Genomic DNA, 69,128 nt, shown 5'->3' on the forward strand with positions numbered 1-69,128 from the left:
CCCGATGTAGGCCAAGGACTTGGTGACAGTGATGTGAGTGTATGGGGGGGTTGTCAGCCCAGCCATCTACTCCTGGGCTGGGGACCCTGACCAGGGTCGTGTGAGGGCCGGGCTGTGTGGGAAGTCTGCACCTCCCTCTCTGGTCTGATGGACGCCTACAGTGACTGTGACACAGCCTGAGAAACGAGGCTGTCACGAAGAGCCTCTGCAAACTCAGTGAGGGGCAGGCTGAGATCGCCATGAGCGGGCTCGGCCAGCTGCCCTGCGTCTGTGCCTGACCACTGCGGAGGGCCGGAGGCAGCGAGCAGCCTGGGGGAGCCAGTCCTGAGCTGGTACAAACCTGCAGAGGGGGCCCCTGGGGGCCTCAGGTCCTCCTGTTTTCCTGCTCCACCGAGTTTATGGCTATCTTCCTCGTGGTCCCAGGGTAGCTGCTGTGCCTCTGGTCATCACATCTGTGTTTCCCTTAAACAAGAGGAAGGGAGAAAGGCAACAGAAAGGAAAGAGAAAGAGGGGCAAGGGACTGCTTTTCCCTCACTAGACTCTGTCCTTTTGTTTAGAAAGGAATGCAGGGGCAGGCCCTGTGGCTGGGCAGGTTAAGCAGCCGCCTGGGAAGCCAGCATCCCATATAGGCGCCGGTTCGAGACCCAGCTGCTCCACTTCCGATCTAGCTCTCTGCTATGGCCTGGGAGAAGCAGTAGAAGATGACCCAAGTGCTTGGGCCCGTGCACCCACGTGGGAGACCTGGAAGAAGCTCCTGGCTCCTGGCTTTGGCCTGGCCTAGCCCCAGCTGCTTCAGCCATTTGGGGAGTGAACCAGTGGATAGAACATCTCTCTCTCTCTACCCCCCACCCCCATAACTCTGCTTTTCAAAAAAAAAAAAAAAAAAAAACTAAAGAAAGGACGGAATGCCTGTTCCAAGGCCCTCTCCTCTCGGGCCCTGGAGGCTGCCTCGGGGCCGCTCCCAGCAGCCAGGGCAGTAGGAAGTGAGCATTTCAGCTTCCAGCCGTGGAGTGAAGGAAGGGAAGACGGGGGCGGGGGGAGTTGAGGATGAGGTTGGGTGGTGTGCCGGTTCCGTGCCATAACCGCTGCCTGCCTGTGCCGCCATGGGCAAGGCCCGCGGCCTCTTCAGCCTCAATGTCTCCACCCCTGGAGAGAATCAGGGTCTACATCGGTGAGCGGCTGTGCCCCTGTGCCTGAGACGCAGGAAGCCTCATGAGTGTGGCTGTTCGTGGTGGGACTCGGACGATCGGCGGTGTTGGGGCGTGGCAGCCGCTGTGCCCGTTTCCCTTGGGCTCCCCTGGGCAAGCACCTTTCCTGGGGCGTGAGGGGCTCGCCCAGCAGACGCCTGCACGCAGGCTGGGATGTAGCTTCACTGTGAAGCGTGTGGTTTCACCGCAGAGTGTGGCTGGGCCGTGGGTGCGCCCCACCCCATCCCTGGGGGCTGGGGGGCGGGTGGCAGGTGCTGGGCTGGCCAGACCCCTGTGGCTGGTGAGGGTTGGTTTTTGTGAGCGAAACTTGGCCCTGGAGCCTAAGGTCTCATTTCTCTTCTTTGCTGCCGGGGGAATCAGAACAAATCGATTGAGAGCAACTTTAATAAATTGATTCAATTTGGTGAACAAAAGAGGCAAAAGGAGGGAGAAATATGTATTGCTCCCAGCCATGGGATCAGCGGTTCATCTCAGCTTCATAACCCTGTCCCGGCGATGGCTTAAATAATTAAGCGGCGGGAAGGCAGACAAAATTATGCCTCCTCCCCTGTGCAGGCTGATTCTCAGGGCGCCCTGGGCCCATGGGGTCAGCCCCTCTGCTTCCCAGCACACGGCATCCTGGGAGTCCAGGGCGGGGAGAGGGCCGGGCTCTGGCCGGGCGCCTAGTGAGCACAGGGCAAGCACACACATGCACACGCAGGTGCACCCGTGCATCGAGTCCAGGAGCCCCTTCCCCGGCACGTCTGCACACTGTCACGCGTGGGCCCACCCAGCTCCTACCCACACTGGCTTGAGAAGTTGTCCTGGCCTCTCCCAATGCCCTGCCTCAGTCTCCATCTCTTGGCTGTGGGCTCTGTGAACTGTCTCCCCTACCTCCCGTCCGCCCGGGCATTTGTTATCGGAAGCACACTCACTTCCCGGTGGCCTGGCTTGGTGCCAGTCTCCTCCCAGGAGACCTGCTGCTGGCGCCCTCTCAACACCAGGTCCCTTTTCCGGAGCCCAGGTTCCTGAGCCTCAATGTCCCCTCCACAAACCAGGGCCCTGGTAGTCAGGGTCGTGAGCTATGTTCATACGTGCATAATACATCGGAACCCGGCTGTGGCCGTGGTGAGCACACAGCAAGTGTGAGGACTCATGGGAGCAGAAGCAGGTGTGGGAGGAGACCAAGGGGGTCCCCTGGGGAGTGGAGGGGTGGGGGGGCCGGGCTGCTGGACCATGGCCACAGACAGGAGGCAGCCGGGGATCCTTAGCGTGTTCATATCCGTGCCAGGGCCCTCTCGGCCTCTCCACGTGGTGGATCATCGCAGCTGTTAACCCTCGAGGGGACAGCATGTGTGTGTGACAAGCACAGCCTGAATGGACACTAGCGGAGGTCACTCCTGAGCAGGCCTCCTGGAGGAAGAGGCGGGGTGGGGGCGGGGCAAGGGGACAGGGTCAGGGCAGGTATGCAGGGCTGAGAGTGGGGAGGAGCCTCCGTCCGCTGCCCACCTGCTGCCCGCCGTCCTCCGGGCTGCCAGGCAGTGGCCTCAGCCCCCTCCGGCCCTGGGGCCTGTGCTCCAGCCGGTGCCCGCCTCGGTAATAAGGCAGATTGCTGCTCAGCCGTGCTCGTGTTCACGTTCCGGGGAAGGTGGGTGAACTCCCGGCTGCTCCCGCCCGCAGCCACCCGGCCCTGCGTGGAAGACGGGGGCCCTTGCTCAGACAGGGATGCTGGAACCGAGGCAGGGGGCTGTCTGAGATGAACCTCTGGGGATTAGGCGCTTTCTGGCCTCTGCCTGGGCCCCCAGCTTTGCCTATGACAGTTTGGAGAGCATGGAGGGGTTGGGGGGGGGGTCTGGCGGGAGCACCCGCAGTGGTGAGCTGTGTGAATCTCATTCTGTCTCCTTTCTGTTCAGAGGGTGCCAGGGACCTACTGCTTGTCACGGGGCAGGCGGGCACCCGGGGCTCCTGACTCCTGGCCCAGAGACCTTTGCCTGTGGGGCTGCGGCTCCTGCAAAGGTGGACAGTGTCCCCACACCCTCCGTGGAGGCCTCCAGGCATGGGAGAGGTGTGACGAGAAGGACAGGGGAGCCGGGCCGCGCCACCCCCCACCATGTGGCTCTTCCGTGCCATGCTGGGCGGGGTCTGGAAGTGGGGGCCCTGCAGCTGGAGGGAAGGTGAGCGTGGCAGGGAAGGGAATCCAAGCCTCGGGGACCGTAAAGACGGCTCAGCCTGGAGCTCCGCTGACTGCCGGCCCGTGCACGAGACGAGACAGAGAAGAGCGGGGCTGGAATGGGGCGCAGGCTCTCTCAGCCCTCTCCCACATCTGCAGAAGGGAGGGGCCAGAGATTGAGCCAGGCCTACAAGACAAAGTCCTCATAAAACCCTCAGTGAGGGGCCGGCGCTGTGGCGTAGAGGGTAAAGCTGCCTTCTGCAGTGCCGGCATCCCATATGGGCTCCGGTTTGAGTCCCGGCTGCTCCACTTCCGATCCTGCTCTCTGCTGTGGCCTGGGAAAGCAGTGGAAGGTGGCCTAAGTCTTTGGGGCCCTGCACCCACATGGGAGACTTGGAGGAGGCTGATGGGGAGGGCCTGGGGGGCATGTCCAGAGGGCGTGAGGGCACTGCACAGCCCCCCATGGGCTGGCCCAAGTTGTCCCTGTACTGCAAACCAGGGACAGAAGAACGCAAGGCCTTCAGCACAGTGCTGAACCGGGGCAGGGGTGCGGGAGCCCAGGTTGCGGCCATTGGTCAGAAGGGCAGGGGTGACCTGGGACTCATCACTAGGTCCAAAGGGGAGAGGGCAGTGCTGGGGACTGAGCTCCTGGCCTGTGGGGCCCGAGCTAACCCTGGATGCTAGCGGCAGAAGTGACTGGAGCCCTGGGAGCCCGGTTGGGGTCTAGAGGAGGAGGATTGGCCGCCGGGGAGAGGAGACCCCACACATTTGGCCTCCGAGGTGTGAGGGAAAACAGCCCGACTCCCATACTGGTGCTCCTGCCCCAGCCGCCCCTCGAGCTCCCAACCTGGTGACAACATGGCTGTCAGCGAGCCATGCCTCCCGCTGTCATGCCCTGGGTCTTCTCTGCCTTTGGACGTGGGCTTTGACATGGTATCTGCATCTGACCCCTCCTGGGACACGCCATGGAAAGCAACATGAAGGGGGAGGGGTGCCCCTTGGAACTGGGCACTGTGGGATACAAGGGGGAAGGCTCCTTCCATCCTGTTCCATTGGGAGTGGCTTCCATACCCTCCTCCCTGATCCAAGATCACAGCTGGAGCTCCAGCCATTACATCTGCTTTCCAATTGCCACAAAGGAGGAACAGTGAAGGTCACACCTCCCCCTTTAATGAGAGTCCTTGGAAATGGCACTTTCACTCATTCACCCTTAGCCAGAGCTAGCCACGGGACCACATCCAGCTCCAGACAAACCTGGGCCGCGCTACTCCGCATGGGTGTGCCCAGCGTCCCCTGGGAATTCATGGAGGCGCCGGGGCACTGGGGCACACTGGCAGACTGCTGGACAGGGACTTCCTTATCTTATCTGGGGATAGGAGGCCCCTAGTCACTGGGAAGGAGGCAGAGGGCAAGGTGGGAGCAAGGCAGGAGCTGGCTCGGGAGAGGCCCTTAGGGGTGCTCATCTCACAGAGCCATTCCCCGCCTTCGGGCCGCAGAGTCCCAGCCAGCACTCCCAGGCACCTGCTCCTTCCTCGCCCTCTGCCCCCACTGGGCTTTTGTAACCTTGCCTGGATTGATTGCACACCTGCTTCCTCCTCTAGACGTCCTGGCTCGAACCCGCTCTCCACAGTCCTCTGGGCCCCAACCCTGGCCAGCTCCTGCAGTTTCTGGAAGGAAGTGGCAGCCCCCTGGGACACAGGCCCCACCCTGCCCCTCCTCAGCCCGGCCCTCTTGGCCCCTGCTGCCCGCTGGGGCTGCACTCGCCTGCCGCTCCTGCCCTCCCACAGCGTCTCCCCGAGACAAGGGCAGCTGTCATGTTGTACTGCTAAGGAGCTGGGGCTCGGCGAGGGGAAGACACTTGCACGGGGCAAATGTTTAGTCTGGTGGTTAGGATTCCCACATCCCGGGGCCGGCACTGTGGCAGGATGCCGCCATGCCGTGGGGGCGCTGGTTCGAGTCCCGGCTGCCCCACTCCTGCTGCAGCTCCCTGCTGATGCGCCTGCGGGAAGCAACGGAGAGGCCCCAGGTGTCTGCAGAAGCCTCTGTTCCTGGGAGACCCGGATGGAGCTCCGCGCTCCTGCCCAGACCCGGCCACCGTGCGCACCTGGGGAGTGAACCAGCAGGTGCAAGCCCTCTCTGTCAGCCTCTCTCTTTCTGTCTGAGGGAAGAAAGGAAAGAAGGGGCCGGCGCCGCGGCTCACTAGGCTAATCCTCCGCCTAGCGGCGCCGGCACACGGGGTTCTAGTCCCGGTCGGGGCGCCGGATTCTGTCCCGGTTGCCCCTCTTCCAGGCCAGCTTTCTGCTATGGCCCGGGAGTGCAGTGGAGGATGGCCCAAGTGCTTGGACCCTGCACCCCATGGGAGACCAGGAGAAGCTCCTGGCTCCTGCCATTGGATCAGCGCGATGCGCCGGCCGCAGCGCGGCGGCCATTGGAGGGTGAACCAACGGCAAAGGAAGACCTTTCTCTCTGTCTCTCTCTCTCACTGTCCACTCTGCCTGTCAAAAAAAATAATAAAAAAAGAAAGGAAAGAAGGGAGGGAGAGGAAGAACCCACGCCCTGGATCCTGGAGGCTGAGCGCGGCTTGGAGCTGGCTGGGGTCAGCAGCCTCGCCGGGGGCTGGGGGCATGCGGGATCCCAGCCCGAGCTCTGCTCTCCTTGTCTCGGGGCCTCGCTCTGATGGAATCTTCCCGATTTTCCTTTGCAGGGTTACAGAGGGCTGGCTCAGCTTCGCTTCCTGGGCCTCAGGCCTGCGGCTGCACTGCCCGGCCTGGAACCTCTCCCACGGCTCACTGTTCATTGCCTGGCTGGCTCCGCTCCCTGCTCCTCTGTGAGGTCTCAGCTTAAATGTCACCACCTTTGAGGATGCCGAGACTTTGCAAAACACTGTGCCCATTTTTTTTTTTTAAGTTGAACCTGAACTTACCCTGTGATCCAGTAGGCCACGCCCCCTGAGCTCCGGGCGGGCGTGAGTGTCCCGGGCCTCAGTGGGTCCTCAGCTGCTCTCCATCTCCGGGCCAGGCCGAGTGATACTGCTGTAAACGCTCGTGGCTAAGTTGTGCGTGGACACATGCTTTGGTTTTCTTTTTTTATTTTTTTTTAGAAATCTTTTTCTTTTTTTAAAGATTTATTTATTTGAAAGGCAGAGTTAACAGAGAGAGAGAGGTCTTCCTTCCATCCACTGGTTCATTTCCCAAATGGCTGCAACAGCTGGAGCTGGGCCAATCTGAAGCCAGGAGCCAGGAGCTTCTTCCGGGTCTCCCACACATGTACAGGGGCCCAAGCACTCGAGCCACCTTCTACTGCTTTCCCAGGCCATAGCAGAGAGCTGGATCAGAAGTGGAGCAGCAGGGACTCGAACTGGTGCCCATATGGGATGCCGGCACTGCGGGCGGTGGCTTTACCCGCTATGCCACAGTGCTGGTCCTTGGATGCAGGTTTTGGTGTCACCTGACTGCTGGGTCGTGTTTATGAGTGTGCTGCGTGGGGTTCTGCCCCCACCAGCAGTGTGGGGTGGGATGGGGGTGGCTGGGTCTCCCCACAGGCTTCCCCTCCCCAACATCAGCTGTGTCACCTTTGGGGCGGCTGTCCTGCCCTGTGGGGGGGAGGGGCGCTCCCTGTGATTTGATTTGCTTCCCTGAGGGCTAATGATGTCAACCACCTTTTCATGTGCTTATTGCCCATTTGTAAATCTCCCTGGGAGAAACGTTGCCTTAGATCCTTTGCTCATTTTTAATAGGTTTTTTTTTGGTAATGCCTTTTAATTCCTGAGTTGCAAGAGTTCTTTATCCCAGATACAAGCCCTTTATCAGATACATCATTTGCAAATATTTTCATCTATCCTGCAGATTGTCTATTCAGTTTTTTGATAGTGTCCTTTGAAGCATACACGCTTTTCATTTTCATGAAGTCCAATTTACTTTTCCTTGGGTTGCTCTCTGGCCTCGAGTGTCTTAGCTAGGGATCCATCGCCAAAGCCGAGGCCGTGACGGTCTCCCCTGTGAGTTTCTTACCGTTGGACCTTGGATTCTTCCTGGGCCAGTTTTTGTGGCTAAATGATAGCCCCCCCCCCCATTTTGTTCTTCCACCTGTAGCTAGCCTGGTGCCCCTGCACCATCTGTGGAGGGCGATCGGGACCCCCATTTCTGCTCCGCTCGTCTCTTAAGCCAGAACCTCCCTGTTTCTGGTGCCGCATGTGTGACCTTGCGGCTTTAATCCACACCCTGAGGGTGGGGGCAAGCTTTCACCCACAGCTGGCAGGGGAAAGCTGAGCCCCTGGGGAGAGTCCGACCGGCTCCAGGAGACCCTGGCCATCTGTGGGACCTCGCAGTTTTAAACCCTGCCTTCAAGTTAGTTACAGTCTTCTACCCAGAGCCAGCAGAGGAGGGGGCTGAACCCCTAAGGAGACAGTCTCCAGGAGACCCCGCTATCTCTTTGAGCCCCAAGCCAAACAGTATGTATGTGAAGCCCCTGTCCAATGGGCACCCCCAACAGGATAACCCAATGAGCAAATAGTAATGCCTTAAAAACCCACGACACAGGCTAGGTTAATCCACCGCCTGCCTGAGGTGCCGGCATCCCATATGGGTGCCGGTTCTAGTCCCAGGTGCTCCTCTTCCAGTCCAGCTCTCTGCTATGGCCTGGGAAAGCAGTGGAAGATAGCCCGAGTGTTTGGGGCCCTGCACGTGTATGGGAGACCTGGAAGAAACTCTTGGCTCCTGGCTTCGGATCGGTACAGCTCCAGCTGTTACTGCCATCTGGGGAGTGAACCAGCAGATAGAAGACCTCTGTCTCTGTCTGTACCTCTCACTCTACCCCTCAAATAAAATCTTTTAAAAAAAAATAAGCAGGACACGTCCTCAAAGCCAGTGGCCCGCGGGGGCACTCTGCCTGGTCTCCTCTTGGACCACCCACCTTCTCTATTGCTTGCCAATCAAAAGTTTCTGCCTCTTTACAAACTGTTTCCTGGCTTTTTATTTCTATACTAAGCGGAGGAAAAGAACCCAGGAGACTCGCTCCGGCAGCCGCCCTCCCCTCCGTGACCGGGGGCACGAGGCCCTGAGGCAGGGCTGGGGCCTGCTGCGTGCCAGGTGCCGGCGGGAAGCAGGGGCCAGTCGGGGCTGGGTGCTCCCAGGAAGCGGGTTCTTCATTTTTATCCAGGAGCGGGGAGGGTCGACAGCACTGGAGCCGTCAGCGAGGGACAGGCACTGGTCTCCAGGACGGGTCCGTCCCGTTCATCCTGTGGCCCCGGAACGGCCTTGCCTGCGTTGTGTTCCGGCCCGGGGAGCTCACCGGTCTGGGTCTGATGGCTCCCAGGGCCGTGTTCTCCGCCCGCTCCCGCCTGGGCCCCCATTGCCTGCTGTGCCCTGGGGAACATGGTGGGGGGCTCCTGGGTGATGGCCTGGGCTCCTCAGGTCCCCTGGACCCCTGTCTGAGCCTCAGCTTTGTCATCTGTACCCTGGGTCATGGGGTAGGACAGCATCGGGGCCTCCTGTCTCGTCCATGACCAAGCTATCTTCTTGTGCTACTCAGAGATCTTCCACGAGTCCTGTTTCACCCATACTCACACTCACCCTCACACCCATACACACACTCACACCCTCACACTCCACATTCACACACACTCATACACACCTTCATATGTTCACACACATACATTCACACTCACATACACACACCCATACACACATTCATACACACACCCTCACACTCATACACACATTCACACCCTCACACCTCATACTCCACATTCTCACACACACCTTCATATATTCATACACTCACACTCACACACACGTGACCACACTCATACAGCACTTTCTCACACTAATACACACTCACATGCTCAGTCACACACACTCAGTCACACGCTCACACTCATATACAGAAATCACACACAGTCACACTCACACATGCCCACACCACTTTCGTATACTCTTCCATTAAAACACAAATACACACATAGTCATGCTCACACACTCATAGTCACACACACACACTTAGTCACACACTCAGTCACACACGCACTCTCACACTCAAGTCACATCTCACACACTCACGCACACTCACGCACACTCTGACTCACCTCGCGTCTATTTCAATCCTTTCAGCTCGGCAGCCCCAGACATTTGGATTTCACACCCTGGCGGAATTTCCCAAAAATACTTCTGGGACCAACACAGGATGGCCAATGTTTTATTTTGTCAAATGGGACATTAAAAATGGCAAGGGCTGCCACCCGTGGCCAGCAGTGACTCCCAGAGGCCGGCGCTCATCCGTGTCCTGGCCCAGGCTGTACACCGCAGCTCTGCTCGCCCGCCCGCCCCGGAACGAGCGCTGGAGGAGGGCCAGCCCGGGGCCACAGGCAGCGCAGTGGCTGCCTCCTCAGAGGCGGGCGTGGTGGTGGTGGCGATGGTGATGGTGATGCCGGGGCTCCGATCCGGGCTCCACCAACTACCGAGCAAGGCTTCCGCACGTGTCTTCTGGGGCAGTCTCCCGTCTCCCTGCTGGTGAGGCTTGGAACGGGGCCCGGGGGAAGGAGCAGGCAGACTCCTGAAGGCTGAGCCCGGCTCCCCACTCTGGCCTCGACGCTGGGCCTCCCAGCGCTGCCCTCGCCGCCGCCTCCTTCCTCGGCCTGTGACAGTGCGCGCATGCGTGGGGACATCCAGCGGAATGAGGACGCCGTTCCAGCATGGAACAACACTGGAACTGGGAAGAGCCACATTTAAAGTGGGGACCCTTCTATCCCCCATCTTCCTAGGGCCTAGATGTGCACTGTGCTACTGTTCCTTTAAAAAGTGTTCTTGGGTCACCAGAGGGAACCAATCAGTGGACAGTGGGAGGAGCTAATTGGGGGTTTGATCGGCAGTTAAGCCAATAAGGAAAGAGTCTGTGGGGTTGCTGGGAAAGTGACAGCCTCCTGAGGGAGCAGGGCGGGCCTATTTAAAGGGACAGCATTCCAGATGAGCCACTCAGGTGGCGTAGCGTTCAGAGCACCTGAACTGACCCATGCATCCCAGAGTGGCTGCTGTCCTACTGGAAGATGATAACTTGCTGGGAAAGACGAGTGATTTATCTGTCTAATTGGGCTTTTATTTGCATTTTAAATCATGCTCTTTTGCTAAACTAATGGACCCCCTATTTATAGATGACTCCAACACAAAGTGACTACTAATTACTACAATTAATATCACGTTAAGGGCTTGCCAGCCAACTTCACAGCAACTTGTATCGCCTACTCATTTTCAATTAAGGCACATTGACAGGGAGAATACGTGGTTATTAAGAGCAGGCCCTGGGGTGTAATTACGGCTCACCAAAGTCATTAAGCAAGCCCCCTGCGGGGTTGGCACCTTGGTGCCTGGGAGCTGGGGCCCAGATCCCCTCCTACCGGAGGCCACAAAGACTCCGTGCCACAGGCTGCCCGCAGATGGCCGGCCTGGCCGCCCCCACCGCCTGCTGCCTGGAGGAGGAGGAGCAGATGCTGTCAGGATGATGGGGCCGGTGAGAGCCCGGCAGGGGGCTGAGGGCTGCCCTCCCTTTCCTGAGGATACAGTTGTGAGGGCCGGCAGGGAGCCACCAGGAGCGCCAGCAGCAAACTGCGGAGGCAGGGGCGGCTGCAGCAGGGTCCAGGTGTGCAGGGCCTCGCCCAGCGCAGCCCAGGGGCCTGGGAGTGGGCGGGGCTGTGGGGCTGGGAGGAGGAGCCTGGCTGGGGACTGCGTGTGAGGAGGAGGAGGAGGTGGAGGAAGAGGAGGAGGAGGGGACCTGCAGGTGAGGAACAGGTGCCCGCGGGGTGTGTGTGTGGGGGTGTGATGGGGGTGGTCAGGGGCCTTCTGTACCCAGCGCCACAGCCGCCCTGCCCAGACAGGGCCAAACCCAGGGCCAGTGGGAAAGGCCAGCAAGCTGTGGTGGGCCAGCAGTGGTGTGCAGGGGCTGCCTCCTCCACTCTGTTCGGGGAGTGCAGGACAGGCCCAAGGCCACCGCGGGAGCGGCCCCACCACCACCACCAGGGAGTGCTGTTAAGCGCATCCCAGCAGTGGGGGCAGAGAGGAAGCCACGCAGACAGCAGGGACTCTGGAATGGGGCGGGGCCCTGCGTGCCTTGGTACCTGTTGTCTTGGTAAGCCTGCAGGTCCCCGCTAGCCTCAGAGAGCCCCACCCCCACCCCAACACTAGCTTCCTGGTCAGGGAAGGGGATTGGGCTCTGGGGCCCCTGGCATCCTCGCTCCTCGGCCTCCCACCTCCACTGTCCCCTTCCTTGGAGCCCTTGTCATTTCCAGATTCTTCTAGCACCTTCTGCCCCTCCTCTGCTGTCCCCACATCATCAGGGTGGGAGACAGGGGTCTCAGGGCTGTCTTGTCAGGACAGGCTTTCTTGTGCAAACCTGACAGTGGCTCAAGAAGTATACTAGTGTCTCTCACCAACGTGGGGACGAGGCTGGCTCTCGGCGGCCCCCCGGCTGTCTGCCATTTTCACCCCATGGCTCATAGTCACTGAGGAGCAATTGTTTGTGTGGCCACACCCGGCTGCAAGGGCAGAGGGCAGACGGCGTGGCTGTGCCCTGTCTTTAATTGCCGATGAAAAAGCAGAGTTTGGTTACTAAGAAAGGGAGGGGGATGGCCTTGGAGGGACACAAGCACCCCAGGGCAGGGGACGCACCAGGCTGTGTCCGGGGCGGTGCAGGCTGCCCTGCAGTGGCTCTGTCCCCTGCACTGGAAGCCCCACAGCTGAGCGCAGCCTCCAGACAGGTCTGGGAGAGGGGAGAAGGCAGGCTGCCACAGCTGCCCCCTGTGGGCTGGGCCCTGTGGCCTCGGTGGGCAGCAGACTGTGCCCAGCAGCCCCTCCCGCTATTTCTTTGCCTTCCTCATATTTATAATTTCCTCCCGGAAGCTCTCTCAACATTTCCCCGGGCTGAAAGGCGAGGCCTGGGGGGAGGTGGAGGGGGACCTTACCTGGCCGTGGTCCTGAAGCTGGAGAAGCTGGTTTAACTGAGGCATGGTGCCCTGCCTCCAGGGTGGTGCTCTGGGGGGGGGGGGCAGGGGGGAAGAAGGGGGAGAAGGGAGATGGGAGAGCGACGCGAGCCAAGGGCCAGGGCCTTCGGAACCCAGCCGAGGCTCAGAGCAGAGGCCATGTGGGCTCTGGCAGGATGTGCAGAGAGGCCGACGGTCTGACCGCAGTGCAGGGCAGGAGTCATGGGCACGTCCCTGCCTGTGCAGGGCACCTCTCCCCAGCAGCCCGTACTCGCGTTCTAAACCTTGGTGGATGAGGCGCTGGTAGGAAGGGGCTCTGCTGAGTGACCGTCCCCCTGCCCCACTGCTCCAGGCTCAGTAGGTATTATCGCAGGGACACCACCCAGGCTTGGCCTCCATTGCTGGGCCCAGAGGCCTGAGCCAGGGACAGGTTGCCACTGGGCAAAGCGCATTCTCAGTAGCTGTCCCACGCACAGTGGCTGAGAACTGTGTGTATGGAGGCAGGGAGCGGGAGGCGGCTACAGCTGCCCACAGTGGGGCGAGGGCAAGCAGGAGGTGCTAAAATCAATGCTAATGACTCTTCCCATCTTCCTCTCCCCCAGCATAACACATGACTGCTTTGTGAAATGTCCCAGTTACTCATAAAATATTTAAATGACAATCTCACTTTATGGCACCATAAACAAATTTACAAATTTAACTCTCCCCCACTTCCTTTTCCAAGGCTGCTGGAGAGGCTCTCGCCGCACCGCCCCCCCCCCCCCCCCAGCAAGGCCAAGGCCAAGGCTGGGCTCTGGTGATGCCCGGAGTGCTGCTGCTGGGGCCCCCTGCTCCGCCAAAAATGGCCATGGCCACCTCCAAGCTGTAGGCCTGCTCTCACCACGGGGCTCCCGACCCTGCCTAGGCTGCTGGGCCTGCCTCCCCGACCCCCTCACAGACACATGGCCATGCCCATCACCCCACAGCCCCTGCAGGCCTCTCCTCGCTGGGTGGAGCCTAGGCAATCCCTCCTCCTCCTCCTCCCCCTCTTCTTCCTCCTCCTCCCCCTCCTCCTTCTCCTCCGAGCCCTCTGGGCAGAGACCACACCTCCTGGTTCAGGGGGAAAAAGACAGTTACTGGCCTCCCTCCATTCCTGCCACCAGCACTTGCTTCCTGTGGCTTCTCCCTTCTGCATGGGACTGCCACCTCTCCCCAGCCTCCCAGCACCCCACCGTCACCGGGACAGCCAGGCAGGCGCTCGCGCTCCCACCACAGCTCCGTCTTCCTCCTGCTCCACTCGGGCTCTGCTCTGCCCGCGGAGGCCTGCCCTACCTGCACGAGGAAAGGGGCCGCCAGCCTCCTCCTGCACCTCTGGGGCATCGTCTCCAGGATGTGTGTCCTGTGTCACGCCCACAGCTCTCGCGCTAACCTGAATTGGTTATTTTGTCCCCTGTCGTCTGTGCAGAGCCTCGGGTCCAGGCAGGCCACTTCTCCACGCCGTGTTCCCGTGCCCAGGGTGCAGGAACATGTGTCACAAATACTTGTTCAATGAATGAATGCAGAAAGGAATGCGTGGCTGTTATCCTGACTGTAAGGATGAGGAGATTAAAACAGCTGCTCCCTGGCCCCTCAAGCCTACTGGCTTCTGCCCACTGCACCTGTTTTCTCTCCCAGGCTTCCCAGGAGGCCCCGCCCACTCCAGTCCTCCCCAAGTCCACCTTAGCATTCGAGGCTCGTGATAAATCCCACCGTGGTCGGTTTCAGAGGAAAAGAGATTTATTTGAAGAGACCTAGAGGTTCTCAGAGCAGCGCAAGCAGGGGCAACAGCTACCCGGAAGCAGGGTTCAGCCTTGGCCCCGCCCTCCCTACTTGGCACTGGGACTTGAGGGCTGGACTCCAGCAGCTCTGTCCACCTCTTCTGCCGACTCAACGGCCCATCGAGAGCTCCTTGTGCAGGCTGGGAGCAGCCCCTCTGATGACGGACACTCATGTCGCAGCATCAGGGACAACGGGGTTCACCCTGCACCTGGCCCAGCAACGTGGGCAGTGATCGGCCCCTCCCCTGGGGAGGAGGGGTCTGTGGTGGGTGTGTGCGTTGGTGGGCCTGACCGGCTCGGCAGCCCGCAGGGAACCACTCCGCCTGGTGTGGCTGCGAGGCAGGGGGCCGGGGACATCCAGCCAAGGCTGTCGCTGGAGGCGCCTGGCTGGAGGGCTGCCCGAGGAGAGGCAGAGGCTCCCCCGCCCCTCCCCTGTCTCCTGGGCACCGGTGCTGGACGGCCTCTGAGCGTGTGGATGACCAGGAGGTGCTGGGTCTTCCGCTGGCCTCTTCCCAGCTTTTGGACCGGGTACCCCCCTCTTCCCTGGCTCCCTCAGCAGACTCCCCAGCTCTCCTACAGGACCGCGTCCTGTGCACCAACAGCTGGCTGCCTCTGTCCCCCGCCCGCAGCGCACACGACCTCGCTGCCTCTTGCTCCCTTCCTCAGGCTGAGCCCCGAGGCGGCTCTGCTTCTGCTGCCAGCTCCATCTCCCGAGCCCAGGCCTCCGCCCTCCCTGTGGCTCTGCTTCTGCTGCCAGCTCCATCTCCCGAGCCCAGGCCTCTGCCCTCCCTGTCATTGTAACGGCAGCGGCCTCTCCTCGGCGCCCACAGGCTGAGCCTTTCTCCAGAGCCTGCCTCCACCTGCTCTGGAGCACCTCGCGCCTCACTCAGCCTGGGCCCTGTGCTGGTTCCTGTCTATCCTTTACATATCAGAGCTCCGATGCCTGCTCCTCCCAGAACTTTCCCTGCCTGCTGCCCCTGCAGACTGGGATTCACCTCCCCCCACACCCATGCGCTCCGAAACCCCCTGCACTGCCCAGCACAGCAGCTCCTCCCAGCTGCCCGCAGTGGCCGCACAGAGGGAAGGCCTGGCCGCCGAGAGGGACACTGAGGCGCCCGCTAGGCCTTCTGTCCCTTTCCAGGGCCTTGGGATCTGGGTGGCAGTCATCTGCTAAGATGGCCAGGCTTGCTATGGCTGCACCTTAGCCCGGACAGCTGTCGGCCTTGGCCTACCAGGCGAGACCCCTGGGGAGGCCACTCTCACGCTCCTGGATGTCCTGGCTGCCCCCACACCGGTGCCACCATCCCTGCTCAGAGAGCTTCCGAGTACAGGGTCCCTGAGCCCCCAGCCTGCCCAAGGGAGGGTTCCTATGCTGCCTGATCTCCAGCCCCCACTGGAGCTGCCATGGAGACCCCCACCCCTGAGGAAGCCCTGCCCTGCCCCAGCCTCCAGGGTTCATATGGACCTGGGGCAGGGGGCCGGGAGCCTGTGCCCAGATGTGCGGCAGAGCCTCAACCCCAGGACTGTCAGGTGCCGGCCATGTTCGCAGTCTCAGCGCCTCGTTCTCCGTCTCTCAACAGCAATGACCCTGTGACACCTTGGAGGGGACCTTGGAGGAAGCCCCGTGGAGCCCAGAGTGCCGCGGCCACCACTGCGTCAAGGGTTCTGTTCAACTCGCAAAGCAGCTGCTCCAGAGCTTACAAATGCCCAGGAAGACTTCGAAGTGCAGTTTCACCTGATAACGGACAGCCTCTCCCAGGCCCCGGCTCCCGTCTGCGGGGTGGGTGGGCCTTTCCACGCTCCTGCTGGCTGGGCTGCTGGGTCCTGCCTCCAGCACACGGGAAGCAGGGCAAGATCAAGAAAACTAGGGGTCAGTGGTCGCCACTGGGGGCGGGGGGCAGGTGCGTGCCCAGCTGGCCCCAGGGCTGCTCATCCTTCTCATGGACTTAACTTCCTGCTCCGGAGCTCAAGCCTGGAGAGGCATTTTGCTCTCTCTCCTCGGAATCCCCGGGTGCCAGCTTTTCCCTCCCCTCTCCCCTTCCCCCATCCGGCCTCCACTTCAGTAAAAATTCCATAGTGCAGTTCCCTGAGCCAGACTTCAGAGTACCGGGAAGCCAGTTAAGGGAGCCACACGCTCCCCTTTCCAAACCGCAGCCGGGCGCGCCCCCTCCTGGAAGGGCGGCTAATGCTGCGCTGCGGGCCTGGGAGCCGTGAGCACGTACTCCAGCTAGAACAAGCCGCGCCACTCCCACGTCCCGCCTAAGCCAGAACGTTGGCGGGTCCCCCTTCATTCCCAGATCACTTTCTGACACGGAAACTGGCGGGCTCACCCTGAGCCTGACGCCACCCCAGTCCCCAGAGGTGACGAAGCTGTCCTACCCCCACCCACAGCGATTCCTGCGCTTCTGCATATTCTCTGCCCAGGGAGTTGAGGCTAAGGGAATACAAGTCACCCACAGAGGCCACGTTCAAGGCCAGGCTGCCATCCAGAGGGTCCTGGATCCATTCCAAACCCTGCCACCAGCTCCTCCGAGCTGCAAGCTCTGCAACCAGGAGGAGCCCTTTCGTCTGCCTCCCACCCGGAGCCAGTCTCCTGGGAGCACTTCTTGCCCTCTCCCTGCCACCCCGGTCAGCTAGAGAGGGTGCCCAGGTTCCCCGTGGTGCTCCTGCACCCTTTCCACTGTCCGGGCCCCGAGGGTCACAGGCAGGTTTCTGTCTGCACTAGCCATGACCCGCCCCCAACCCACCCCATCCCCTTACCTTAACTTGCTCCTAAGCCTGTGCGCCCCGGGAGAGCAGGACAGCAATGAGGTCACAAGCCGGAAACCCCTAAGCTCCGATCCTGACAAAAATGCCATTCCTAGAAATGTTTCACATCTTCTGACGGGGGTGGGGTGGGGGGTGGTCGCTTTGCTCTCATCCAGTGGCATCTGCAGACCACAGCGTCAGGCAGGGCCAAGGAGGACGCTCCTGCCCGACGCCCCCTCCCCCACCCACTGAAGCCTGAGAGGGGCGTGTCCCGAAGTTTTCTCCTCCCTCTCGGAGAGGCAGATTGGCTGATACATGGGCCAGGCCCTGGCCCTGCCCCCCGCGCAGCTCCAGCTCCCACCATCTGGGACAGTTGGGCCCCTGTCCATTGGGGTCCTGCTGCTCTGCTCCGTCCGGCCTGTGTGGGTCCCCCAGGGGGCCCCACTGACCTCCTGCAGCTTGTGAACTACATACAACACTCAGGGCAAAGTAGATCTCAGGTGACCCTCAGGAGACTCAAGAGAATCCAAAGTGAATCAGTGCTGAAGGCCCAGGAAGAATTCAGCCGGGGCAAGCCTCTCCCCACCACCGACCTCCCTGGGGGGCCGGAGACCAACGCCTCCTCATCTCCCTTGAGATTTCTGGGACCTCTGGATCATCCTCAAGATCTTTGTTCCTCTTTCTCTTGTTCTTTAGAAGAGAAGCATTGAAGGGAGGGGACAAAGTCGCGGGAGCTGGAGCTCCCCACAGCAGCTGCGCAGAGCGGAGGGCAGGGCGGGGCCCCCAAGAGGCAGGGAAGGCAGTTGCAGCTGTGAAGGGAAGAGGAAGCCCAAGCCGGATGTGGACCCCCAGCGCGAGGCCAGGAAGGAGGCCAGGGCCTGACGGGCCAGAGCACTGTTACAGCTACGGGGTGGGGGGAAGGGAAAAGCAGCTGGGGGCGTTGTGGGGGCAGGTTTGGGGCCCGGCGGCTCGCTGGCTGGGGTCGGCAGAGTGGGAGCCCCTCCACGCCCCAGTGGCTCACCCTGTTTCCCGGGCCCGGGGGATGCTCAGCCACGCTCGCTCTCTGGGCACGCACTAGGAGGCAGCCTTCCATCAAGGGTGGGGGGCCGGGCTAAAGTTGGGCAGGCAAAGAAGACGTGGGGTAGTGCAAGCGGCCCCCTGCCCATCCCTCCCTTCTTTGTGGTCTTGTGCTAGCATTGCCCAGAGGATACATTTGTGTGCAAGGGGCTTCAGCCCCAGGTACCCCGACCCTAACTCCCTAGTGAGGCCCGAGGGAGCCTCTCAGGAAAGAGACGAGGCCACCATCAACCTGTTCTAAGAATCCACCTCCAAGTCCCTTTCCTAAGTTCTCCGCCCCCTGCCCCGGCCTACTGATCTTCCCTGAACTTCAAGGAGGTGGGGGCTGTGGGCCCCGGGGCGGGGTCTCTTCCTTTGACTGCTCATGGTGTGGGTGTGCCGCTGCTGTTAACCAGAAAAGTGAACAGGACTGGGGAGGGGCCGGAAGAGCTCCCACCCAAAAGACCAGACCGCATCTCGGGGAACCCTGCCCTGCTGGCTGCACACGGCTTGACTGCCACTCTCCCCCAAGGACTGTGGACCCCCCGCCCCGTGGTCTCAGTGCACAGCACCACACCTGCCCCTCCCCCAATCAGGATGGCCGGGGGACCTCCCTGCCCACCCTCCGAGCCCCTCTCCGCCGCCAGGCCCTCCAGAGCAGGTCCATGCATTTTTGGTCCTTTTCCCTGCTTCTAGGGCATCCGGGCATCCGAATCCACAAACCTCCCACACCCCCAGGTGGTGGAGGGGAAGGGCTGGCCAGTGCCCAGAGCGCATTCCCCACCAGGCCTCTTCCCAGCTGCAGCCCCGAGGTAGGCAGGGTCTTGGGATGCCACTGGGGACCTGGCGCTTTTCCCTCTGTCCTCATCCACCCATTCATCCATTCAACAAATACTCATTGAGCCTCCCTGGCTGCAGGCTCCGTTCTAGAAGCTGGGGTGGGACAGCTGTGGTCGAGGATGACCGGCCCCTGGCTACTCAGGGAAGAGAGCCAGCCAGCCAGGACACGGTAACCGCTGCAAGGTACAGGACGCATAGGGAGGCGGCCCGACTGGGGGCGGGGCACCGGAGCTGCCGTAGCCCAGAGCAGCGCTCCGGGGAGGTGCATCCGAGCAAGCTGCAGGCAGTGCGCAGAAGAAGAAAAAACATTTCAAGGAACCTCCAGGCTTCTTCCCCTAGGTGCCCTAGGAACTCAGTAGCAGGAGATCTCAAGGGGAGGAGGGAGGCACCACAAAGGCCCCCACGGGGGGGTGGCTCTCGGGTGGTGGCACAGGGGCCTGCTCCCTAGGGATCCCCGCACGGCGTCTGTCTGGTCTCCGGCAGGACCCCTGCCGTTCTGACATCACACTGCTGAAGAGGGTTAGGCAAGCCCAGCGCACACAGAGCCCTCTGTAAGATGGAAGAGCATCATAAGGGTGGTCCGTTAGTCCCCTGCTGCTCAGCTCCACGCCCCTGTGTTAATGACCCCTGGGCTGAGACTGTCCCCAGCCCTCCCAAAGCCTGACTGTGGGTCCCAGCCGGCTCCAAGCCCTGGAAAGGGACTGCCTTTCTCCTCCCTCTCCTGTGCCCCAAGCCCTCCCCTTCCCTCCTCAGCCCTGTTGGGGGTGGGGAGGGACTGGCAGGTTTAAGGATGAATTGTGGGTGTGCACGGCCCCATAGGCAAAGCAGCAACTCCCAAGCCCAGCCTGCCTGCTTTGGACAGGACTGGCTCTGGAAGCCTCTTGGGTCTGTGCCCTCAGCCCCGTTCCCAAGTCTACGCCCTTCCCTGAGCCTATCCCCCTATGGTCCCCTCACCCTATCCTCTGGGTCATCTGAGCCTTCTCTACATTCCCTTGGTTCCTTAAGGGTCCCCCAAATTAGGTCTGACCCCTTCATGGCCCACTGCCACTGAGAGGCCTGCTGTCACCCTGTCATCAACAGTTGGACCGAGGCACGTGCACGGCTCATTCAGTATCCATTAATACTCACCAGGCAGGCAGCGTGGCGCTCTCGCGAGCAGGCAGAGAATGGTAAAGAGAGGTGGGAAGCTACAGATGGTTCGACACCACAAAAAGGCCCCAGCCTCTTAAAGGCAGTTTTGGAATGAGCCCCTGGGACCCCGGGGGAGAGCCAGGCTCAGGGAAGGGGTGTGGTCAGGCCCCATGCAGAACGAGCAGCCTTGGCCTCTCTTTGACCCTTCAGTCCAAACCAGCTGGGAGCTGAGAACATTTAAAGACAGTTTTGCTAGGGCGCAGCAAGCTCGTGCGGAGAGGCCCAGCTCGCTTGGATCCGGAGCCTGCAGGAAGGAAAGGCAGGGTCTACCGCACTGCCCAGGGCTGCGGCGCCTTCTGCCTGCCTGGGAAGGGGCGGACCCCCGTGGACTCCACTTTAGTGAAGGGCGGGGGGCAGGAGCTGGAGTCGCAGCCAGAGACAAGCCCCCAGAGCTGGCGTGGCACAGCTCGGAGAGCTGCGGAGAATAGCCGCAGAAGAAAAGTTTCCATCCAATGACTGCTCTTTCCCTGGCTCCCACGCAGGTGCGTGGGCGGAGCGCATGCGCGCGGCTCCTTCCCAGACTCCCCTCTCTGCTGCCGGGGGCCCTGACTGCTTCCAGCCTCCCTGCGCTGGCCGGGCACCAGCAGAGAGGGGAGTCCCTTCCTGCCCCCTACCACCGCAGGAGGGTGTCTTCTGTGACCCCTTCTGCTTCGTCCTCTCCATCCCCCAGCCCCTCCTCTGTGGCCCAGCAGCCCCGGCCTCCAGAGCAATCCACCAGGCGCCCAGTGCGCTCTACTCTGTCCCTCCTACCGCTGCGTGCAGGGTGTGTCTCGCGTTCTCAGCCGCCCCCCCCCCCCCATAGGCGCGTCACATCTTCAGTTCCCGCGCAGGGCACCAGATCCGGCAGGACCCCTGACACCGAATGCACAGCCAGGCTTCCGCTCTGGGCTGCCCTGAGGGAGGTGGAAAGCCAGGCAGAGTAGGAGGAAGTGCCAGCCGCCTCATACTGTGTCAGTTTCTGACGGAGACCAGCCAGGGAGGGGCAGCAGTCAGGAAGAAATGGACAAGGTGCGAAGAGTACGGGGCCCATCGGGGAAGTTACCCTACCCAAGCTGGCAACCGACGAGCCTGGCCAGAGGCAGGAGAGCCAGGACAGAAGGTCTGGCTGTTCTGCCATGCTCAGCGTGATGTGTGAAGGGGGCACAATTTGCACAGCCACAGGTGGACGCTGGACCCCACGGCCTGGCAAGTGACACCATGGAAATGACCTTTATTTTTATTTATTTATTTTGACAGGCAGAGTGGACAGTGAGAGAGAGAGACAGAGAGAAAGGTCTTCCTTTTCTGTTGGTTCATCTCCCAATGGCCACTGAGGCCGGCGCACTTCAGCCAGCGCACTGCGCCAATCCGAAGCCAGGAGCCAGGTGCCTCTTCCTGGTCTCCCATGGGGTGCAGGGCCCAAGGACTTGGGCCATCCTCCACTGCTTTCCTGGGCCACAGCAGAGAGCTGGACTGGAAGAGGAGCAACTGGACAGAATCCGGCGCCCCAGGGTGTCGATGCTGCAGGCAGAGGATTAGCCTATTGAGCCACAGTTCAGGCCAGCAAATGACCTTTATGTTTCTGAAGGGTGTTTCTGCCATCTGAAGGGTGGGGTGGGGTGGGGTGGGGGCGGGGACGGGGCAGGAGGCGGAAGTGCAGGGGACTGGCAGCAGCAGGGCTGCCACCGAGCCGGTGGAAGGAGGTCTGGTATCTGACACAGGTGATCTCAGAAGTGACTTGAAAGCCCGCAAGTCACTTCATGTCTTTTTTTTTTTTTCTTTATATCAACTTTGGATGAAAGTAGACTAAACACGCAGAAAAATGCACGTGTCATAAACGTGCAGGCTGAGGTGTTTCAGCGGCTGAATAGAGCCGTGTGACCAGCGCTAGATCACCAAACAGAATGGCCCCAGCTCCCTGGGGATGCCTCGGAGCCTTTTCCTGTGAGCTCCCTCCCCAAGAGTAATCACTAGGCTGAAATCGGAGCCCACGGCTGCGTCTGCCTGCTTTTTGAACTTCACATAAAGGCTTAGAGACAACATATAGCCCTAGCCCTTTTATGTCTGACTTCTTTCGCTCCACAGTTACGTCTTTGAACTGTATCTGTGCTGTCCCATGGAATTGTGCGGTGTCCCACTGCAGAATATACCACAATCTATTTATCCATTGTACTGTTCATGGGCATTCCGACGGCCTTCCTCACGGCTCTTCTCTTACCCAGCCACGAGGATCATGAAAGAGTCGCTAGACGGACAGCGCCAGGCCCCGGAGTGGCCCGCGGGACCTCAACATCCAGGCTTCACTTCCTTCCTTCACAGCTTGGCACCCCCTCCCCACCGTTCCTCGCCCCTTGGTGCCCTTGCCCCTGTGCCACAGCCCCCGCCCCAGCCCCCGCGCCAGCCCTGCAGCGCTGCAGGCAGCACCAAGGCCCCTGCCCGTGCACTTGGCTGTGATTGGCTGCCTCGCCCTCTGCAGCCCTTCTCCACGCTTCTTGCAAACCTCTAGCCAAAAATTCAGAAAATGTCCTCAGCAACGATTTCGCCACGGAGAGTCCTAGAGACCCAGGAGCGCCCGCCGCCGCCCGCAACCCACCCGTGTGTGTGTGTGTGTGTGTGTGTGTGTGTGTGTGTGTGGGCCGCGCCCGCCTGTCGCCCCGCCCCTCAAGCCAGACCCCCTTCAAACCCCTTGCTCTCCAGGGCTTCTATCGCACAGCCACCCAGGGCCCTCCACGCACCCACAGCTAGAAGCTCGTGCCCAGCTCACCATCGGCCTTTCCAAATCCCCACACACAGCCCCCCGGGGGGGCACTACCTCTTCGCTTGGCTTCCAAGCCAGCAGTTTCCGGAGCCTCTCCCTCCCCACGCCCCTGCCCTGCCCTGCCCTTCATCCCCCCTCACAGGTTCTCTCCCTGTGCCTGCCCTTAAATGACAGCTGTCCCCGAAGTTCTGGGTCAGTCTTTCTCTCTCGGGCCTTTTCTGTGAACATCTCTATGTGTTGGGGACTCTGCTCTCCCTGTCTCCCCCAAATCGGAGATTTCCTAAATCACCCTTCCCCACCCCCGAACTCCAAAGCCCCAGAGCTGCCGGGAAGAAGAGCAGGTTGGAATTCTGAGTACAGGCCATTGTCTCCCCAACACACAGACACAGTGGCGCCTCACCGCGTGGGGTGCTGCCCCAGAGGCTCATCAGAATTCCTGAAGGAAGAGGGGCCAGCGCTGTCCACTCTTGGTAGCGGCCACCAACTCTCAGCCCACGTGCAGCACGTTGATGTGGTCCATTCAGATCAGAGCGGGCCGGAGCAGGTTGGAGAGTGGGTCAGCACGGGGCAGTTGGTGCGGGGTCCTCGCCGGGGGACAGGCCCCGGGGAAGAATGTGACAAGGAGCAGAAACAGGGTGACTGCAACAGCTCCCTCCTTGGACGGCCACGGGTCCTCGCTGACACTCAGCGGAGCCCAGGAGGTCGAGCCTTGGCGCTTCGTGCCCTGCCCACCACCCCGTTCCGTGGTGTCTGGGACGGCCGCTGGGCGGCCTCACAGAGGGCCCCGTTCCGTCTGGGAAGAGTGGCATGGGTGGGGCAAGGACACGTCCTCTGGGGCCCTGGGGGCTGGGTTTTGAGGAGGAAGAAATCTAAGAGCATATGTCAAAACCTCACCCGGAAAAAAGAAGCGGGTCACCCGAAGCAACCTCAACCGCAGAGCAGAGCCGAGCGTCTGCGCGGGCGAGAGGGAGGGGGCCCCCCCAGGGCCGGCAGGAGCCTCGCTTGTGTGGTGCTGGTTTTTCAGGGGAGGCAGTGGGGGATGTGAATGAGAATAACAACACTCAGCTCTGGGCAGGGGGAGAGGCGGCAGAAGGCTTGGCCCTGGCAGGAGGAAGTGAGAAGATGGGGTGTCGGGGTGAGGAGGGGCCACCTGGGCCAGAGAAGGGAGGGGGCACCCACTGAGAGCAGAAGGCAGCCTCACCTGACCCCTGGCACAAAGCAAGGCGCTTCCGCACCTGGACCCGTGCGCTCTGCTCTCTTCTGCTCATGCCTCCTTTCACAAGAGGTCCCAGGGCTTTCTCTAGCCTGGAGACAGGCGCCAGGCAGGCTGCGGAGAGGGGTGAGCGGAGCTGTGTGTATCATCCATGCACTCCTCCACGAGTGTCTCCGTCTGCCGAGGTCATCGGTCCGCGTGGGGCCGGGGCCCCCGGCCGCTGAAAGGGCCCCTGAAGAAGGCAGTGAACGCTTCTCTCCGGAGAGTTTTCCATACCAAGATAAATCTGAGGTCTGGGACGTGGAGAACCCAGAGAGGCCCACAGGAGTGATGGACGGGGAGGCTCCCCGGGGCGCCCGGGAGGGCTGCGCGTCTCCTGTGCCACCCCGGCATTGCGAATCCCCCCCCCCCACACACACACTACCATCACCAAGTGTGGTGAAGAGGTCTGGTCTGGGAGAAACCGGAGTGGTTTCTAAGCAACGGACCGCCGGGGACCGACCAGGTATCAACAGAGAGCACAGCTGCTTGAGGCCAAGCCCAGGCCTGGGAGTCAGGCGTGACCAAGGGGGGAGGGGACAGGTGGTCAGGCAAGGAGTCGCTCCACACTTCCATTCCTCACAGCCCAGCTGCTTCTGTCCGCGCCCCGGAAGCAGAGCGGCAGCCAGCACTGGTATTCTCAACCCATTCCCCCCCTGCACCGTGTGCGGGGGAGGGGGGCCTCCCCAGGACCCTCCCCTCCCCTCCCCTCCCCTCCTGCCCAGCCGGTCCTCTCCACTGCACTCTTCGGGAGCTGCAGAGGCTGAGAAAAGGGATGGGGGGAGGGGAGAAAGCCCCCCCACACCCATAGCCACCTGCTGCCGGGCTGGTGAGCGCACATGGAGGACAGAGACCACCACCAAGCCATTCCAGAAAGGCCAGCCCTGAGGCAGAGCAGTGTACCTGCTACAGGGCCTGTAGAGAAAGCCAAGGGCTCCAGGTCACGCTGCCTCAGAGCTTTGTTTGGAACCGGGAAGAGCCCAGTGTGGGATCATCGCACCTTTCACCAGTGCACGGAGGGGCCCTCCACTCCCTGGACAAACAATTCATCTGATAAAGTCAGCAATGTAGGGGAGGGGACAGTGTGGCCGCGGATGGCCCTGGAGAGTGGAGCCTGGGCGAGGGCCAAGGTTGGGGGTGGCGGGAAAGCTGTCATCCCCACAGGCCCTTTTGGCATCACTGGGCCTCAAGATGGCCTCGAAGCAGAAAGAGCCACTAGTGGGGCTGGAAGGGCCCCTGAGACAGGATGGGGGCAGCTGGGCCGGGCGGTTGTCCCGTCACAGCCCTCCTCCTTCTCCTCTTGTCCCCAAACATCCATGCCCAGTTCCTCGTAGGCCCGGCTCGGGCCGGCTGCTCCTCTCTGGTCTGCTGGTTTCCATTTTCATGGCGGGGAAAGGGGCCAGAATGTGGAGCTGGGCCCAGAAGGCTGGGGTGGATTCTCGCAGTGTCTGGGAGGGGCTTGTCTCCATGCCCCGCCCTTCCTGTCAGCCGTGCACCCTCGCCGCCCCGCACCCCGGGCTGCCGCTGGCTCCTCTCACAACTCAAAAAGGGAGGCTGCTCTTCCTCCCGCCCTGGCTTCTCGCCTCATCTTCCTGACCATCTAAGCCTTCTCTCCTGGCTCACCCCTGCCATGCCCCTGCTGGCCGGGCCCCATCTGTCTCCCTCTTCTTCCCATCTTCATCTATCAGCAAGCTGGCGGGCTTCCAGTTCATCTCCCCCTGGCAGGGTTGAAGAATGCCCGGCACATAGTAGGTGCTCAATAAATATTTGTTGAATGAATGAATCGAGAGCTCAGGCATGAGACTCACTGATTTTACAACACCACCCATTCTAGATGATTTTAACAATCCCCAAGGAACCCAGTGGCTCTTCTCCCCGCCGCCCCCAGCCAGGCACTGACCCCAGCCAGGCACTGACCCCAGCCAGGCACTGACCCCAGCCAGGCACTGACCCCAGCCGCTGCCTGCGCAGCTCCAGGACTCTGCTCTCCCCACCCTGCCGGCAGCCTGCCTCTCACTACACGTGAACCTGGCCCGCTGCACCTCGCTCTGAAGCCAGCATCCTCTTTCAAAGATGCCATTAACCAGGAAACTTCTGGAAGGGTCTTCACTGGTGGTCGAAGGCTTGCCCCGCTCCTGTCCACTCCGCCTGAGGGGTCTGAGCTCGGGGTAGGGGTGGCATGGGCCTTCTTCAGCGCCACATCCGCCACCTTCCTTTTCCTTTTTATTATGGGAGGTGGAGTATGGAGCCTCCCAGAGCCTCCTCTGCTCACAAATGTGATGCATTTTTATGCGCACACAGACGCAAGCAGGCTTCCAGCACACGGGCGGCTCCACGGCCTACAGGACTCCTCCCCCCACCCCGTGCACCCCCCCCCCCCCGTGCACTGCACCGCGCACCCCCCACCCCCCGCCAGCACCCCACCCTGCGGGGCTTCGGGCACGGCCGCGCCCGCCATCCTGGAGGCGTGGGCGGGGTGCAGTGCCCAGCTAGCCTTGCACGTTTATCCTCACACAGTCATCCGCAGAGCGCTCTCAGGGACAGTCTCAAAAGGAGAACCTCGTTTCATATTTAATGGTTGCACGCCAGCTCGTGGTGTGCCCAGCTGCTGCCCACGAGGCTGCTTCTGCCACGCCGGGGCCCAGGCCCGCCAGCCGCCCTCAGGTCACCCACAGCGACCGCCCTGCCACCTCTTCACTCCAGCTCTGCACCGCTCAGTGGCAGGGAGGCTTCTCCGTGGGGCTACTCCTTCCTTCTTTTCTCAAACCTCTGCCCAGCCCAACCCAGCCCAGCCCAGGCTCACCTTCCTCTGCCCCTGCCTTGCTTTGGGAGTGAGCCGCTCCCTGGCCCATGTGCAGGTGGCCCCCAGGCAGGTCGCTAACCCCTGCACAGCCCAGCCCCTCTCTCCACCTAGCCTGGCAGAGCTGGGCAGCCAAGCAACTCAAGCAAGCTGCCCAGTGGAGGGGGCTCCACAGGTGAGTGTGAGGAAGAGGAGAACTCAGACGGGCCCTTCCATTCATGCATCCTACAAATATTTATTGAGTACCTAGTAAGTGCCAGAGAGACTGGGAAGACGGGGAGCCCAATGAGATCGGGTCAGCCACTGAGGGGAGAGAGACATTAATCAAATAATCACTCAGATCCATGCACGGCCTCAAGCAGTGCTGAACAGCAAGAGGGCACGGCTGACGGATGCCGCCCTCACAGCTGCCGGGACTTGCAGTGAAATTGGCATTGAAACTGCCATCGGAAGGCTGGGCCCCAGGGCAGCAGAGGGAGGGGTTTTCTGGACGCTGCGAGAATACAAGTGGAAATGCGATATTCAGCTGAGGGTTCAAGACGCCTCGTGGTGGCTGGGCAGGCAGTGGGGCAGGTGAGACGTCCCTTTGTGAGGTTCCTGCTCTTGACCTTGCCTACTTTGCAAGGCCATGTACTCTTAGGACACCCTGATGGGATAAAAACAGGATGCCCAGGCCTTGGCAGGTGCAACGTGTGGCCGTGGCTGGACACTTGCCGCCTTCCTCCGAGCCATCCGAGGAACGGAGCTAGCGTCTGGACCGTGGCAGGGGCAGGTGGACTGGCGGCGTTTTGGGTTTTGACCGGTCTGTTCTTCTGTCCTGCCAAGCCCCACCCTCATGGCAGGAGGGCAACATTTTCTCACGGGATGCGTGGGGAGGGTTTCTGTGTTTTTGTCCACTGGTGGCTTTTGTTCTAGAAGTCTGGGCACATCTCAATAGAGGCTAAGGGATGCTGATTCTGGCGGAGAACACAAGACCATTTAATTAACCTGGCCACTGGCCACTGCCCCGTCAGCCTTCTAACTTAAGACTCTCCAAACGCTGGTCGGCACTGGGTGCCTCGAGCCTCTCCCATGGGCACCGTCCTGCGTGGCAATGAAGAGCCAAAGTGACTCCATTTTAAAACAATAAAAAAAGCAGCCTCCGTTTCCCATAGCAGACCCGGGTCCTTGTAAAAGCAGGCATTCAGGCATTCTGGAAATGTCAAAGCTTACCAGGGACAGCTAGCTCAGTAGACCAAGATAGCACAGTAGAGACTGCTGAACAAAGTAACTCCCTGCGCCCAAAGCTCCCCTGCTGTAAGCCCCCGCTGTAACTCCCTGTACCCAGAGCTTCCGTGCTGTATGTAACTCTTTTCCTGCTGATGTAGCCCTTTTTTCCCTTTAAAAACTCTCCCAAAGACCGGGGCCTCACTCCTTCCTCCACTGCGCAGGTTGGTTGGATGGGGTCAGGTTGGTTGGATGGGGTCCCTGTCGCGGCTTGTACTCCTGAATAAACCTTGCTTTTGCAGTACAGTGTGATAGGCTCTCTGGGGGTCTCTGCGGGCATCTAACGATCTGGGCACAACATATTTGGGGGCTCGTCCAGGATTGTGATCCCCAAGAAGCCCCCCAGCGACCTCAACCCCGAAGGTTTGCTCCAGTTGACTGGGTGAGTTCGTTAGTCTATTTGTTCGTTGTTTAACTGTGTCTAAGTCTGAATCTGTAGCACTGGCCCTGTTGCATCTGTATTCTGAATCTGTGGAGGGTCACTGCCCGAGCGGACGCGCTTGCAGGGCACACCCCAGAGGAAACGGGAGACGTCCCTATTCCTCGTCTGGGACCTGGGGAGGTCCAATCTGTATCTAGGGACGAAGAGAAGAGGGACTGCTGCAGAGTTCTCGTCCCATCCGTAAGGTCTTTGGTTTCCTTCAAACTCCGGGAGGTTCGCCCTCAGAGCAGTCGAGACCTTCTGTAATATGACCATCTGAATCTGTCAGCGGAAATTCTGTATGGGCCCCGTGTTTGTTCATCTTTGTGTTAAGTGGTGTTTGTGTTATTTCTGTTGACAACTGACTTAACTGGACAGAACATGGGGAGAGGAGGCCATACAGGGTCCCGAGCCCCAGCCATCTCTTGGCCTTCCAGTCAAGATCCACCCACCACCCACGCTGCCCAGAGAGGCAGTACTGAGCTCTGCCATCCCCAGATGGATGCCCCATGCTCCACATCTGAGAGTTAATGTCCCCCCTGCCACTGAAGTTCAAAACACATCAAGGGGGCCTTCTTGCCACAGCCTCCAGCACCCCAGGGTTGGGTGCCCCAGGGCCTAACCCAAGAAAAACTAACATAGGAAATGCCAGGGCCCAGCTGATTTTCCTAGCCATGCCCTCCCCCTGCCTGAGACCCATGGGGGCAGGGGCTTCAGAGTCCTCCAACGATGCAGCCAACAACCCCCTTCCCCCAGCCCCCTGCCATGCCATAGCAGCTGGCCGCTAAGCCCTGCCTGCAAAGGCCAAGCTCTCAACAAGAGCCCGGTCCCTGAGCTTAACCTTGGAGTGGAGGTGCACTCCTCGGCGGAGAAGTGTCTGCTTGGGACTCCAGCCCTCTTCCAGGATTTTGGTTCTGAATGGGGGGGGGCAGTGGTTCTTTTGCTTTTCAACCCAAGAGACCCCCCATGTGGTTTCCCATCCCATTTCAAAGACCTCTGAACAGAGGAAAAAGGATTATTGCAGTAACAGCACCAAGTGATTCCAAAATAAAGAAGGGAGCCAGGCCCTTGAGGAGATCAAAGCTTTTAGGAATTAAACGCTCTGTTAATTCATGGATAAAACAATGTGTGTTTATCATTTCTGGACTTTTCGCACCTTGGGAAGACACACGGCTCCCATGGAGGCTCTGGCCACCAGCCGGGAGGCGGCTCCCCAGCCCAGGCTGGCTTCTGGCTTTGTGTCCATGTGGGTCAAAGTGCAGAGAGAGGTGGTGCTCAGGGACCCCAGTTCACCAGCAGGACCTCCGAGACCCTCTCCTGCATGAAGGAAGGCCTAGCCCCTGGAGGGCAGCACCCATGGAGGGGTGGAGGCCAGGCCAGGGGCTTCTCTCTCTTTTTTTTTTTTTTTTTTGACAGGCAGAGTGGACAGTGAGAGAGACAGAGAGAAAGGTCTTCCTTTGCCGTTGGTTCACCCCCCAGTGGCCGCTGTAGCCAGTGCACCATGCTGATCGGAAGCCAGGAGCCAGGTGCCTCCTCCTGGTCTCCCATGTGGGCGCAGGACCCAAGGACCTGGGCCATCCTCCACTGCACTCCCGGGCCACAGCAGAGAACTGGCCTGGAAGAGGGGCAACCGGGACAGAATCCGGCGCCCCAACCGGGACTAGAACCCGGTGTGCCGGCGCCGCAAGGCGGAGGATTAGCCTATTGAGCCGCGGCGCCGACCCAGGGGCTTCTCTTTAAGAAATGCTCCCGATATTCCATAGAGCAGACAGCAGAGGGCTGGCAGTCCTTCTCCCGTGCTGTCTGGAACTGCCAACTGTACACCCACAGAGGTCCTGTGAGCTGGCTCCCCTCTGCCCGACGGGGCCTGCTGGCGACGGCTCCCCTCCTGCTGCTCGCACACAGAGCCACTCCGCCCAGGAATGTGAATCCAGGGCCCTTGCCAGAGGCCCCACAAACCCAGATCCTTCCAAAGTTGAAAGCAATGACGATCTGCTAAAGAAGTTGTAACTCCAAAGGAAACTGCTGAGAAAAGGAGGCCAGCTGCCCCAAGTCTGGGGGAGAGGGCGGCTGCTCGCAGGTGCAGACGGGGCTCACTCCCGGCGCAGGCGCGCGCTCCCCTCCCTGACAACCCACTTCTGGCTTCCAACAGACTTGTGTGTGTGTGTGTGTGTGTGTGTGTGTGTCCCTGGGGAGGGCCTGGGGCTGGGGAGGAGTCCAGGTGGCAGCCTCCACCCACCCCAGCCAACAGCTGTCTGCCTGCAGCCCCCACCCGCCCCAGCCAACAGCTGTCTGCCCACAACCCCTGCCTGCCCCAGCCAACAGCTGTCTGCCCACAGCCCCTGCCTGCCCCAGCCAACAGCTGTCTGACCACATCCCCCACCCGCCCCAGCCAACAGCTGTCTGCCTGCAGCCCCCACCCGCCCCAGCCAACAGCTGTCTGCCCACAACCCTGCCTGCCCCAGCCAACAGCTGTCTGACCACATCCTCCACCCGCCCCAGCCAACAGCTGTCTGCCTGCAGCCCCCACCTGCCCCAGCCAACAGCTGTCTGCCCACAGCCCCCTCCCAGCCACCCTCCCCCCAGCCCACAGCTGTCCACAGCAGGGGAGGGTGTGTGTCGGGTGGGCTCAGAGGGGACTGCTGTCCTCCACTTGCAGTTCCAGTCACTGTCCCCCGGGCTGTTGCAGGGACGTAGCAGCTGACACGCTCCTGCCTGCTGGGGACAGAGGTGGGGTGAGCGGGGCAGCCCGTCACAGGCCGCAGGAAGGCAGCGGCGCCATCAGCACTTTCCCAGCTCCCGGGCAGGGGTTTTGTGTGCATTTCTTGGCCAAGACGCATTTCCGTGCACCGTTCAAGCCACCACCCCCTCCTCCCAAGCCTCCCAATTAATATCTACTCCGTGAATTATTTACTGGGAGCAGATGCTGGAGCGTGAAGAGCGTTGAGCAGGGATCCTCAGGCCAGCTCTTTAACAGGTCCACGTATTTGCCACAAACCCAGCTGGAGGTCTCCCTCCCACCGAAAGCCTAGGCTGCCCCCAGGCCAAGGTGCAGGGATCGCCAGGTCACCCACTTGCTGCCGGCTCTTCAGTCCCTGCCAACCCCCGCCAAGGCATCTCCTTCCACTGATAGTCCAAGCCATCCCAACAAAGCTCAATTTGATCTAGAGAAAGACCTGCTATCTGTCCTCCCCTCTCCAACTCGTCCTTGGGCTGCGCGAACGGTCCCTGGGTGGGCCAGGCTCGCCCAGGCCGGGCCCTGCAGATATTCCTGGACTGAGACGTCACCCCGACATGCTGAACGAGCCACCTGCCCCTGCCTGCCCCCCGTGGCTCTCAGGAGAACATGGGGAACACCTGTCACTACACCCCAGAGCAGGCCTGCCAAGAACCAAGGCAGTTGGACCACTGAGGGGTTGGGGGTTAAGGTAGCGGGAGATCTAAATGGGCAAAAGGCCTCGCTCCCCACAAGAACGCATAGGCCAGGCTTGCACCCTCCTGCTTTTCTGTGCAATCAGGGTGAAGAAGGGAAAGGCGAGCTCTGCCGAGGAAGGTCCTCTTCCCTGCTCCTGGCAGCCCCGGGGCCCCTGCCACCCTGGACACCGGCACTGCCCCGGGCAGGGGAGGAGCCTCGGCTGTTCTGGATTCCCCCATCTGCCACGGGCCAGCTTCATCTCCCCACAGTTGCTCTCTGAACTCAGCGGACCCGGCAAGGCGTGGAGACGGTGCAAAGGACAGACGTGGGGGAAGAGACAGTACGGGGCGTGGCTGCCTCTCTGCCTCAGCCCTCATCTCCCCCCACCCCTGCGCGGGGCCACGGCCTCCAGTGCACTAGGCAGCTTCTGGGCACGTGCTCCTCCCCAGGGCTCATCTTCAGGCGAGGGGGACGGGGCAGTTGAGAGCAAGTCTGCCTTGGTTTGGACCCCCAGGGGTGCCACCATCCCAGGATGAGCTGTGGACGACGTGGGCTGTGTCTGTGGCAAAGGCTCATCTCCGGACGGATACCGATCCGCATTAGAGAAGTGGTACCAAAGGGAGGAGGAACGCTGGGGTAACGCATTCACGGGCGAGGCCACACAGGGTCTGTGCAGGAGCAGGTGGCTCCGATTCAGAAGTCACACAAGCAAGGGCTCCTACGCGTCAGTAGGTGACCCCCAAGCCCCAATTTACGTGCGTGCACCTGGAAGAAGACATCACTTACTTACTATGCCTCCCCTTAGCGTCCTCTTTCTAGACAGAGTGGGGAGGTGCCTGGGGGAGGGGGCGGAGGAAACTGTGGCTATGACTTCAGATGTGACCCAGTCTCCCTTGGCCCTGGCCTGGCCTTTGAGAGTCGTTGCGGGCCACCTATGGAGCGCCCTGTGAGTTCAGAGTGCCTGCTCCCGTCTCAGCACCGGGACCGGCAGGGCACCGCTGTCCAGGATTCTGATATCCCGGCACTTTGCTGGAGGCCCAATCCTGCTCTTTTCCTGAGAGAGCTTCCATTCTAGGGACCTCTGGCAGTGAGCAAAGCATGAAGCCAGTCAGATTGGAGCCTGGGCTGTGTGTGTGTGTGGGGGGGTGGGGGCTGGGGAAAGCCTCCTGCGTCCTCACATCTCCAACCCGAGGGATGGTTCAGGCACACACTGGACGCCCGCACCCCACCCGACCCGTCTTCACAGCTTCTAAAGCCCTCACGCACAGCACGTGGGAGTCCCCACAGTCCGGGGAAACCAGGCTGCGTTGGCCCCTGGCTGGACGCTGGTGGCTGGGCTCCCTGGGCCGTGTATGGAACCAAAGGTTCTGCCCCAAGCGGTGGAGGAAGACCCAGAGGTGAGCAGGAAGGACCATGGCTGTAGGGCGGTGGCCACTCCAGAACGCCCCAGAGCTCAGAAGCTCAAGTCCCCCAACGAAGGGGCAACAGCCATCCCTCCTTTCCAGTGCAGACTCCCCGTGCTCCCGGGAGCTTCCAGACGGCGCATGCAGTGGCCCCACCTCAATCCTGTTTCTCTACTGCTCAGGTCTCTTTGGGCCAGCCAGGCAGGCCCAGGGCTTCCCCAGTCTCTTTTCTGTAGGAACTTGGCCCGCGCTGATCAGGCAAGGCATGAATATGTAGGGAGATTTAAAAAAAAAAATGAAACACAACCCATGTTTTTAGGAAGTAAACGACGGTACCTTTTTGGGGGGTGTGGGGGATTACAACCCAGTGCCCACCCAGAAACCTGTGGTTTAGGGGGAAGTCACTTCCCGCTGGCTCGCCCCTTCCTAGAAACTCCGTCCAGCTCATCCGAGAGCGCACGCAGCGGGGAGTTGAAGCTCAGACAGCGCGATCTCCGTGGAGCCATCCCCGGGCTTCCCTTGGCTCCGCAGCCCCTCCCCACCCCACTGCTGATATGGATCTTATACATGTGCCTATGGCGTGGGCCTTCCTCACGAGCCGGTGAGTACGTGCACTGCCACACCCCGTGCCGCGCCAACACCAGGGGCTGCAGGAGGCCCGGAGAGGAGGCATTCCAGGTCCCTCAGCCCTGGCGACCTCGTGCGCATGCACACGCGGCGTATGTGTAAAGTCTTGAACTACAGGCTAATCTGAATCTTGGCCTGATCCCCCTGATCGTCCCAGAATGCCAGAGAATGAGAGAGCTGTACATTGCTGCTCCGGCATCGTCTCACTCCCCCTTCCTCTCCCTCGGGGTTCTAGCCAGAGCATAAAAAGCGCGCGTTTCCGGAAGCTTTGATGGCAAAACCAAGGCCTCTGGGTACCCAGAACCTTTAGAACTCAGGATCAGACTCAAGATTACCCTCCGGATTAAACCGTGAATGACAGACATTGCTCCGAATATCTTCCTAGGGAGCCTATGAAGTCCCAAACGTTCCTGCTGCCCCACTCCCGGCCCCGAGCCCCCCACGCCTGGCTAACAAAAGCCTTGCCTGGTCGAGAGACTGACAGCAAAAAGCTGGTGGAAGCCCTGGGGCCAGGCCTCTTTTTGGAGCGTCCCCCCCACCGTCTTCCCCCTTGCCCTGTCATCCTACGAAGCCCCCTGCAGTCCTAGGTAACGGCCCCTGGTGTTCCCCCGCGGAGTTGACCCAAGCCCACATCCGTTTTCCCTACTTCTCAGCCCACAGGCCCCACTGTGGTGAGCCGCCACAGATTTCTGCTGTGCACCTAGCACACTCTGTCTCCCACACACCCTCCATGCCAGCATTTCTTCAGGGCGCCTGCAAGCTCATTTCATGGGAACCAAGCGTCGGATGACAGAGCAGACCTAAAAATACAAGCTAGGGGTGGGTGTTTGATGCAGTGGTTAAGACGCTGCTTGGGAAGCTCGGGTCCCAGAAGCACTGATCCAGCTTCCTGCTAACGAGCAAGCCCCTCCCCCGGGGGCAGCAGGTGATGGTTCCTGGACTTGGGTCTCCAGCACCAACCTGGAAAACTTCAAGTAAGCTCCCAGCGGCCGCCTGGCCCAGACCAAGCTGTTGCCAGCATTTTGGGGAGTGAACCAGCAGACGGAAGAACCGTGTCTCTTTCAAATATATTAAAAGTTTAATGCAGCCTTTAGCCATAAAGTTGGTAGATTCCCCACCCCCGCAGTATCTCACAGTACGAACTGCTTGGTGGAGGCATAACGCCTTGCTTTCAGTAGCAAGTGGCCAGACCCTGCACCCCTGGGGAGCAGCCCCCACCCCAGGTCCTCCGGTTAAAGAGAAGCCCCTGCAATGGCTGCCCGGACCCCGCAGACCCGGCTCCTCTCCCTCTGCCGCCTCCTGAAAGCACCCCAGCTCCTGCTCTCTCTCCCTTCTGGTAACCAAGTCCCTGTGTGCGCTCAGGGAGGGACAGCAGGCTCTGCCGGCTAGGGACAAGACGCGCGAAGCCAGGCACAGCGAGCCGTTGGGAAGGGCGGTTAATTTCCGGTCTCCGCGCGGCGGCCTCGACCCACGACGCCCCGTGAGGGTCCCAACGGCCGCGTGAGCGCGCGTGTGGGCGCGCGAGCTCCCGGGGGTGGGGCCGCCCCGCGCCTCGCCCCACCCCTCTGTCCCCGGACACCAGGGCTTGGGGGGGGGGGGGGGACCAAGGAGGCAGGGTTTCAAATATCCTGTCTCGCGGTCTCGTCGTGCAGCCTCCCCGCGCCGCGTCCCAAGGGCTCTGGGATGGAAGGGACCGCGAGTGGTGGTGGAAGGCCTGGCTGATTGGGCTGGGAGGAAGGGACAGGGCTCTGGAGTGAGTAGCAGGCGTGGCGTGATGGGCGCAAAACCTACTGTTTTCATCGCGGACCTTCTAATTAGAAGCCCTGCCCAGAGGTTTTGAGTCCCTGCTCCCTTAACCCAAATGGGACCCCAAGGAAGCACCACTGGGCAGTGGCAGCGTGGTGGTCACGGTGCCAGGACAGGAGAACAGAGCTCCGTGTGCGCGTGCAAGCAGGGAGCTGGTGTGGGAGGGGCAGTTCACTTGCTCCCGGGTTCTTCAGATCCCTGGTTCCATTACTTCATGGGCTCAGGCAGGAATGGCCTTGGAAGCACCTGGTGACCAGGAACGGGCTGCAGCAGCTGGGGAGAGCGGGGCTGTGAGCTCAAGAGCAGGGGGCGCCCCGCTCAGGGAGCACTTGGTCCCCCCCATGGCCCCCAGAGCCTCTCCCAGCCCCCAGGGAGGGAGAGCAGGGCAGCTGTGTTCTGCCTGGTGCCCCCCTGGCTCTGAGAACAGGGGGCGACTCTCCGGTGATGCTTCCGGAAACGAGTCAGAGCTCACTGTAAACTAGGCACCAGGCCTCGTGCAGCTTCCAGCACTCTGCATCTTATCAGTTTTGAGGGCTTCTGCTTTGATCCTTTATTCCTTTATTTCTCGGTAGTTAAAAGCGCAAGACAGCGGTGAGCATCCTTGTCAACAGCCAGCCTCCAGGAGAACCCAGATCCCTCCCGGAGTCAACACGGCTGACTCTTCGGGGCTTGCTGTGTGAAGGATTTGTGGGTTCCAGGAGCGTAGGCGGCAACACGTACAGAGAGGCCCAGGGATGCCAGTGGGTCAGGCCTAGGCATTTCCCAACAGATAGCCAGGAGCAGAGAGGGCTTTGCACGGGGGGGCTGAGGTCCAGAAAGGAGCAGGTGTGGGCAGGTGCATAGCTGGCTCATGATGGATGGTGTGTGGCTGGCTTCACCTCTCTGCTTTGACTTGTCATGTGAACTTGACCTTCCTGGCTACACTGGGCCTCTCTCTCTCTCTCTCTCTCTCTCTCTCTCTGAAAGAGTTTACAGAGAAAGGGAGACAGGTCTTCCATCCACTGATTCACTTCCCAAGTGGTCACAATGACCAGGCTGAAGCCACTGCTTTCCTAGGCCATTAGCAGGGAGCTGGATTGGAAGTGGAGCAGCCAGGACTCAAACTGGTGCCCACAGCGGCTTAACCTGCTATGCCACAGCCTATAAGCCTCTGTCTTAGTTTCAATTTCTCTCTCTCTCTCTTTTTTTTTTTTTTTTTTTTTTTTTTTGACAGGCAGGGTGGACAGTGAGAGAGAGAGAAAGGTCTTCCTTTTGCCATTGGTTCACCCTCCAATGGCCGCCGCAGCCAGCGCACCGCGCTGATCCAAAGCCAGGAGCCAGGTGCTTTTCCTGGTCTCCCCTGGGGTGCAGGGCCCAAGCACCTGGGCCATCCTCCACTGCACTCCCTGGCCACAGCAGAGAGCTGGCCTGGAAGAGGGGCAACCGGGACAGAATCCAGCGCCCCAACCAGGACTAGAACTCAGGGTGCCAGCGCCGCTAGGTGGAGGATTAGCCTAGTGAGCCGCGGCGCCGGCCTAGTTTCAATTTCCATAGCATTTGGCTTGGTGTCTGAATTTTACTTAAAACAATTGTCCTTAAATGGCATATTTGCAAAGCCTTTCTCCAGTCATTTTAAAGGGATTTTTCTCAGACCCTCTGCTGGTTCGGGGAATTGATCGCTCGGGTTGAACCTTCCTCCCAGAATCATCAGGAGGTGGATTTTGCAGGCTGAGTGGGTTATTCGATCTTACTCGGAACTAGCCAAATAAGATCTGCAGAGGTCCTTTGGGAGTGGCTGGGTGCTGTACAGATGAAAGATAGGATCGCCTTGGCCGGCAGGGTCTCGGATGAGAACAGGCAGAAGCTAAGGCAGGCGGCCGAAAGGCGCAGATGTCCAATGGCAGAGCAGAGTTTTAGCAGAGGCTGACAGCTGCCTGGGGAAGGGAGCTGACCCCAGCCGCGGGCCCCTCCTGAGTTGGGGCTGGGTGAGGACTGGTTCCTGGAGCAAGGCTTCTCCAAGGCAGGCCTCTCTCGAGACAGGGCCTGCTGCCACCCCAGATGTGCCCCCTGTCTAGAAACGCCACCTGGGCTGTGCACACGCGGGAGCCACTCCAGCGGGACGATTGCACCTGGGGGATTCAGAGCCCTGCCTCGGGCTGGCCATTACGAACATTATTTCTTATTTCTAGGGCGGAGTTGTGGTGCAGCGGGCTAAGCTCCAACAGTGGCATCGGCATCCAAAATGAGCACCAGTTCCCAGTCCCGGCTGCTCTGCTTCCAATCCAGCTCCCTGCTTGTACACCCAGGAAAGCAGCTGAAGATGGCCCTGCACCCATGTGGGAGGCCGAGATGGAGTTCTGGGCTCCTGGCTTCGGCCTGGCCCGGCCCCAGGCATTGTGGTGGGGAAGATCTGTGTCCCTTACTCTCTAACTCTGCCTTTCAATTAAATCAGCACATCTTTAAAAAAGAAGAAGAACATTACTTCCTAATGAAAGAAATTTCAATGTGGAGCACTTTGGGATTTTTACCAAAAAGAGGGACCTGTAGTTTTATCTTGCTAAATTGTAAAATGTGTCCCCCCAACTCCCTGTCCATGGCTCTCCCCTCCTTCTTTCTACCATTGCAACCTCTGGCAATATGCCCTTCAAAGAAGAACAAAGAGAACAGAAGAAAATGGGGAGAGTACTGTTTCTCACCGTCCCCTCATGTTACACATGCACATACACACACACACATGCACACACACACATGCACACGCACACACATACGCACGCGCACACACACCTTGGTGTTTTTCTGCAGGGGGGCTGGAGTCACAGGGCTCTAGTGTTGCCACATGATTTGGGGGACCTGTGATGAAGTGGCCACCTGAAGCTACCTGAGCAGGTCTCCTGGGTAGGTGGCCGCCCCCCCTGCCTCCCAGGGCTGCAGTCAGGAGGGAGCCTATCTGGGCACTCTGAGATGGGAGTCTCTGGGTCACCCTGCTCTTAACTGCCCCGGTGAGGTGTGTCTCAGCTCTGATGGGGTTGCTGACAAGGCTGAGTGCTGACTGTCCCGTCTCCACAGCTGTGTCGCCGGCCAGGAAACCCCCGCGCCCATCCTCTCTCACCCCTCCTCCTCCTCCCTCCCTGGTGGTCAGCCCGGGAGACAACAGGGTGAAGGTCACAGGCTGTCTGTCCAAGCCTCTTATGTTACAGATGGGATACTGAGGCCCAGCCTCACCCAGCATCCCCCATCCCCACCCCCACCCACGCCGGTCGTACCCCCACACACACACCTTTCCCTCTTCCTTCACCCCGGCGGCTTCCTGACTGACGCCAGCCCTGTGTCTCCCAGCCCCACGGCCCAGGCGTCCCGGCCCTCCTGCCCTCCCCGCAAAGGGGCCCCGTCAACGCTCCTCCAACCGAGCCAGGAGGATGGCCGGTGATTGACAGTTTACACAGAGAATCTCACTGAACACAATTCCTCTCCTATTTGAATAACAATGGGAGCAGCAACTTTGCCAGCTATTTTGCTTTCCCCTTAATCATGATGTGAAAAACCCAGGGAAGAAAGCGATATCAAAGGCTCATAAGCATTATTCAAACCTTCCCTGTCCCATCGCCCGGCACTTGAAAAGCCAGCATCGCGGTGAAAACAGACCTGCTGGGGGTGACACTCGACAGCACATTAACGTGTCATGGGCGCCTGTCACTTTGCAACCGAATGCCGGGGTGTCTGGTGCCCTCTCCGGGTGCAGATGTAGCGCAGCGAGGAGATCGCTGTGGCCCCCTTGACTTTCCAAATGAGGAGGCTGACACCCGTCGGAGGAAGGGGCCGGCCGATGGCTGTGCCGGGCAGAAAAACTGGGACTAGAAGGTTCCGGCCAGGAGCCCTGCTCTCCCGCCTGCATCGTGAGACCCAGTTGTAGAACCATGGAATGTTAACCAGGGAAGAGGTCTCGGTGGTCTTCCTCTAACATGTGCCGGTTCTGGGCCATCTGTGCCCCAAGGAAGCCAGCCCCTCACCACAGAGCCTGACACCACTCCCAACAGCACGCGAGTCACAGGCTGGGTCCCAGGAGGAAATGGCGTTCCATCCGTGTTACCCTTCCGCTTTGCCGACAGGCGGCTGTGGAAGCCCCCCAGCCGCTGGGTCAGTGGCCAGGAGCCAACCGTTTCTCACATAGCCGGCCCAGAGCAGAGAGTAAATGGCCCGAAGAGGCCATCAGTGGGAAATAAAGCAGCGAGTGGTCCGGGAGGCCGGCAGCCGGCGCAGGCTGTCTGCCTCTGCTCCACGGGTCGCGAGCCCGCGGTGCACCCACCCCCCAGCCCGTCCACCCCCCTCTGCTGAAGCCCCGGCTCCTGGGCCCCTCGTTGTTAAATCATTACTTAGGGGGACCTGTGCTGGAACTCGGTGAGGAGACATCAGAACGGGCTCAAGGTCACGTGGCCAGTCAGCAGCCAATCCAATGCCCAGGCTGGAGAGTGCCTGTCGGGGTTCACAAACTGACCCTGTTTGCCCTCCCCCTGCTAGGCCCAGAAGAAACGCAAGGCTCAAGGGAAGGCTGTTCTCCACTTCCTACCTCCTGGGCTCCCCGGAACCCCAGGGAGGGCCCCCGGGGTCGGGGGGGCTGCAAGCTGCAGTGGGGTGGCTCCAGGGGCAGGCAGGCCAGCCGAGATGGGGGGAGTGGGGGCTGCCTTCCTGCCCCTCCCCCACCCCAGCATGATGTCCACTGCCCACACCCCCACCCCCCTGCGGAGCTCAGCTGGGGCCTCACAGGGGCTGGCCAGGTGCCGAGAGCGGCTTCCTTCTGGCGTGAGTTGCTCCTAGTGGTGTGACTGCTGGGGAAGCCTCTGGCCCCCACGGGGGCAGACGTGCCCCACCTGACTCCCGCTCCGCCAAGGTCAACGGTGAGCGAAGGCAGCTGTGAGTGTCCCTGTCCCAGGCTCCCAGGCTAGGCTGGGGAGGTGTCTGAATCCTCAGGTTCTGGGGCTGGGGACTCCCTCTGGGGTCAGCAGTGGAGGAAGGCGAAGGACTGAGGTGAGGGCTCTGGGCCGGCCAGCGGGGCTGCACCCCTGCCCCATCACGTGCTCCCGTGGCCTTGACTTGGCCCCTCCCCGAGAACAGCAGCCAGCAAACACCCGGCGGCGCTGCACTTGAGGGCTGCTGCCTCTGACCGATGCTGCTCAGCTCAGAGCGCCCAAGGACAGCCCTGGCCACCAGGCGTGGCAGCAGCTGCACTGAGCCTCTCACCAAGGCTGACTTCGGATCTGTCCCAAGGACGCCGGCCCTCTTGATGTAACCCAGAGAACCCACTGGGCTGGTGGACACCTAACAGGGCAGTTCTTCAGCAGCCCAGGTGTTCCCGAGCGATACCCAGCGATGTGGCTGCCACCACCAGGGCCAGGCCACAGCCTCCCTGCACTCCCCACACCCCCTCGTTCCCCTCCTACTGACTCTTGGGTGTCCAGCCCTACCCAACCAGTGCAAAGCTCCTCTCTCTCTCTCTCCCCCCCCCCCACTCTGCAACAGTACCTCCTTCCCCCACCAATGCTTGTATTCCTCGAGTAAATTGGCCACCAATGCTTGTATTCCTTGAGTAAATTGGCACAAGCCGGCTAACAGCTAAGAAAGAATCAGTTCTGAAGTCACCGAGCCAGGGACCCGGGGGCCGGAGGAACCTTCCAGAGACAGGAAAGCCAGCAGGTGGCGGCCTGCTCGGACAAGCCCTGCCATGTTCAGCAACCTCAGAGGATGCGCCCCCCACCCCCACCCGGGACTGTCTGCTCTTTCCTACTTCCTCTTTAAAAACACCCTCAAAGGATGTGTGACAGAGAATCAACCCAAACTGGATTATCCCCACCTCTGTGGAGCAGCCGCGCTGTAAGAAGCGTGCAGGCCGAGTGTCCTGGTTTTCCCAAAGGCTCCCAGTGGAAGGACAGAGGTTTCCGGGGCCTGGCCTGGCTGTTTGGCACCCTGTCCAGTTGCCCCTCCCCGTGCTGCCCACCAGCTTCCGGGGAACGCTAGCCTCGGGAGCTGTCCTGGGCCTTGTGCATGCCAGAGCCCTTGCCCATGGCCTCCCTCTGTGTCCTTGCTGGCTGGAGGCCACGGGTCCGACTTGCCGGGCCATTGCTCGGCTACTGGTTGGGTGCCTGGCATGGGGGCCCCCACTCCCAGTCCCTGTCTCTGTGGAGCTTCCAGTCTTGATAAGGGACCCAGGAAGGGAGTGGCTGCATTGCACCCACAGCACACCTGTGAGGCTGGAGGGCCTCTGCACAGACCCCTCCCGCCAGAGAGGAAAGGCGAGGCGCTGCCCAGGCCGCATCTGACCGCAGCTTCTCAGATAGCGGAGCCAGAGTTCAGGGCCCTTTCTGTCTTCGCCAGCACAGGTGAGGTGCTCCGGGCACTCGGCCGTCCCCCGAGGGCCTGTCTGGCTCTTTTCCTTCCACGGCCCGTTTAGCTCCTTGCCCCCAGTCCCCTGCACCTCCCTCTGTTTATGTTGGGGCTGACGTTTCTATTGACGTATTGATCTCTCTAGCCGAGGAGCGTTTCTGCTGAACGGGCCTGCTTCTCGCTCAGGGGCCAGCAGGGCAGGCTCGGGTGGGGGTGGCAGGAATGGGGGGGCTCGAGTCTGGGATTGGAATCGGAAGGGGTGTCAGGAGTTTTAAAAGATTATTTATGATCACTTATTTATTTGAAAGGCAGAGTTGAGAGAGAGGGAGACATATCTTCCATCTGCTGGCTTACTTCTCAGATGGCTGCAACGGCCAGGGCTGGGCCAGGCTGAGGCCAGGAACCTGAAACTCCATCTGGGTCTCCCATGTGGGCGCAGGGACCCAAGTCCTTGGGCCATCATCTGCTGCCTTCCCAGGTGCATTAGCAGAGAGGTAAATTGGAAATGGAGCAGCCAGAACTCGAACCGGCACCCATATGGGATGGCGGCACTGCAGGCGGCGGTTTAACCAGCTGCGCCACAATGATGGACCCAGCATGGAGATTTTGATGGGAGCAGAGAAGTGATTACCTGAAGGAGGAAAGTGGTCAGGGCTGACCCCTCTGATCATGCATCCGTGTCCGCCCCCGGTGGCCTTTGGGGGACAGGACGCGATGAGACATGCATTGGCATGGAGTCTTAGGAGCCACTCCAGAACCGAGTGGAGGAGCTTTCCCGCCCTGTTCTTCATCCGTGGCTAAGAGGCTCACGACTTGGGGATGTGCTTTAAAGCCTTGTGCATCCCCGAGGCGTGAGCATGCATGAAGATGTGGCAGCCACTTCCTGGGGAACTTAGCCAGGTGTGACCTTGAGGGCAGAGTTCTGTCCTTGGCAGCTGGCCTCGGGGAAGGGGATGGCAACACGGTCTGAAAATGGGCCCTTCTGTTGTCCAGACAAAAACACTTGTGTCCGGGCTGGCACTGTGGCGCAGCAGGTTAAGGTCCTGGCCTGAAGCTCCAGCATCCCATGTGGGCGCCGGTTCTAGTCCTGGCTGCTCCACTTCCGATCCAGCTCTCTGCTATGGCCTGGGAAAGCAGTAGAAGATGGCCCAAGTCCTTGGGCCCCTGCCCCCATGTGGAAGACCCGGAGGAAGCTCCTGGCTTCAGAGTGGCACAACTCCAGCTGTTGGCGGCAAGTTGGGGAGTGAACCAGTGGATAGAAGACCTCTCTCTCTCTCTCTGCCTCTCCTCTCTCTGTGTAACTCTGACTTTCAAATAAATAAATAAAAATCTTTAAAAAAAAAAAAAGAAGAAGAAGAACACTTGTGTCCACCTGACAGTTGGCACAGCAGTTCCGCAGCCAGGCCCCCTCAGCGCCAGAGCTCCTGCCAGCCCCTCACCGGGCCAGCAGGCTTTGGTTCCGGATGGGGTCTCTTTGTTGCAAGAACCCTGGAGGCATTAGGGAGCTGCTACTTTGCCTTTCACTTTTCATCGCTTCCTTGCGGGGTTTCCTCTCACTGGCTTCTTGTGGCTCTGGACCCCTGCCTGCACAGCCCCTGCCCTCAACACACGGTCTTCCCACTCGGGCCTGGCCTTCCGTGGGGTGGTGATGAGCCCTTCATCGGCAGTTACACGTGATGAGACGTCACATTGATTTGCACTTGACACCGTCTGCTAACCCGGCACCTTCACGCACGCGGGCCAGCAAGACGCTAGCAAGTTGCATGTCAGGGAATGCGTGTTCTCACCTTAGTGGGGGGAGAAGTGGGCAGGGCCTGGGTCCTGGTTCCGGCTCCACTGCTGCCCAGGGGGTGGGCACTTCCCTGCCTCTCCCCAGGGCTGGATTCCAGGCCACTCGCCCTTGGCTCTGACATTCTAGGCTTTAAGAACGCTGGGGACCCAGGCATCGGATTCCACATCTGCAGGACGCAAGCCTCCACAGCAGCACCTGCACTGGCCAGCCCTGCGGAATAACTGTCCAGGTAACAGGTGCAAGGGAAGCATCGACCCTTGGCCATGGGGGGGGTGGCGGGGAGTGCCGATGGAGGGGGAACCTGGGGTTCAGAGAGCAACAGTGAGAAAGGAAGATGGGGCAGGACCAGAAGGAAAGCTGAATGCACAGGTCAGCCTCCCCTCTCCACCACACGCCCACCGCTGACGCCTCTGACCCCAGCCCCAGCCTCGCTGGGCCCCACTCCTGCCCCTCCCCACGCTGGCACCCCTTAGGCCCTGCTCTGTCCTCCTCCACACCAGCATCCCCAGGGAGCCCTGAGCCAGCCCCAACACTTACCTCCTGCTGGGTCCGATGTAGAGAGAGCCCAATGGCTGTGCAGGTGCCCTGCCTGACCTCTCCCCGCTTCCGCCCCACCCCCCAGCTCCTTCTTCCCAGCCCTTGCTCACCTGCAAGGAGGCCCTTATGGGACGTGAGCGGGGAGAATAGGAGCGACATTCCAGCAGAGGACAGGATGGCATCCCGTTGCTTAGGGGTACGGACACAGGCGGGCCTGCTGGTTCAGGGGCTTGGCGAAGCTGTGGTCTGTCAGGAACCCTTGGCAGTGGGGGCGGGGGCGGGAACAGCATAAGAGGCCCCAGGGAGCTGAGCATACAACTTGTGGACCGCAGTGGCCACCTGCAAGAGTGTGTGTGTGGGGGGGGGGGTCAGTCAGGTACAGCTGCAAGGGAGTGATTGCTTTTGTCCTGGGAGGCCACGCACGGCTTCCCAAGAGACGTGATGGACCCTGCCCTGGCCCAAGCATGGCCTGGAGGGGAGAGGTCAGGAGCAGAGTGTGACGTTCAGGCGACCCTGCTGCTGTCCCTGTAACCCCACCCTCCTCTCTAGGCGCCTTGGTGTTGCCATGGCAACGAAGCCCCAGCGCTCACCCCCACCCCCCAACACCTCCTCACAGAGCTGGGACCTCGGTGAACTCACTCTGGGGAAAACATCCGGGTGTGGGGCGCAAAGTGAGGAGCCTTTTTTTTTTTTTTTTGACAGTGAGAGAGAGAGACAGAGAGAAAGGTCTTCCTTTGCCGTTGGTTCACCCTCCAATGGCCGCTGCGGCTGGCCCGCTGCGGCCGGCGCACCGCGCTGATCCGATGGCAGGAGCCAGGAGCCAGGTGCTTTTCCTGGTCTCCCATGGGGTGCAGGGCCCAAGCACCTGGGCCATCCTCCACTGCACTCCCTGGCCACAGCAGAGGGCTGGCCTGGAAGAGGGGCAACCGGGACAGAATCCGGAGCCCCGACCGGGACTAGAACCCGGTGTGCCAGCGCCGCTAGGTGGAGGATTAGCCTAGTGAGCCGCGGCGCCGGCCCAGGGGAGGAGCCTTTGAGAGGTGGACGGAGATCACCCTTATGGAGAGCAAGCAGGAGGCCCCTCTCACCCCTGCAGCAGCACCAGGGGTGACCCGTGCAGGGACCCCAAGGGCAGGTGGCACCATGGTGGAGGCTGAACTCTGTCTTTGAAAGCACCAGGAAAACTGAGTTCAAACCGCGGCCCCCGGGTCCCAGCAGTCCCTGGCTGCCAGCCTCGCCCGTGCTCCACCCTGACCTTGCCAGCTGCCCCCATCCCAGCGTCGGTGGGAAGCATGCAGCACGGGGCCTCCGACACCGAGCTCGGCCGCGCAGGGCTTAGGGGAAGGGGCTGTCCTGGGCCACCAGAGTCTGCCCTCGTCCCTGTGGCCTCTCCGCCCTGGGGAGGCCTGTAGGGGTGCGGGCTATGACGGCGGATGCTCTGGCTGCTGGGCACCGAGGGGAGGGCCGTGTGGCCTGGCTCTGGAGCAGGCGGGGTCAGTGGGAGAGCCGTGGGCTCAGAGTTCGTTCTCCACAACCTCCCTGGACGGTGGGAGGTGGCAAATCCAGTTGGGATCCCACTGGGAGGTAGGAGGTAGGGCCCTTGGGCAGGATGGACCTAGCGCTTTAGCAAAAGTACCCAGATGCCCCTGGGAAGGGGCTCCTCGTTCCCACCGCAGGCTTGCGGTCTGTAACCAGCCACCTGCTGCCACCTTCCCCGGCCTCCTTGCTCAGCCCACCCTTCCCTGGGCAAGGGGGTGTCCAGTCCGTTATCTTTTATTCTCCCATCAGGCCCCTCCCAGGAATACTGGGAGCTTCTTCCCCAATCGCAGCTTGCGTGCACTGTTCCCTCCCTTGTCCCCAACCCATTGATTGGCCTTGGAGGCTGCTCACGTTCCGGCTGTGGGCCCCGCTGTGCAAGGTACATCCTGGGCCTCCTGGCCCAGCCTTTCCAGCTTCTCTCCTTGGGGCTTCCCTGAGGCAAGCGGGGTGGCAGGTACAGGGAGAGTGGGCACTGGGTCAGGTGGCCCTGGGGGTGCCCCCACGCAGGACTGTGGTGTGTGGAGCCTGCGCCTTGGGGACTGCACTCTGCTGCCTCCCCCCGCCCCCCCTCCACGGCTTTCTCCAGCTTCCACTCCCTTTGCTGGTCACCTCCCACTCAGAGCTCGTCCCTGGTCGATGTTTTGAGAGGCAGAACCCACTGGCCCCGTGTGGCCTCGGGCTGGCTCACCCTGAGGGGCCTGGGCTGGGCACGGAAGCCACGGCCCTCCCTGGCCAGGACAGCCTTGAGACAGGTCTGTGGGTGGGTGGGTGGGTGGGGGAGTGGCAATGCCAGGCTGTTACATTTTCATTTGCTTGACAGGTACCCACTGAGCCATGCCACACGTCAGGCTCTGCTGTAGGCCCAGGCAAGCCACAGAGGTGAGGTCGGACCCAGCCTGGCCCCTGCCGTTCTCCTGTGTGCACCCCATGGAGTCCAGCAGCCTCCTGACTGAGACACGGGAGAGAAGGTGTCTGCGGGACCCAGGATTGCACAGCGAACCTGGCAGTGCTGAAAGAATCATCCGGCCCCGGATTGCCCAGACAGAAGGCACAGCCCGGAGTGGGGCCTGGGTGATGCGTGCAGGCCACAGAGGCTTGTGAGGCTGGTGTGGCTGGCCCCCGCCTGCACTTCAGGGGCGCAGCCCTCAGGTTTCTTCCTGGAGAGGGGAATCCCCCATCTCCTGATTCAGTAACTCTTCCACTCTGGCGTCTTCTCTCTCCCTCCAGCCGCCTGCACCTGGCCTTGGCTGCACCTGGCCTTGGCTAATGTTGGTGAGCCGGACCGGGAGGGCGCAGGGGACCCTGTCTGCCAGTCGAGGGGCCAAAGTCACCCCTCCATCCTCCAGGAAACCACACAAGCCACTTCCCCCAGGGTCCGGCTGTGAGGCCACTTCTGTCCCCACCTGTTGATTGGTGAGTTTTCAACTCTGTGGGAGGTTTCCTAAAACAGGATGCCCTCCCGCACTGATGCACACGGAAGCAGCCACGCTGGGGACACCTGCCACCCCTCAGGCCGGATGGGACAGGAACCGAGGGCTTTCCAAGTGCTGCTTTTCTAAACCCGATAATGAGAAGCAGGAGCCCCCTGCACAGTGGGCAGTGGGAGGCCCAGGTCTGGGTTCCTGATCCACACAGGAAACACTAACATTTTTAAATTCAAGAGACAGAGAGAAGAGAGAGAGAGCTTGCATCAGCTGGTTCATCCCCCGAATGCCAGCAACGGCTAGGAGCTGAAGCCAAGAGCTTAGCATTCAGCCCAGGTCGTCTCCCACCTGGGTGCAGGTAACTCACCACTCGAGCCGTCACTGCTGTCTCCGGGGGTCTGCATGGGCAGGAAGCTGGAGCCAGGAGCTGTATCAAACCCAGGCCCTCCGATGCAGGACGCGGGCATCCTGGCCAGCATTTGTAATGCCTGGGCTAAATGCCCAGCCCAAGAAACGACTGTGCGTCACTCGGGCTGCCCCTAGAGTCTCGGTAAGCCTGGGGTGGTTCCGTGTTGACTCTGCCTGCCCTAAGTGGTGTATGAGGGGAGTGAGGCGGGGACACCCTTCCCGCCCGGGAATACTGCAGTCTCCGAGTGACAAAGCCAAACGCACTCAAAGAGGTTCGGAGAGAGATTGCATTAGGGAGCAGTTGCCTGCGATTGTTACCAAACTTTTGAAAAAGCAAGAAACAACAAAGAAATAAAAGCAGTAGATAATTAAGTACATAATTGTACACACCACTTGTTAATTAAGCTTTTACTCCTAAAACCTGACAGAATCTGCTTACAAGGTGCTAGCGGGCGGGAGCGCAGCATATGGTGCACCATCTGCGACGCCAGCGCTCGGCCGTGACAGCGGCTCTGCCCCACGGAGAGCAGGCGAGGCTAAATGTGGTTTTCCGGAGCACAGCGATCCGTCTTCATTCCTGCAGAACGCGAGGGGACGGCGTGAGCACGCGGCAGAGAACTGTCAGGGAGAGGCCCCGCGCCAGGCCCGCCCCCCGCCACTGGCCACTGCACCCAGAGCCTTCTGGGAACCCCTGTGCTTGCCGCCTCTGCCTACAAGCATTTTTTTAAGCTTTTGCATTTAACAATCATTTATTTGAAAGGCAGTTACAGAGAGAGGAGAGAGACAGAGATCTTCCATTCGCTGGTTCACTCCCCTGATAGGGGAAGGGAGCTGGATCCATGGCGAAGCAGCCAGGACTCTCATTGGTATCCCATGCTGGTGCTGCAGGCGGCGGCTTTACCTGCTGCACACGTGAAGAGCTCAAGGTCTTGAGAGACGTAGTCGCAGAGGGCTTGACAGTCCGTCACGGCAGGTGTCTGAGAGGTCCTTAATGTCCCCATGCGGCCGTCTGAGCTGTGAAGTGGAGATGGCGGCCCCCACCCTCCCCGGGACACGAGCCCCCGTGATGATGAGCCCGTGCGGAAAGCACACTGGACATGGAGGCTTTACGTGGTCAAGAAGCTCTTGCATTCCATGAGCTCAGAACTGCATTTTCATTTAGGCCCGGCCCGGCCTCCAGGGCTGCGGGCAGCCGGGGGAGAGGCCTGGGGGCGCCCTGGGGAGATGGTCTTGGGGAGAGGGCAGCAGGTGGGGCTGTCTCCTCCCTGCCGAGGGCCTTCCCGGTTCCTCTGCTTGTCCTCTGAGCGGCCACAGGCAGCCCTGCCGACCCTGGCGCGTGGGAGATGGCCTCGGGGGTCAGTGGGTGGGCTGGCCCTGGGGCTCCGCCTCTCTCACTGCCTTCTCTCCCCCGTCCCCAGGCGGCACCTGGTGTTCTTGTGCAGAATCTGTCCCCACTCCTGGGTCCTTAGCCCTGCCTACCCCATGAGGGGCTGTCTGGGGTCTCATGCCCACCCCTTGGTCCTGTGACTTAGCACAAAACAGTGATCTTGGGAGGGACCCCATATTCAGAACTGCCCTCAGTGGCTGGCGCTGTGGCGCAGTGGGTTAAGCTGCCACCTGCAGCGCCAGCATCCCATAGGAGCAACAGCTGAGTCCCGGCTGCTCCACTTCCTGCCCAGCTCTCTAATGAGCCTGGGAAGGCAGCGGAAAATGGCCCAAGTATTTGACCCCTGCCACCTACGTGGGAGACCCCGCGGAAGCTTCTGGTTCCTGGCTTCAGCTTGGCTCCTGGCTTTGGCCTGGCCGTTTCAGCCATTTGTGGGGGGTGAACCAGCGGATGGAAGATTTCTCTCTCTGTCTCTGTCTCTCTTTCTCTTTCTCTCTCTCTCTCAATAACTCTGCCCTTCAAATAAATCTTTTTTTTTTTTTTTTTTTTGACAGGCAGAGTGGACAGTGAGAGAGAGAGACAGAGAGAAAGGTCTTCCTTTGCCGTTGGTTCACCCTCCAATGGCCGCTGCGGCCGGCGCACCGCGCTGATCCGATGGCAGGAGCCAGGAGCCAGGTGCTTTTCCTGGTCTCCCATGGGGTGCAGGGCCCAAGCACCTGGGCCATCCTCCACTGCACTCCCTGGCCATAGCAGAGAGCTGGCCTGGAAGAGGGGCAACCGGGACAGAATCCGGCGCCCCAACCGGGACTAGAACCCGGTGTGCCGGCGCCGCTAGGCGGAGGATTAGCCTAGTGAGCCGCGGCGCCGGCCTCAAATAAATCTTTAAAAGAGAAACAGCCTTCAGCAGACGGACTAGGGTCCTAGCCTTCTGCTTCCTGGACCCCAAAGCAGGGGCATCAAGAATTCCCACTGCTGCAAGCATCCTCAGAATCCCTGGCGGCTGTAGGAGGCGGCTGTCGGGCTCGCGGGCTGCTGGCCTCCGCCACCACCTGCCCTGCAGGACTTGCTGCCTGCACTCCTGGGTAGGCTACTGCCGCTGCCCTGCCACGGCCCAGCCCTTCCTCCAGGCCTAGTTCTGCAGGAGGCCTGCGAAGCTCCAGTCTGCTTGGCCTCGGAGCAGACCCCAAGTCTCCCTCCTGGAAGGCAGCTCGCTCATCAGCCCACTGCGGGGATGCAGCCGGGCATCTCCAGGTCTCTGTGCAGCCCCGCCCTGCAGGCAGGGGTGAGGGGACCCTGAGCACAGGGAGCCCTGGATTCCAGACAGGCTGTGTCCCAGGGTTGGTGCTGGAGGGCTATCCGTTCCCCCAGAGAAGATGGGGTGCCCAGCACTCTCCACACTTCATCAACAAAGAAGCCAGGAGCAACTGCATCCCCACGTCATCGCACACGCCTGTGCCAAGGCTGGAAGGACCTGAGCCGGCGTGGCCTCCACTCCCCGAATTTCACAGCTAAGGGGGGGGGAGGGACTTGCTGAAGGTCACCACAGCAACTGGGGTGCTCCCTGTCTCGGAGCCATGCCTCCGCTACCCTGGGGCCGCAGGACACCGGCTGCAGTGAACACCGGACAGGAAAGGACTTTTACCAGGAGGTGGTGGACAAGGGAAAGCTGACCTTGACCATCACTGAGCTGGTGGGGGAGGGGCGGTTTACAAGGCTGGGACGATGGGACGGAGGGGTCTCCAGGGGCCGGTAGGCAGCTGCTGTATTTCTGAGAACAAAATTCTTTATTGTATCAAGGGCAAGAGCTCCTCTCAGACACGCTTTTCCTGACCAGCTCTGACGTCTTGGGAGAAAAACGGCAGAAGTAGGGCACAGAGGAGGCGGGTGGGAGGCGGGAAGTGCAGGTGCAGGCCCAGGGCCCCACAGGCTGAGCAGGAGCCGCTTGAGGGCCCAGAGCCCTTGTCCAGCTCTGGGTAGGGTTTGCAGCACAGTGTCTGTCTCAGGGGTCGTCCCAGCAGCGGAATGGAGTTGACACAGTGGCCACCCTGTGCTGCGGCGCCCAGGACAGTCACAGGAGGCCCCCAGGGCCCCGCTGCCTGCTCCAGCAGGACCGTGGAGGCTCTCGGCTACAGTGGGGAGGGGCTAAAGGAGAGGAGGCTGCAGGCTCTCAGGTGAGGACAGGGGCTGGTGAGGGGAAGGAGAGGCTGGGCTGGGGGCGGGGCAGCAGTCTGGGAAGGGGTCCCCCAGCAGGAGAGCAGAGAGGGCCATAGGCGTGGCCTGGTGCCAGGTCCCTGCTCCAGACAGCAGTGCAAGACTGCATGGCTGCCCAGCTTCCCACAGCCACCCTACCGTAGGGGAGAGGTGCAATTCCCCATGGAGGGGTCTGTCCAGTCCCCAGGTGCAGCCCCCTTGCAGCCTGCCCTGGCCCCCTGGAGGCGCAGACACCTGCCGGAAGCCCATGGTAAGCAGACAGCAGAGGCCATCAATGCGCACACCTGCACCTGCTGTCAGGTGCACGGGGGCGGCCCCTAGCCCTGGAGCCAGGGAGCCAGGGACCTCTCCCCCCGGGGCCCAGCGCTGGTGCTGGCAGGTGGCTGGGAAGCCGCTCTCTCTCTGAAGATCCGCCAGCTGCTCTGGGCCACCGCCAGGCCCTCTGCCTTGCCCCCAGGCTCCTCCTCTTGCACTGCTACCAAAGTCCCCACCCCCACCCAGGCCAGGTTTTGATGGGAAGCTTCTGTCCCTGGCTGGGCCTCCTGACTGCCCCACAACTCTCCCTTGGCACGGTCAGTGCGGGTAGCAGCCAAGGCCCCTGCCCTCAGGACCCCGGTCAGAGCCCTTCCCCGCCCCCTCCCCACCACGCCAATGCCGACCCCCACCCCCAGCTCCAGCTGCTGCTGCTCTTGATCCCACAGAGCCTGCTGACCGCTGCTGGCTGCAGCAGGGTGGCCGCCCTCTCTGTCCTCCGCACAGTGGCCCCCCTCTTGCTTGCTCTCCCTGCCACCTGCCCACCTGCAAACCTCCCAGGCGGCGGCCCAATCCTGCAGCCACCTTGCTGGCCCAGCTGCTTACCTGGGCCCAGGAGTTCCTGCCTGGAGCTCTGAGCGCAGGCCCACCCGGCGGTGGGGAGCGGAGGACCCGGGCTGGAGCAAAGGACTCGAAGTTGAAAGGAAGCTGCTGCCTTTTTTTTTTTTCTTTTTTCTCTTTTCTTTCTTTGAAAGTCAGAGCTACAAAGAGAGAGGGAGAGACAGAGGAGGGGAGAGACAGAGATCTTCCATTCACTGGTTCATTCCCCAAATAGCCACAATAGCCAGGGCTGAGCCAGGATGAAGCCAGGAGCTTTCTCCAAGTCTCCCACGTGGGTGCAAGGGCACGAGCACTTGGGCCCTCTTCCACTGCTTTCCCAGGCCATCAGCAGGGAGCTGGATCACAAGCAGAGTAGCCAGGACTCTAACCCGTGCCCATAAGAGATGCTGGCACTGCAGACGGTGGCTTTACCAGCTACGCCGCAGTGCTGGCCTTAAAAAGCAGCTTCTTGAGTGAAACTGGAGATTAGAGACTCCGCCCAGGACCCCTAGACCCCTGGATGGCGGAGGTGAATGGCCTGAGGGATGGAAAGTTACTCTGCAAAGATCTTGCTTGGCAGTGATGTGTGTGGGCTCCCCAACGGTACAGATGTGCGCATGCCTTCTCTGAAAGAGGAGAAGTGACAGTCGCGTGGTGCCTTTGCCAGCGTCCTCACCCCCCTCTCGCCCTGCCTGCTGCACCCCGGTCCTGGTCGAGGACCACAGGTCCCCATTCGCTCATCCATCCATCCCAACCACAGGGCAGGATGTCAGGTGCCCAGCACTGACGAGGGACAGGCTCAGGAATTCCTCAGAGTCCCAACCAACCTCATCTCACTGCATTAAAAACCGGCGCCGCGGTTTACTAGGCTAATCCTCCGCCTGTGGCGCCGGCACCCTGGGTTCTAGTCCCAGTCGGGGCGCCAGATTCTGTCCCAGTTGCTCCTCTTCCAGTCCAGCTCTCTGCTGTGGCCCAGGAAGGCAGTGCAGGATGGCCCAAGTCCTTGGGCCCTGCACCCGCATGAGAGACCAGGAAGAGGCACCTGGCTCCTGGCTTCAGATCGGCGAAGCGCTGGCTGTGGCGGCCATTTGGGGGGTGAACCAACGGAAGGAAGACCTTTCTCTCTGTCTCTCTGTCTCTGTCTCTCTCTCTCTCACTGTCTAACTCTGCCTGTCATTAGAAAAAAAAAACTTTATTTAATATTGTTGGATAGGCAGAGAGACAGACAGATGGCCCACCCACTGGTTAATTCCTCAAATGCCTGCAAGGGCCCCAGGCTGAAACTGAAGCTGGGAGACAGACTCCACCTACACCTCCCTCTCCTGGGGCGCGCATGAGCAGGGAATCAGATCTTGAACCTTAGTGCTCCAATATGGGATGCAGGAGTCTCAGTCAGCACCTTTTTTAAAAAATTTGTTTATTTGGAAGTCATAGCTACAGAAAAAGAGGAGCCAGAGGGGGAGGGAGCCATTCCTTTGATGGCTACAGTGGCTGTGGCTATGGCTGGGCCAGGCCAAAGCCAGGAGCCTCTTCCAGATCTCCCAGGCTGGTTGGTGGCAGGGGCCCAAGCACTTGGGCCATTTTCCACTGCTTTCCCAGGCCATTAGCACAGAGCTGGATTGGAAGTAGAACAGCAGGACATGAACTGGACCAGCGCCCCTATGGGGTGCCAGCAACACAGATGGTGGCTTTACCCGCCGTGCCATAGTCCAGCCCCCTAGTTGACATCTTAACTGCTATACCAACATCCCACCCGGAATCTCATTTTTTAAGTAAAGATGACATTTCCATTAGTTCCCTTGCTGTACTTGACCTTGTCACCCTCTCTGGGAGTGAATGCAGCGTCCACAAGTTCTGATTTCTGCTGTGGGAGCATGGTGACCAAGGAGGGGCAGGGCCAGGGCCCTCCACACAGGCCCAGTCTCAGGAAAAGGGACCCTACATGGCTGGCAGTGCAGCAGGGCCTGGCCCCAAGGCGCGGATTGATAATCTCACAAGACGTGGGTGGCATGCCGTGGACAAGTCCAGAGCTGTACTGGCCCCACCCCAGGCTCTGCCCAGGGAGCTGTGGATGGGAGCTGGAGTGTGAGGAGGGACCCATCACTGCCCAGAGCATTGGCCAGAGCAGGCATCTTGAGGACGGTGGGCCGATGGCGGCAGAAGCTCTAAGCGGGCTGAGAGCGTAGCGGGAGGTTCTATGGGGGAGGACGCGACACCGGGCCGACCTAGGGGCTGTAGAGCTGGGAATGGTTTCGAGGTTCAGGTCCCCTGCCAATGTGTCCCCCACCCAGCCCCTGGCTCTGAGCTGACAGCAATCAAGGGCGGAAAAATGAGCACTTGGCAACAATTAATTGCTAAGATGCAAAGAAAAATTTGTTTTGAATATTGAAATTATAGATATAATGCTATTAGGAGCATGATTCCAAGTTTATGAAAACATTATTTATATTGATTTATTCCCAGAGCCATCAAGACTCCTTGAAAATAATTAAAGCTGACATTTCCACGGCTGAAGCTGAACGCTGATATCATGTCATGAAAATTATGTGCTTGGGATGGGCTGTGCTCTAGAAAACACTGAAGCAGACCCCCACGGCTGCAGATCCTCCCAAGGGGCGGGCTCCCCGGCCCCGCCCCCTCCAGGCCTCCAGCCACCCCGAGCTGACAGGGAGGGCAAGGACCAGCACCCCAGGGCCCCAGCCAAGGAGGGGCCGGACCTGGAGGAAGTCAGCTGAGCTAGCCCCTGGGCGGGGACCTGGCCACTGAGCAGCTGCTGGCCTAGAGCCCTCAGCAAGGTCAAGAGCAGGAAGGAGGGGGTGGGGGAACCTGGGGAGATGAAGGGAGTGAGAAGGAGAGGAAGAGGAAGGGAGGGAGGCCTTCCCCCTCCCCTGGGAAATCTTACACCTACAGGCCCCCGGAGCCGCCGCAGCGCAGCGGGGCTGGCAGCCGCCCGCCAGGCTCCCCTCTCCTGCAGGTGGCTCACGGCCAGCCAGGGTCTTCCTGCGCCCCACCTGTCTCGTCTGCGGGCCAGCGTTCCCCTTCCGACAGCCTGCAGGGGGAGATGCTTGAAGAGGGTTTTCAAACACGATAAGGGCCCATTTGATGGGTCATGGAGTCAATTTCACGGACTGTGACTCGCGTTACACACACAGGAAAATCAAGTCGAATATATCCAAGTGTACTAGGGTCTTCAAAACCGTGGAAAATTGAGTTAAGCCAGTTAATTTTGCTGCAAAAAAATTTTTTTTGGAATCTATGCATAGTTTTTCCGGAGTACACACTTTCCATGAACTTGTAGAAGGCCTCACATACGGAAACAGGGAAAGGTAAGTTTCCACAAGTGAGCTCTGTGAGTAGACACGTGGGTCCTGGGTAATACTTATTCTTCAAGACAATGTAAAGGTCACCTGTCGCCCTGGGGATTCCGTATCAGCTTCTGACGGGGACAGGAAGCCCTGTTATCCCCATTAATTTCTTTCTTTTTTTTTTCTCCCATGGGGTACAGGGCCCAAGCACTTGGGCCATCCTCCACTGCACTCCCGGGCCACAGCAGAGAGCTGGCCTGGAAGAGGGGCAACCGGGACAGAATCCAGTGCTCCGACCGGGACTAGAACCCGGTGTGCCGGCGCCGCAAGGCAGAGGATTAGCCTAGTGAGCCTCGGTGCCGGCCTATCCCCATTAATTTCTATGTTGATTTCAGATGTGGTCCCAAGGGCCAAGATGGGGGTGTGGGTGGGAGGGAACCAGGTTAAACCATAGGCACCCACACCCTCACGTTCACACACACATCCACACACGCGTGTCAACACGCAGGCCCTCACACAGTCACATACCCATGCACATGCATGTACTCACACGCCCTCACACACTCCCATGTGCTATAACGCGTGTGTATATGTACACTGGTGCACACACATACACTCCCACACTCACGTGCGTATCCACCCCCGGTTCTCACACTCGCAGAGTTGCAGCTGGACCCTGTGCTCTGTCCGCCTGCTGCCTGGGTAGGTGCACTCGCAGTAAGGGTCGGTCCACAGAGCATCCTAGGCAGCTGGTTTTGTGCTCAGGAAAGAACACAAAGCAGCAACTCGCCCTAAAGACTGGCCCTCACTGGCAGCAAGTGTCACTAGGGCTCCTGGTGGCTGCTACGCACCCACGCCAGTGCACCCCACTGGTGGCAGAGGCTGCCGTCACCGTCTCGGCACACCAGCACGGCGCATGTGCTGGGTCCCGGGACTGTGACCGCGCCGGGCATTTGGGGACATTACAGCCTGGCCCCGGCCTCAAGTGGCGCTGTGGTGGGAGGCAGTAGCCGGGACACCACGACAACGCAGGCTCCTGAGGGCAACGAGGCCACAGGCCAGTTCTGGCCGCTGTGGGGCTCAGCGGAGGGGCACGGGGGCGTGTCTCTGGCAAAGGACATTCCATGACACCAAAGCACAGGAGGCCCTGAGCGGTGTCTGAGAGGGTGACGGGCTGACAGAGGCCTTAGGGGCACGGCAACTTAAACCCACGAGCTCCAAGGGCGGCTCTGGAAGGGACTGGGGCTCCAGGGCCGGGGAGCAGGGAGCCGAGGCTCCAGGGGCTGGGTGTGGAGGGAACAGGCTCTGTGAGGGGCTCAGGCCACTGTACTGAGTGAAGGCGGAGAGGAGGGTGTGCAGGGGTGCGTGCCAGAGGTGGGGGTGTGGGCGCAAGTCTTCCCGTGTCCACGCACTCCGAGCCCACCCGTCCGCCCTCCTCCGAATCCTAGTTGAAGCCATCAGGGCTGGCAGCCACAGTCCAGGCAGGGGGCACAGAGGATGGGTGGGCTCTTGGGTGCAGAGGCAACCCGCGCTGCCGAGGGGACTTCTCCCTGAAGGGCCACGCCCTCCACCGCCCTCCCGCCCCCGGGCACAGAGACGGGCCTCTGGGCATCCATGGACACCAGTTCTTCCCCTCAGCCACTGCCCTTCCCCCGTTTCCTCTTCCCGAGAACCCCTGCTCTGAGGGATCCCGAGGGGCCTGCGGAGGCACACGCCACCCCCTGGGGTGGGACGCACGATCCGGGCTGAGCCAATTGGTACACGGAGCACCAGGTCTGTGATTGGCTCAAGGGCTGTCATGTGACTGGGCTCTGTCCAATCAGACTGTGTCTTCGGACATTGGCTAGGAATGCTGAGACCAAGACTCTCCTTCCCGGAGGATCAGAACTTGGTGGCGCCCAGCCCCGAGAGCTCTTGGAAGCATCTTTGCGGCTCTTGGGTGACCCCGGGTGGCACGGGCATTGGGAACCCCACCGTGGAGGGTACGGGAACAGGAAAAGGAACCCTGGCACCCTGGGCCCGCGCAGTCCGGCGCGTGCTTGCGGCCCTGCCAGTGCCCGGGGCTAATTTCCGTCACCCTGGAGACTATAGCAGTAAGTCCCCCGCCATGCCCCTAGGATGGGGTTTGGGCTGGGGAGAGGTGTGCTAACAAGGCTGCTTCCTTGGCCGCTGCCGCCCGGGCAAGCCGGGGACAGGAGGAAAGTCTCGGGGATGGCCCACGTGACCTGTGTGGTGCTGAGGGGTGGCTGTCCTCGCCGAGGAAACCCCACGTCACGGGGATGGGACAGCCCTGCTTTTGGCGGCCACGGTGGGAATGGGGGTTCAAGAAGGCCAGGTTCTAGTCCTTGCTCTGCCATTAACCTGCGCTGGCTTTGGGCAATTTCCTTCCTCTTTGAGAGAGAGAGAGAGAGAGAGAGAGAGAGAGGTCTTCCATCTGCTGGTTCACTCCCCAGATGGCCGCAGCAGCTGGAGCTGCGCTGATCTGAAGCCAGGAGCCAGTAGCTTCCTCTGGGTCTCCTACGCGGGTGCAGGGGCCCAAGGACTTGGGCCATCTTCTACTGCTTTCCCAGGCCATAGCAGAGAGCTGGATCAGAAGTAGAGCAGCCAGGACTCGAACTGGAGCCCAAATGGGATGTTGGCGCTGCCTGCAGGCAGCGGCTTTGCCTGCTGCGCCACAGCGCTGGCCCCAGTAATTTTATTTTTTTTGCAAAAAAAAAAAAAAATGAGATCCATGCAGCTTTTTCATTATATACATTTTTCTAAACGTTTTGAATATATGGATTTCAGTTTGGGTTTGTGATTTTTTTTTTTTTTTTGGGGGGGCATCAAAACAAAACTTCTATTCCATTTTTCATGAACTTCTTGAAATGCTTTTATCCAGGCCCTGGGGGGGGGGCGGACCCTGGACTTGTAAGGGCTTGTTTCTGGGAGGGGGGCACAGCCAGCAATGGCAGCAGCCGGGAGGAAGTCTCTGCGTGGGGGTGGAGCTGGCCGGTCTGTGGCAGCAGAAGGGGCCCCCTACACTCGAGTGACAAAATCCCACAGTTCTTGTTTTAGCAGAAGGGATTTATCAAGGGCCAGGGGTCACGCGCGAACAGACGACAGCTTCCCCAGAGCCAGGCTGCCAAGGGGCTGTGGCCTCCGCAAGCCGCAGGATCGGGAAGCTGTCATCCAGGGTCTGACGCCAGGACTGAGCAGCCCCTGCCCAGCCCCTCCCCCCCATCTCACAGATGCAGAGCGAAGGTTTGTGCTGGGCACGATCCCAACCTGTCTGCACCCGCCAGAGCCTGGGAGACAGAGTTCTCGCTTTCCAGCCTCTCCCGGGCCAAGGCAGGGAAGCACAGCGGAGGAGAGCCGGGGCGGGGCGGGGGTGGGGGAGGGCGAGCGCCCCAGCCCACCATGCCCCGCACACGCCCATCCCCCCACCTCTCCATTCCCTGGCAGGCCTCCGGCACGCGGCCCTCGGCGTGACTTGCACATACACGCATACACACATACACCCCATAAGGTGGTGGTGTGATGAGTGCCCTGGCACCATGCCCCTGCAAATAGGTGAAGCCGGAAGCATTCTCATTAGAGGGCTGTGAGGCAAGTCTATGTCAGCAGGAGGGCCTGAGCCCCGGCAGCCCAGCTCCAAGGACACACTACAAAAACCTCAGCCACTGCAGGCCGCGGCTCGCCCCTCGGGTCACAGCTTCCTGTCCGCCAATGGGGTTGTGCACGCCTGCCTGGCCGCAGGGGAGTCTGGGGAAGCAGGTGCCCGGACCCCATAGTCAGGCCTGAATGGCCAAAGAGACGGATACACGCATCATCTCACAACTCCCAAAGCCTGGGCCAGAGCCAGGTTATCAAGAAGCTTGGCTGTGGAGTGCAGGGCGGGCCTCCTGCGGCCATCTCGCCCCGCCCCCCCTCCCCCAGCCCCCGGCTTGCTCTCCTGCCCCCCCAGCCAGAGACGCATCCTCCTGCAGCTTGCCAGCCCTGCTCGCTCCCTGGCGCCCGCATACCGCCTGGCACCTCGTGGGTGTTGGCTAAACGTTTGTGAATGGAGCTAAATCGTCTGCAGAGTTAATCCGCCTGGCTCCCATCAACACATGCGGGCGTTTGCCTGGCGATGGGGCCAGGCCTGTTTTCCATCCAGAAGCGCCTGGATGCTTCTGGATTGTTGATGGCACTCGCGGCCTTAAAGACTAGAGGTGGTTCCGCTGCCCAGAGGCTGAACAACGGAGAGCAAACAGCTGACGCTTGGGCTCACACAGGAAGAGTCGGGCTGTGTGGGTCTGCAGCCTGGGGCCGGGCACCCTGCCACCCTGCCATCCGATCGTGCCTCAGTTTCCTTGCCCGTGGGATGAGGACCACGGCACACAACTAGGAGGTGTGTGAGGCTTCCACTGCTGAGAACAAGGCAGGCCCTCAGGACAGGGTCAGGCACTGAGGGGCAGGGGGCTGTTGAGTTCTGGGGCAGGGCCAAGTCCTCGCCCTGTGACCTTCAAGACCCACACCTGTCTGAGAGGTAAGTTCGTTTCCATCTCCTTGAGGCTCACAGAGGGGAAATCACTTGCCCGAGGCCCCACAGCTTGTGAGTGGCAGGAGTGGGGTTTGAACCCAGGTTTGTCTGACTCTCCAGAGGCTTACCAAGGAAACGAGGCCAAGCTCAAGACCCTAACACGTGGTTCCAAGCACCTCCTGCCTGCCCGGCACGGTGGGAGCTGCACAGACAGAGGGCCACAGGGCCACAGACCACAGGAGGCATCGTGATGAGGCCACAGCAGTCCTGGGTGCCCCTGGCACTGAGGACACAGCTCAGCCTGGACACCAGGATGGCACTGGGCTGACCCTTGTGCAAATGAGCTGTATTCGGGTATAACTGGTAAGTAACAGAAGGCACTCATTTTAAGTGAGAGTTGGGTGCACGTGGATAGAGGACATCACCATGCTAAAGACAGAATGTCCCACCACACCCGGCGAGTTCCCTCCCCTTGGCACCACTCCCCCAACTCCCACCCCAGGCAACACTATGTGCAGAGGGTGTTCTGGGTCTATTTTTTTTTTTTTTTTGAAAAGCAGAGACAGAGATCTTCCGTCTGCTGGCTCACTCCCCAAATGCTCTCAACAGCTGGGGCTGGAGCCAGGAGCTGGGAACTCCTTCCAAGTCCCCCGCATGGGTGGCAGGGACCCAGTACACTTGGGCCGTTGTCTGATGCCTCCCAGGTGCACTAGCAGGAATCTGGAACAGAAGCAGAGAAGCTGGGACTCAAACGCGCCACTCTGGTCTGGGATACAGGTGTCCCAAGGGGCAGGGACTCTTGTGCCAATCACCCGCCCCAAGTGCTGAATTTTGAAAGCTGAGTTGAGGGGCAGGGGCCGCGGTGCAGCAGGGTAAGCTGCCGCCTGGGGTATCTGCATCCCCTACTGGAGAGCCAGTTTGAGTGCTGGCGTCCTATACAGCTCCCTGCTGTGTCTGGGAGGCAGTGGAACCAAGTATCTCGGTTCCCAAGTACCCAGGCCACACACATCGGGGAGACCCAGATGGAGTTCCAGGCCCCTGGCTTTGGTCTGGCCCAGTCCCAGCTGTTGCAGGCATTTGAGGAGTGAACAAGGGAATGGAAGATTCTCTCGTTCTCTCTGCATCTCTCTCTCTCACTTCGCCATTCAAATAATAAGCCTTTTAAAACATAAGCCTGTCTGACTACTCCGCACCTCCCTTGCTTCCCCTGGCTGTGACTCGAAGCTCTCTGGAGGGACGGCCACAGCCCCCAGTTGGCTTCTGTCTGTCGAGCACCTGGCCCCACTTCTGTAGCCGACACCGTAGCCAGAGCCATCTGACACCTGAGTCACATCAGGTCACTTGCCAGCCTGGACCCTACAGCACTCAGCTTTTAAAATCAGGAGGTTTCGTACATGAATCTGGGTTTGTGGATTTTCTTGGGGAAAAAAAAAAGCCAGAGGTGGCCATCCCGGGCCCGAGTCTCTGCGGGCAGCGGTGTGAACGGGGCCAAGCAGGGGAAGCCACCACTGGAGCCTGTGTCCTTCAGGTGGCCACGGCGCCCCTCTGCTCTCCTCTCACCCGGGGTCTCCTGTTAGGTCTCATGTTTGCCTCTCTGGCATTTGGGTTTATGATCCTTGGTCCGGAGAATGAAGTCCAACTTCTTCCACGTGTCCAGGGTCCTCTGTGAGCAACCCCTCCTCATGTCTCCGGCTGCATCGGCTACTGCTGGTCCTGGACTGCTCCTCCGACCCCACGGGGAAGGAACTGGTTACAGCTCCCTGCAGTCACCATGCTGTCCTCCCTCTCGGTGCCTTTGCCATCTCCCCCTTTTAGCCAGTTCCTGGCCAGGAGCCTGGCACTCCATCCCGGTCTCCAACATGGGTGGCAGGGGCCCAAGCGCCTTAGGCCATCACCCGCCACCTCCTCAGGTGCGTTAGCAGGGAGCTGGATCAGAAGCACGGTAGCTAGCTCTGATACAGGATATGGGCATCACAACCGGCCGCTTAACCCTCTGCGCCCCAACGCGGCTCCTTGCTTCTATTTGGAAGGCAGGGCGGTGAGTTTAGTTGATAGATTGTGGGGTGGGGGTGGGGCGAAGGAGCCAAGGGCACTCCTAGGTTTGGATCTAACCAGAGGAGGGAGCTGCCGTGTAAGGAGATGGGGAAACCTTGGGAGGGGCAGGATTTGGGGCTGCAGGGTGTAAGGACTGGACGGGACGCGGTTACGGCAGCAGCTGGAGCCTGGGATACCGCACTTTGCCTGCATTATCAAACAGGAGCCAACAGCCTGGCCCAGGAGGGGCGGTGTTTGCCCCCACGCGGTAAGAGAGTTGATTAAGATACTGCCCTCCAGGCCGGCGCCGCGGCTCACTAGGCTAATCCTCCGCCTAGCGGCGCCGGCACACCGGGTTCTAGTCCTGGTCGGGCGCCGGATTCTGTCCCGGTTGCCCCTCTTCCAGGCCAGCCCTCTGCTGTGGCCAGGGAGTGCAGTGGAGGATGGCCCAAGTACTTGGGCCCTGTACCCCATGGGAGGCCAGGTGCTTTTCCTGCCATCGGATCAGCGCGGTGCACCGGCCATTGGAGGGTGAACCAACGGCAAAGGAAGACCTTTCTCTCTGTCTCTCTCTCTCACTGTCCACTCTGCCTGTCAATAAATAAATAAATAAATAAATAAATAAAAGATACTGCCCTCCATTGCTGCTGCCTGTTCCTGCCTCCCTACTCCCCTCCTTGCAACGGAACACATCCCAGCCAGCTCCCGGAGGGCGGAGGCACAGAGCAGAAACTTCACCAAGGCCAGGCGAAGGTGGAACTAGCACCCAGTGGGAGTGCTCACCAGGACCACCCAGTGGGAGTGCTCACCAGGACCAGGAAGGTGAAGATGCCGCAGCCCAGGCCTGCGCTAGTGAGCCACTCTGGGGTGTGTGTGTGTGTGCACGGGCTCTCCCATACAAACCACACACTGAGCGGGGAGGGGGCGGGGCCCGAGGCTGCTTCTCCAAGGGAAACCAGAGTTTGCAGTCGGTGGAGGAAGAGGCAAGGACAGGGCGGTGATGACTGTGGAGGGCCTGGCACACTTGACACAGTGGGAGAGTCTAGGGCTGCAGGAGACAGGACACGGGGCTCCCAGCGAGACAAGGGCACAGGACAGCTGTGGGGCATCCCCAGGTCAGAGTCATCCCCTTCATCAGGGCCCCAGGCAGGCTGAGGGCACAGCGTGCGCTCCGGGGTGCGGCTGGATTGCCCCCCTCTAGACCAAGGTGCTCCACGCAGGTGCGTCTTGACCAAGCCTCCCCCAGACAGCTGGAGACCTACAGGCCAAGGCATCCGTGCCAGCTGGGGACACGGGAGGGGAGGCCACAGTGGGGTCATGAGTGGCAGAACCCATCTCAGGTGGAAGCAGCTGGAAGGCTGGGTGGGGGCAGTGCAGGGCAGCGGAGCAGCAGGAAGCTCAGGACCCGCGTGCACGCTGCCACCCATGGGTGAGTCGGGGAATCGGCCTCCGGGTGGCCATCAGCCTTGAAGACAAATGGAGGCAGGGACACAACGTTCCAGAAAGTGACGTAGGGCAGTGAAGGGAAGGACGGGTCACCAATGTTCTGTCTCCTCTGTGATGTTTATTAATACGCGTGATGTCAAATCTATTTCAAAACAGAAAACACCAGCCCCGTCCACCCCCAAACAGAAGCAAAGCTCTCAGCCCAAGGTCGCCAGCGAGTCAGCGTGAAGACGGGGTCACCCCCGTGGCCCCCGGCCCACCCCTGACTGCCCTGGACGCCGCCCCGGCTGCGGGAGGGGGCCGGGCCTGACCGAGGCTGTGCTGGAGCCGGGGCCTGGAGCGGGGCGGGGCGGGGCAGGGAGACCAGGAGAGGAGTCCGGGGTGGGCTTGTGGCTGACAGGGGCCGTCGTCAGGGCACAGCAACGGCAAAGGCAGGGAAGAGGCTGCCCCCAGCCTGCGGGCTGAGCCGTCCTCGCTTCGCTGCCTCCCTACCCTGAGCTCCATTTCGGGCTCTGCCCCCTTCCTCGTTCCTTTGTCTCTGGGGTGGGGTGGGGGTGGGGGGTCCACGCTGGCTGCAGGCCCTCGGCCTGGGTGAGGAAAGATGCTGGCTGCCTGCTGCCTTCCTGGGCCCGACCTTAGGTCCCAGCAGGTCCCCGGGGAGCCCTCCGCCCTCACCGTGAGCCTCTGGGCTGCCCAGTGTGCACCAGACGGGGCCCTGGGGGGGGGGGGTTAGGGGCGGCACCCCCAGAACCTGGATGGAGAGTGCTGAGTGAGTGAGTGCAGGTGGCACAGGCCTCGGCTCAGTCAGGCCTCGAGTACCCCGTGCCCCTGAGCTCTTCTGCTGCTGCACCCCTGCCCCCCCACTTCTAGGCCAGACCCTCTTCGCAGGTGCCCTAGGGGTGAGTGGCCTGGGGCAGTGTGGAGGGGTGGTCTGTGTTCTCTCAGCACTCCACTGAAGCCACTGCTGGGCTTGGAGGAAGACCCGGGATGGCAGAATGCCGAATTCATGCCAAGTGCACTGGTCAGGGGTTTTTCCCTACCTGAAGCTGACCACGGGTGCACCCTGGAGCCAGGAACCTCCGTGCTCTGCCCCCTGCCAGCCCCGAGACCCCGACCTTCCTCCGCCTCAATGCTTGCCTCTGGAAGTCCTGACAAGCATCCAGGCTACAGCAGACAGACAGCGGAGCCCAGGCCCCTCTCCAGGAAGCCGGCGCCGCCGGGCAGCCGGGTGCAGGGCAAGGCTGTTGATGAGGCCCGGCTGTGCTCCGGGAGGCGTCATTACTCCAGCAGCCAGGGACGGATGAATACTTCATAAAGCCAGAGCCACCTGTGAATTATTCATCCCCATTCATCACTAGCCGGAGAGCAATGGGACCGCTCAGAAGATGGGGCGTCCTGATCGCAGGGGAGCGTGGCACACGGCCTCCCACTACACACCCAGACGGACCCGTCTCTCATGCCAGCCCCCAGCCCTCGCCTGGGCCCCTGGGGTACTTGGGTCAACGCCTTGGGGGATGCTGGGCCCTCTCTGTTGTCTGGCAACAAGCCTGGCATGCTCTGACCGGGGCAGCCAGCCGCCAGGACCCAGCCCGCCGTCAGTAACCCAGGGGGCTGTAGAGACAAGTCCTCACTCCACAGGAGCTGCCCTCCCAGCCGCGGGCACCGCAGGCTCCGCAGCAGGGCCACCCCGGGAGCTGTAGCGCGCAGGCCGCAGAGCCCGGGAGGCACTGGTGAGACGCTGGCCTGTGCTCTGTCTCCCCACACACAGGGCTGCAGGGGTGCAGGGAGGTGCCTTAGGAGGCTCCCAGCCTCACCCCCACCCCAGCACTTGTCCATGGCAGCTCCAGGGCTCCCCAGGGCTTGGTCAGAGCAGAGCAAAGGGGCGGCTGGCCTTGTCCTCAGAGCAAGTGTCGCTCGACACCTGCAGCTTCTTCGACTGACTGCCACAGTGAGCCCTCAGAATGTCCTGGCCTGTGGCCATCTGCCCTGGGTCCTGTTTGCCCACCTCGGCTGCAGCCCCCTTCTCTGTAGCCTTTTAATAGGAAGTAGGAGGACCAGCATGGCGTAGTGGGCTAAGCCTCCACCTGTGTTGCCAGCATCCCATATGGGTGCCGGTTCAAGTCCTGGCTGCTCCTCTTCTGATCCAACTCCCTGCTATGGCCTGGGAAAGCAGTGGAAGATGGCTCAAATCCATGGGCCCCTGCACCTGCATGGGAGACCCAGAAGAAGCTCCTGGCTGTTGGCTTTGGATCGGCTCAGCCCCGGCCGTTGAAGCCATTTAGGGAGTGAACCAGAGGATGGAAGACCCCTTTCTCTGTCTTTAACTCTACCTCTCATGTAAATAAATAAAATCTGAAAAAGGAAAACAGGGTGGGCTGCACGGGCAAGGGCAGCCCACTCAGTGCCTCCCTGAGCTGTCCCTGTGCCTGGGCAGAGATCAGGGGCGACGGTCACCTTAGGGGAGGCCCAGATCAAGCCCCGCCCAGCCCAGGCTGCCTAGAGCACCTCACCTCTAGGGATGCTCTGTCTCTGGCCCCGAGGCTCAGGCTCGGCCCAGCGGCAGCTTGAAGGCCAGGGCTCTCCTGACCGCCCTCCCCGTACGCGGAGCTCAGCCTTAGCCCTGGAGGAGCCTGTTCTCTGCAGCGTGCACACTGGCACTTCCAAATGTCGGGGGTGGGGGGGCGGTGGTGTAGAGGGTGAAGCCACTGCCCGCAGCACCCGCATCCCATGTGTCCCAGCTGCTCCTCTTCCGATCCAGCTCCCTGCTAATGCATCTGGGAAAGCAGCAGAAGATGGCCCAAGTGCTTGGGCCCTGCACCCACGTGGGAGACCCGGATGAAGCTCTGGCTCCTGGTTCTGTCTCCTGGTTTTGGCCTGGCCCAGTGCTGGCCATTGTGGCCATCTGGGAAATGAACTAGCAGACAGAAGATTCTCATTCTCTCTCTCTCTCTCTCTCTCTCTTCTTCTTCTTCTTCTTATCGTTATAACTCTGACTTTCAAATAAATATTTTTAATAGAAGTCCTGGAAAATGGAAAGAAAAGTTTGCTTTGGTGCAAAAGAAAAAAGTCTGAAATCCACACATAGTTTTTTTCAGAATGCACTTTTCTCAAGAGCCTTTTGAGGACTCCTTATATGCATGCATTTCAAAATGGTTTGGCACCAAAATAACCTCTCTTGATTCAATTCTCCATGAATGGCAATGCCTCCCTCCAGTCTAGACCTGGCTCCCAGGCTCACTGGACGGTAGGGGTGGGGAGAGGGAGCCCTGGGCCCAGGCTGTAGGCAGGGCGGGAGGACTCGCCTGGGCCACCCCCATTCCCACTGCCATGGCTGTCCTAGACTGGACCAGCAACCTCCACTCACAGGTAACAGGTCTCAAGGGGAGGACACGAGCAGAGGCTGTCACCACCTCAGCCGCCTCTCTGGGCCTCCCTCCCCACCTCATCCAGGGCCCCTCCCTCGCCCCCCTGGTCGGGGGGGCTTCCTCCCCCTTGGGTCAGATGCGTCCTCCCAGCCCAGAGCCGGAATCCATCGGCCTCTACCCAGCTGTGCCTCCCCAGGCAGGAGGGCAGCCTCTCTGAGCCTGTGCACAGCTTCGTCCAGCAGGACTCTCACCACCCCTTGCCTGAGAAATGTGATCAGGAGGGGGGTGTGTCCTGAGGCTGCGCTCCCTTCTGATGCACAGCTGAAGGGCTGGGTGGCCCAGGGGTCTGCCCTGCTCTGCGTGGCTGCCCCGGGGTGAGGAGGGTGAAGTAGCACCTTGACAGTAGGGACTCCATTTTGGAGCACTTGAGACTCCATTCTGGGAAGGTGCCCCTCCCCCCCACACACACCGTGAGACTCTGGTCTGAAATTATGATCTAAAACAGTTGAACAGTAGCAGTCTACTGCATCACACTTGGCAGAGCACAGAAACCCCGCAGCATGATCGCTCAAGCTTGGAAGTGGATAGGCTACACCTGGGTTAATGATAAAAATGTGATTTGTCTATGTCCTACATATGATTAAAACCAATACCTGGATTAATGTCAAGATTATAATTGGAATTGTTAAGATTGTAACTGGTACTGTCAAGCTTATAATTAATACTAGTTTCACATAGGTTTTAGGTCAGCTTGACCCCGGTAACCATGTATTCCCCCCTGTTCCTAGCAACCATGCATTCCCCTCCTGATTTTGCGGTCTTTGCCTTTATAAACCCTGTTGCTTTGGGCTTCAGGGTCGAGAGTTCTTTAGGGCACGAGCCCACCCTCCACCGCCGGCAATAAAGGACCATCAAATTGTATCAAAGTGTGGAGCTCCTTTGTTTACACTCGCTCAGGTACAACAAGGGGGCGTTCATACCTGAATGCTGCAGCCCCAGGCCTGCCACCGTCCCCTCCTAGACCATGTGCCCTGGGGTCTGCATCCAACCTCTGCCTGCGCGGCCCCAGATCCAGGCACCGCAGCCTAGGGCGGGAAGGGGTGCACAGGGGCCTCCAGCCATGGCTCGGAACAGATGAGCCACGCGGGCTGGCAAGTGGCCACATCGTCTTCTCTTTTTGCCTTTAGACGTCTGCCGCGTCTCCTCCAGCCTGGTTCCCCACCCCGCCTGTGCTCCGCGGACCTTGGAGCATACTTAACCACCTGTTACATGATTTATCCCACCCAGGCCCCGCAGCTCAGGGCACCTCACGGGCCTCCTCAAGAATTAACTAGAGCCATAAATCAAAGCGACGTCTGAGAAATTTCCAGCCGCCTCAGACAGCAGGCAGCGGCCCCTGCACAGACAGGAAATGGCACGTAGGATGGGGCAGCCCGTGCACCAGCTCGGAGGGGCGAGGGCCAAGGACGGAGCTTGCAGGGGGCTCTGGCCTCATGCTGTGCCTCCAGCCCAGGCTGCATCCCTGGTCCCCCTACGTGAGGAGCCCTCAGGGTTGGCGAAGAGCTGTCCCACCTGTGTCCCAGCTGCTTTCAAAACAGCCAGGGAGGCTAGTGCTGCCTGTGAACCCAGCCCTGGCGGGGGTGGGGGCTGGGAGTGCTCCAGGCATCTCTGGGGGGGAGGGGGAATAGGGATGTGCAGGTGGATGGGTGTGGCTGGATGCATGCACCAGGCAATGACCTTGGCCAAGGCTGGAGGAGGCTCGGTGGCCTGAGCGGACCAGGTGAGGCCGTGTGCAGCGTCCGGGACAGGGAGGAGAGAAGCAGATACTGATCGTCTGTCACATGCTAAGCCCAGGGTGCAGAGGCGGAGATGAACCCCACAGGACCCAAGGAGGGAAGCAGCTTTTTAAACCCATTTTACAGATGAGCAAACCGAAGTTCACTGATCTGGCTGAGGTCTCATGGCCAGCAGGTGGCAGAGCCAGGAATTGAAGGTAGATTAGTCTGGCCTTTCTTCTCCATCAGGTCTGCTAAAAATAAGAGCTGGGACTGGTGTAGCTGGTTAAGCCACTGCCTGCAACGCCAGCATCCCATACGGGTACTGGTTCAAGTCCCAGCTGCTCCACTTCTGATCCAGCTCCTTGGCAATGCACCTGGGAAAGCAGTGGAAGATGGCCAAGTGCTAGAGCCCCTGCACCCATGTGAGAGACCCTGGTGGAGTTCCAGGCTCTCGGCTTCTGCCCAGCCTAGCCTTGGCCATTTTGGCCATTTGGGGAGTGAACCCATGGATA

General features: G+C 60.5%; 3 long non-coding RNA genes across 3 annotated transcripts; 1 reads left to right on the plus strand and 2 right to left on the minus strand.

Moving 5' to 3' along the window:
- Positions 1–9,535: 9,535 nt before the first annotated feature.
- LOC149126685 (uncharacterized) lies at positions 9,536–13,338 on the minus strand. The gene is made up of 2 exons (XR_016234126.1): positions 12,305–13,338; positions 9,536–10,062 (listed from the first exon to the last, which is right to left on the minus strand). It is a non-coding gene; the product is annotated as an uncharacterized LOC149126685 (long non-coding RNA).
- Positions 13,339–21,143: 7,805 nt separating this feature from the next.
- Positions 21,144–23,495, minus strand: LOC138849809 (uncharacterized). The gene is made up of 2 exons (XR_011389024.2): positions 23,091–23,495; positions 21,144–21,453 (listed from the first exon to the last, which is right to left on the minus strand). It is a non-coding gene; the product is annotated as an uncharacterized LOC138849809 (long non-coding RNA).
- A 12,013-nt stretch (positions 23,496–35,508) lies between these two features.
- LOC149126686 (uncharacterized) lies at positions 35,509–38,333 on the plus strand. Its single transcript, XR_016233457.1, has 2 exons — positions 35,509–35,627; positions 37,849–38,333. It is a non-coding gene; the product is annotated as an uncharacterized LOC149126686 (long non-coding RNA).
- The last annotated feature ends 30,795 nt before the right edge of the window (positions 38,334–69,128 follow it).

The sequence above is a fragment of the Oryctolagus cuniculus genome, chromosome 5 (assembly GCF_051225735.1).
Source record: "Oryctolagus cuniculus isolate XC-2025 breed Fujian yellow rabbit chromosome 5, ASM5122573v1, whole genome shotgun sequence".
Lineage (NCBI taxonomy): Eukaryota > Metazoa > Chordata > Mammalia > Lagomorpha > Leporidae > Oryctolagus > Oryctolagus cuniculus.